Genomic DNA, 70838 nt, shown 5'->3' with positions numbered 1-70838 from the left:
GATACTGTTGGCAGTAATTTAGATCAGGCTACCAGGGCAGAAACAAAACAAAACAAAATTCTGGTTCTGAGATGCAATACATAGATCATAAAATAATAAATATACTTTATTTTGGTTAGAACCCATTTCAAAATGAATGAATGAATGGGGCAGACTCCAGCTTGCCAGCATATGACTTAGCTTCTAGCCACTTAGATAAGGGCTTATGCGCATTTTCTGGTGCTTGTGGTGGCTTCTCTTATCCCTTTCCCCAGAGTAAGTCAACACGTTCATTGAATATTTAGCAAGTGTATTTAGGACTAGCACCCTAAGGCATTCTAAGACACTGTGCAAAATACAAGTTGAACAAGTTACAGCATTGTTTTCAAAGAGCCAGATAACACAGGTAGTTTGTGATATGCACAAAAATAAGTGATACAATTTGGTTGCTCCAGGAAGGCAGTGGAGGGAGAGAACCCCTCAACTAGAATGGTCACACACTAAATTTAGTAACTTTGAGTGCTATGTAACTATTTTACTAGAGGCAATGAGAATAATATAGAGAAAATTTAAGTTGGGCAATTAGGGTCCAAAGATCATATGCAGAATCCAGATTGGCATTCTTACTAATTTCATCATTTGATCTGAAAAGTTTTTATGCACTCAAGTCTTCTGGCTATCATCAAAGTCTTTTCCCTTTTCAGTCCAATCATTTACTATTAGTTCTTCTGATTCCCTCTAGCTCCTCTATCACTAGCTCCTATAACACCTCTCTACATCTTCTAGACCCAGAGTCACCAAAACCTGAGACCCCAGTTAACTCACAAACCAGCCATCAGCTACAACTCATCATACAAAATATATCATCATGCATTAAAGTACATACAATGGAGGTCAATGGAGATCATGTCATCATAGTGAGCAAAGTCCATTGTCCAGTTTGGTCTTCTAAACTGTAGTAACACAGAGACAGGAAAGGGAGAGATAGGGATCGGACGTCTGGCAAGAAAGAAAAGCAAATAATACTAGGATCTGAAAATACCACTTCCATGGGGTGGATCACTCACAAACAATGGAGAATTACAAGTGTGTTTTAGTCTATGGTGTAAAATCAGAACAAACCCCTAAGGTGTTAGAACAATCCTAGGAGAGCCAACCTTCTGCCAGCTTTCTATGTCCTTATGTATTTTAGAGGAAATGCCTTTCCCCTCAAGCTTGCCACACCCAATATTGCAAATTATATTTGAGCCAAACTTGACTGAGTCCATTTTTGATGGGATTTCTTCAACTCAAGCTAATAAACCTTTACCACTAAGCTTTCCAACTGGGTAAACCTAGGATATTAGAGAGTAAAGCTGTGGAGCAGGGAGGTGTTTGTACTCCTATAAATAAGATTAGCCTGTGCCAAACTTGTGGAAAAGATTGATTTTTAATCACTAGCCAGTTAGCTGGAGAGAGATTTCACTTATAGTTTTTGGAGACATTTATACTGTGAACCAATTCCCAAGTTTTCCAGGCTACAGCACAGCTTTCCTGGAGGCAAAGACACAAAGTTTCTAAGTTTAGTTCCCGGGCCTTGAGAGGGTCTATGGGTAGCCTCTATCTATGCCTAGCTTGATTCTTGTTCTAAAGCAAGACCAGTCTAGCAGTGTAGATAAATAACACAGCCATCTTTCCCCCTATCTACTGTCTGTTAGGGAGAATACTTTCACAGCTTTGTTGGAGAAATATGAGTCAAAGCAAAGGCACATGTTTGAAATCACCAAACTACAGTAAATAGGGCCTCAGCTCTCCTACTTGATGCCAAGCATCCCAGACTCTGAAGTGGAAAAACAATCTGACTTCCTCTGTAACTCTTCCCCAACAGAAGAAGTCTTTTTTTTTTTTTTTTTTTTTTTTTAAAGAAAGAGTCTTGCTCTGTCATTCAGGCTGGAGTGCAGTGATGTGATCTCAGCTCACTGTAGCCTCAACGTGCCAGACTCAAGCGATCCTCCCACCTTAGCTTCCCAAGTCTTAGTAAATGGGACTACAGGCCATGTGCCATCATGCCCAGCTAATTTTGTTTATTTTTTGTAGAGACGAGGTCTCACTATGTTGCCCAGCCTTGGCATCCCAAAGTGCTGGGATTACAGGTATGAGGCACTGTGCCTGGCTAAAGAGGTGTTTTTGAGCCCTGACAGACAGGCAAACTTTGCTAACGTCATGACAAAAAAAAAAGTGAACAGTATACAGGCACATGAAGGATTTTAATGCCAGCCCATTTTTTCTTTTTGGAGTCAGGGTCTTGCTCCCAAGTTCAGCCAGTTCCAGACCCAGGCTGGAGTGTGTGGCACAATCATAGCTTACTGCAGCCTGGTACTCCTGGACTCAAGCAATTCTCCTGCATCAGCCTCCCAAAGTGCTGGGATTACAGGTGTGAGCCACCATGCCCAGCCAATGCCAGCCCCTACTTTTATTTTTGGAGAGAAGAGCCTCGCTCTATCCCCCAGGCTGGAGGGCAGTGGCATGATCTGCTCACTGCAACCTCCGCCTCCCAGATTCAAGCGATTCTCATGCCTCAGCCTCCCAAGTAGCTGAGATTACAGGCACCTGCCACCACATCCAGATAATTTTTGTATTTTTAGTAGAGACAGGGTTTTGCCATGTTGACCAGGTTGGTCTCGAACTCCTGACCTCAGGTGATCCACTCGCCTCAGCCTCCCAAAGTGCTGGGATTAGAGGCATGAGCCACTGTGCCAGGCCTATGCCCCCAACATTTCTGAGCAGGAAAAAGGGAATCAACTTTGAGCATGGTGAGAGGAACAAAGTCCAGGAGGTGACATTAGGGACGAATGGACATAACAACGTTGATGAGTACTGGTCCAAGAAGAAAACCTCACCATAATTCACAAAGCGTCTAGATATAGAGACGACTGCTTATCTTACCTGTGTGATAATAAGTAGATGGGACAGGACAACGTAGCAGGAGTGTTAAAGGGTTTCAGTTTGGCTTTGTATTAGAAGTCAAAGGAAATTTCCTATGGGAATAGAGAACAAATATACTGGCCTAGAAAGAACGGCAATTTCTAACCTTCATTAATCTGAGAATACCGATTGATTACTTACAATACGCACGGTGTTGTGGCCACAGAGACAAGGCAAAGAGGAGTCAGAGGGCTGAAATGGTTGTTGGCCTCTAAATGGGGGAAATAACTTTCCTAATATCATTGCTACAAGGCTTAGTGCCATTATGTGCAGGAGGAATTCAAAAGAAAAGCGCAACTTTAGTTGAAGTGATCAGAAAAAGTTTTGTGGGAGATTTTATGACAGGAGATTGATAGGTAGAGATGGAAACAGGGCATTCCAGGAGGGTATATGGTGTGAACATGCCATGAAAGAACACAGTCCCCAGGGCAGTAAACAATTCATTTTTCCATAGAGTCCTGGAAAGGTAAAATGAGGCCAGACTGAAGAAACTGAAAATAGCCTAAAAGCCTACTTAAGGTGGTGTACTTTATAAATCAGCAATGGGGATCAGTGGATTAATGTTGCTCCCTGTTACTTTTCTGAGATTCTCTCCTACCTGCAGGCAAAGTCTTGACCACTGAGAATAGAAAGCTTTCAGATTCTACTCTACAATTAGGTATAGTTTTGTGGAGGTCTACCGTAACATGGGCCTTCACAGGTAACATCAGTTTTTATGACTGATTTCCCAAGTGCAAATCACAATATGGGTACATAAAAGTTACTCCTGGAGTAAATACATTTAGTGGCTGTAAGCCGGTACCCTGACATTGCAATCTGTTTAGCACCACCCTAAATTCCTGGCAGTATACAGATACTATACAACCTCAGGAACCGAAGTTGCACCATCATAGCCTACCCAACTACTAGGAAAAGAGAAAAGCAGTGAACCGACCCCACTATTACTTCATTTCAGAAAAGAACCAGCCATTACAATCTTCATTTGATTTGTAGATGGCAGCCTATGTATTCTCCGCTGCATTTTCTAGCCCGTCTTCTAAATCACTTGAGGGAAGTACTATGGTCAATCTAGTAAAGTACCATGGCCTCCTAGTGCTCCTTTGACATCTGAAACGGTGTAAACTGAAATTGGCCTTGTCAGTTTCCCATTCTCCCACAGAGCACCAGAAACTGAGGGGAAAAAAACACATCTATTTTCTTAAAAATCGAAGGCTTGAAGACCAAAATTCTCAAACAGAAGATAGTATACATCAATCCTAGATACCTAAGGTAATGAAATTTCATTTTCCCCCAAAGTAGCTTCGATTATGCCCCGCATTTCAGCCTTCAGGATTACCTTAACCCTGCAGAGCGATCACCAACCTCCCTTCCCACCCCATCAAAGTGAGGGCACTGTCAGGACTTGACCTGCCAAAGATTGTTGGTGGAGGAACCTTAGGGCTTCCTGGCAACCCAATGAGGCTGTTCCCCGCTGAGAGGCGGTTCGCGACCTAGGCCCGCAGCCCTCCCTCCCCACGCGCGGCGGCCTCGGGGCCAGGCTTAACTCTGGCTCTCTGGTCCGGATCTGGGGAACCCATGCATCTCCACCCCGTGGGGCTAAAGGCGCAGCACTCACAGGACTGCCGGGAGTCGGGGGACAGCCCGGGACGAGCGCCCACCGCACCTAAGCCGCCTCAGAGGCGGCGCGCAGTGGGAGGGGCCGGAAATGTTTACAACCTCGACTGGCTGGACGCCGGGAGGCCGGGCGGCTCCATGGCTGGGGCCCGGGCCCCTTGGCACGTCGGAGCGGGTTCCCCCAACGGCTGTCTCCTCCGCAGGCCTGGGCCGGGGCCCCCGGGGTCCCCGCGCTCCCGCCCAGTCCCTGCCCACCGCGCAGCCCCTGGGAGACTTACAGCCGGGCGGGCGGGCTCTGCTGGGGGCCGCGGTCCCCCGCGCTACATCCCGCGGTGCTGGAGGCGGCCTGCGGCCGAACGGCCCCGATCTTCAGCGCCCTCCCCGCGCCGGAAGGGGCGCGCAACCTCCCGCGTCACCTCCGCAGCCGCGTCACCTCCTCGCGGGCTCTGCCTGGGCCCTCCAATCCCAGGCCTTCTCGCGGAGTCCCAATCACAGGCCCGCGCCCGCCGGCCACACCTCCCGCCCCGGGCCCCGCCCTGCTGCCCCGCCTTCCCTGTCGCCTGCCCACCTCCCCGCCGCGGCCAGGTAACCTCCACCACCCCCCGGGCTTGCGGTCGTTCGTCCGACTCTACACTCCACCTCGTTATCGCAGCCTGAAGTGCGTGATGGAGAAGGAATTTCAGAGAATGAGACCGAACGTCAGGAGGGAATGCTGAATTTTCTACCGTACACCTTATCTCATCTCCTCTGTCCCCAAGGCTAGTCGTTTAATCTCTGAAACACTTCTTAATCTCTTCTTCAACCGCATGGTCCTTCCCTCCCTTCCACAAACTATTTATCTAGCCAGGCCCTGGGCTAGACCTCAGTCTGCCTCCTGTTATTTTCTTGTCAGAGAGCAGAATTGTTTCTAACTACTCTTGTGGTGAACCCGTGCCCCAGCTCCTGCTCCCACAGGCACCTAGAGTGTAGATCGCGAGACGACATAGGGTAGTGCAGCCCTTGTCTGAACCACACCACACAGAAGGGGATTTCAAGGTCTGGCCATTTTTTCATTTCTCCCAAGAATGAAACAGTATTATTTTATTTCCACTTTTCAGATGAGGTAACTGTCATTTGGAGGGGTTCAGTAATGTGCTCAAGGTCACAGACTGGCCAGGGACAGAAGCTTGGCTCTATGTGACTCTAGAGCCCACGCTCTGGAGCCCCAGATACAGCAATACACAGTTGCTGAAAAGCAGAAAAGCAATGTCAGTCTTCCTCTTGTGAGCAAACTTTTAACTCACAGGATTATCATAAAGATTAAATTATGTGATGTAGATAGAGTACTTGGCACAGTACCTCAATATGGCTGTTAACTCAAAAACATTTTTAATTTTTCTTTTTAGGGACAGGTTCTCACTGTCACCTAGGCTGGAGTGCAGTGGTGCAATCATATCATAGCTCACTGTGCAACTAGTGCCATTCTAGAGGCAGAGAAAGTGACTCATTGTAATCTGATATAGGTGCCTCAGGGACGTGGGGTTAATTCTCTTGGTCCTAGTTAAAAGCATGGGCTCTGGAGTCACATAGAGCCAAGCTTCTGTCCCAGGCCAGTCTATGATCTTGAGCGCATTACTGAACCCCTCCAAATGATAATTACCTCATCTGAAAAGTGGGAATAAAATAATACTATTTCATTGGGTCTTTGTCAGGATTGAGTGAGATAATTCATGCAGGCTCTTATTATGAGGCCTGGCCAATGGTAAGTGCTTTATAAATGTTAGCTATTACCGTGTTGCCATTTGTATAAAACCCTCAGAAACTTTCCATTGTCCACAGGATTGAGTCCAGGTTTCTTCAGCATAGTGTTTCAAGGCCCTTTGCGAGCTGGCTCTAACCTCTAAGGCCTCATCGTTCTCCATTTTCCCTCTGGCATGTTGGGCCTTGGTGAACTAGTTCTCTAAAGTGAACTTCTCTTTCGTTCCTCCAGGCTGTTGCACATGCTGATCCTTCTGTTGGACTGCCCTTCTCATTGTCTGCTGCAAGATGCCAGCAGTTTACAATGCCCACTTCTAGGTTTGACTTTGGCCTCAGACAATCCTAAATTCACATTTAGGCTCTGCCAGCCACTGACCAGCTGTATGACCTTTGGTAAATTATTAATCTTCAGCTCACATGATTATCATAAGGATTAAATTATGTGATGTAGATCGAGTACTTAGCACAGTACCTGGTACATGGCTGTTAACTCAAAACTATTTTGTTTGTATTTTTAGGGACAGGCTCTCACTCTGTCACCTAGGCTGGAGTACAGTGGTGTGATCATAAGATCATAGCTCACTGCAGCCTCAAACTCCTGGGCTTCACGGGATCCTCTCACGTCAGCCTCCCAAGTAGCTGGGCTACAGATTCGTGCCACCATGCCCAGTTAATTTTTTATTTTTATTTTTGTAGAGATAGGGTCTCGCTATGTTACCCAGGCTGTCAAAAATGTTACCTCTCTTTCCCCCCTTCCTCCCTTTCTGAATCTTTCTCAACCTCTTCCCAGCTGCACTTTGTATGTACCTCTGCTATGGTATTAGTCACACTGTGTTATAATTATTTGTCACTTGTCGGCCGGGCGCAGTGGCTCACGCCTGTAATCCCAGCACTTTGGGAGGCTGAGGCGGGCAGATCACGAGGTCAGGAGATCGAAACCATCCTGGCTAACACGGTGAAACCCCGTCTCTACTAAAAATACAAAAAGTTAGCTGGGCATGGTGGCAGGCGCCTGTAGTCCCAGCTACTTGGGAGGCTGAGGCAGGAGAATGGTGTGAACCCAGGAGGCGGAGCTTGCAGTGAGCCGAGATTGCGCCACTGCACTCCAGCCTGGGCGACGGAGCGAGAGTCCATCTCAAAAAAAAAATTGTCACTTGTCTGTCTTAGACTGTGAGTTCTTTGGGGGTCTAAGACCAGTGTTGGTCACACTTGTATCCTCAGGGCCTCGCACAGTGCTTGGCACATGCCAGATCCTTAATAAACATTTGTATGCTGAGTGGATGAGGCAAAAACCCATGCAAGACAAGGAATGGTGATCTTCCACGCGGGAAATTCTCTTTACAAGCCTGCTTCACTGTCTGAGCCCAACATTCCTAAGCAAGATTTTCCTTCCTGGAGGTGAGGTGGCTGAGACTGTTACAGAGCCCAGTGCCATACACATGTTAGCTGATCAAGAAATGTTGGATGGAACACCACCAACAGAATTTACTGAAGGTTCTGCCCTACGGAGGAGTGAATTCTGAGGGTCCCACAAACCTTTCTCTCAGAAGCCCCAGAAACAGCAATAGACAGTTGCTGAAAAGCAGAAAAGCAATGTCGACCTTCATTCTGAGCCCACCACATTGTTTTGTTGCAATGAGAGTAACAAAGAAGAATCTGGAGAGGCTGCCCTAGTCCTACCCTGGGAAAGGGAGTAGATTGGGTCATGCTCCATAGCAGAGGAGAAGGGCACTCAGGACAGATGAGCCTGGGGGAGGCCAACTCTATCTGGGCATCAACAACTCTGGCCAGGGCTGGTGATGTCAGGTTACTTTTTAAAGAAGAAGGCTTCCCTTCCAAACAGAAAGACAACACTTTGATTTGTGTGCCAGGTTCCCTGAAGGATAAATATGGTGAAGGATAGGCCAAGAGAAGGAAGAAGGGGAAGAGTGGCATATCAAAGGAACACTGTGAGGGGCAGCTGGGCTCAAAAATGTCCCCTCTAATGTGTGTTCTCCTTCCCCCACCTCGAGAGCCTCCAGGGAGAAGCAGAGCTCTGGCTCTGCTGAGATAGCTGCTGAGATGATCACTGAGTCTGCTGGCAGCTCACATTTCAGCACATGGTACAACTTCTCAAAGGTTCTTTGGAACACCTGGGAGAGTTCCATGGTGGCAAACCCTTCCTCCCTAGGTCCTCGGGGATTTGGAAACAAGGACCCCAGACACAACAACCCTTTCAATATCACACAGGGGCCTCAGCCCCATTTATTTGCACAGCCAGGGGTTCCTGCCACAAACAGCAGTTTTTGATTATCAGTAGCTGTTTCCCTCTAGCCTGGGCAGGGGCTGAGAGAGACACACACAGAAATATGATATTTCAGACTCCTTTGAGATCTGAAGAAACCATTTCCTCCTTTCTTGCCATCTCCGTAAGACCACCTCTGGAAGTATGCTCAACTTATACTAACACGTACAGATTTGCTCATAGGTTGAACAGTGACGTTTAAGTAAAACCCATTGCACAGACTGTTCCTTTCATCACAGACACAAAGAAGGTGAGAGTGAGATGCTATCAAGGAACTAGCCAATCTTGGACCAAGCGTACATGCTCCCTTCTTTCTTACTCCATGGAAGAGACTGCTCCATGGGCCTCTCCTGGACCTGTTGCCACGGGGAGATTTAGGAGGCCTTCCAAGGAGTGACTCAGCCTTGGCCCTCTTCCATGGCTACAGGAATATTGTTCCTGCAGGTACTATCCAGATTTCACCTCTAGATGTAACTGAAAAAACCTGAAACTCTCAGGAAAGGAATCTAAGGCTTATAGTGCTTGAGTACTGATGGGGAACAACTGCAGCGAACAGCACCAGGGAAGCTGGAGGATGCTCAGTAGGTGAATCGCATCTTTTGCGAGTAGCCCAGTTTGTCCAAGTTGGGATGGCAGGCCAGCTGCACCATTGGGGGTGGCCCACAAAGCAGTACCAGCACATCATCCCCTGGAGCGGGCAGGTGTTCCCGGATCATGTCGGCAGTCACAAAGCCCTTGCTGTAGGCCCAATCTGAAGTATGGGGAGAAGAAAGTACTTAATACTCCAGATACATGCTGGCAAGGGGGTGTGGTGCCATGAGACTGGGGAGGGCCCTGAAAGGCTCTGGAGAAAGTGTCAAGTGGTAGCAGCTGGGAATGGGTATACTCAGCCTGCCTCAAGCTGAGCCTTAGCAGCACAGCCATCCCTGTCACCCAGCTGGTAAACAGGAACCCAAAGGAAAGGGACCAGGAGATCACTGTATCTGTGCACTCAGACTTCCGAGTCGGCAGTGTGAGGCAAGGTTGATTTCAATGAAGCCAGAACTCACAAAGGGGCAAGGCTTTGATTTTGACAATGAGGGGATAGTGGGATGTCCAGAAATGAGAAGGATACCTTTTGGGGGATGATCCAGAGTGAACCAGAGCTTAAAGCGATTGGGATAGCGGGCCTGCAGTTCCTCCAAGTCCTCCCGTAAGATGATATCCTTTTCTGTCTGAAATGCAAAGGGAAAGGAAAGTCTTTAGGAGTCTTCTCAGGCCCACATAAAAAGTTTTCTGCTATACAACTTTCCAACTAAGAAAAAGAATGTTAAGGGAAAACAAAAGTTCTAGGAAATAAGCAAGACTTGCAGTGCTTTTAGGGAGTTAGGATGAGGAGAAGAGGGGAACAGCCTTTATCTACACATTATGAAGGAACAAAGATGAATATTTAACCAAGAAGATCTAAGTTTCTGTGCTCCAGACTAGATGCCTTAAAAGTTTTCTTCTTTCCTTGGGGGCCAGGGAAGGAATTTGATTCAGTGCTCTGTCCTTTCTCCTCCTTATTGAAAGAGGACCCTGTGCCTTACAGAGGGGACCTTGGGCAGAGGCTAAAACAGGGCACTGGGCCAGTTCTGCCCATCCATACCATGTCTCTCAGCCCTACCCACACAGCAACTTTGAAGTCTTAGGGTGGAGGAAAACAAACCAACCTGGTTGGCAAAAAGCAGAAAGCACTGGGTTGGATCTTCAGGGACTTTCAGGATGGCTCGGATCAGCTGTAGCATTGGGGTGATTCCTGCATGAAGATACCCACAGTGAAATGTACTGGCCACACTCTCTGCCCTTTCCTGGCTCCTTAGCTGACCAGCCCTTTCATCTTCATTCTGCTCATTCACCACTCCACTCCATTTTCCTTTAGCATTCTCATCCTCTAAACTCTTCCTGCATATTCTCCAACATCTGTATTTCTGGGGACCCTTCAAATTCATCTAAGTTCATATTGTAGAAATCTTTCTTAGGAACTAATCTAAGACTTTTCTGAAAGTCCTTTGGAGGCTAGGACTCCAATGTCACAGATGACTGCAAGTACCTCCGGATTCAATGATGAGGGTTCTAGAACACTGTATTTGCAGAGGTTAAGTGCATGTACTTAGGCATTAGGCAGAGCCAAATACTAATTTTGCTCCAGGCCATTACCAGTGAAATAACCCTGTGGAAATCATTTAGCCTCTCTGGACCTCCATTGTCTCTCTGTAAAAGGAAAAGGCTAGTACCTACTTCATAGATACCTATATATGTGTCTAATTTATGTGTCTAATATATAGTAGTGTATTAGACTACACAGTGTCTAATACATAGTAGTGTCCAATGTTAATTTTCTTTCTTCCTAGCTAGTCATTCCTAGCTGCTTCTCTCTTCTCTCACCTAAAAACTATTAGATCCATTCAATATGAGGAAAGCCCATTTAATTTGTTTCTCTAATTCCATCAGTTAAAATATTTTTTTGGTTTCTACCTGCTTATGATTTTGTTTTTCAGATACTAGGGAGTTCTAAGCATTGCTGGAAATCCCCTGATTTGACTATGGCTATGATTACCAGTCTTCAGAGGGTCACCTAGGAATTTGCATGGCAACAGTCAACAATGGTGGGAGAGAAAGGCCCTCAGTGTAATGCACCTGTCCCGCCAGCAATCATTCCCAGTTTCTTCGCCACTCGGGGTTCTGGTGGAGATTTCTTGTTGGGCTGAATGTTAAAATGCCCTGAGAAGTCAGGTGAAGAGAGCAGTGGAAGAATAAAGTCAATACAGCGAACTTAGAAAACAAATGCAGAGTTGAAAATATGCCCGAGGCCAGCTGAGCAGCTGCTATGATATCTGATCCTGGAGCTTGGGTGGAAGCTTGAGTTGAGCCAGCCCTGACAATAATATACTTCAGGGACAATGGGGCCAGGGCTATCTGTTCAGGGCCACACAGCGTATCAGCTGCTTCTGGCAAAGTGTCACTCCCTGGTGAAGGAGACAGGCACGGAGCCAGGTGTGAATCTATTTTCCCAAGTGGCACACAGCAGCTCCAGGGACTTGCTAATGCACCCAGCTGTTCCCATGGGAAGGGCTGAAAGCTATCTCTGGCTCGCTCCACAGCTCACCCAGGGGGGCAAATTTTTGAAAGAGGGGAAGAGGGGCACATGTTTGCTTTAGTAATCTCCATAGCTGCTATGGCTAGGGAATTCAAGTGGAGGAGGAACTGCTTCCTGTGGCAAATGGGGCTGAGAAACATGCCTTTCTATCGTATCAGTGCTATGTTTAGAAGGAAGGGTGGCCCTGGCCCTTACACACGTGCATACACATGTGTACACACAGCCATACTGTTCCAAGAGGACTATGGGAACTGATAAAGTGAGAGACAGGCTCAAGGAGAAGACAGGTCATTACCTTTTCCAGTGTAAGTGAGCAACCCGCTTGGCCCCCGAAACTCCACCACATCCCCAACCTTCAGGCTATCCAGGTACTGAGACATCTTCCCTCCCTCAGGAAATTTGGGGTGCACACCCTTCAGGTAGACCTTACAAGACGGAGAGAAAAATACCTTATTTGGAATGTCACTGGTTTCTGAGCCCCATGTTGACTAAACCTCCCTGAGGCTGGGGCAGGGATCAGATATGTGCTATCTTTTCCCCATCTACATACTTTCTTTTTTTTTTTTTGAGTCAGAGTTTTGCTCTTGCTGCCCAGGCTGGAGTGCAGTGGCGCAATCTCGGCTCACTGCAACCTCCGCCTCCTGGGTTCAAGTGAGTCTCCTGCCTCAGTCTCCTGAGTAGCTCATACTTTCTTCATATCCACAGAGTACATATCATTTCCTGCTATCACGCAAATCTTAGAAATTTCTACAAATCCCAGAAAGAATGGGTAAGCAGCCCCTGGGTCCCTTCCTAGCCCCTTACCTTGATGACAAGATCCACGTAGCCTTGATCCTCATCACTGGTGACAGGAGTGTATGGCCTGATGACCAGGCTGCCATCAATTCGGGTGGAGAGGTAGATATGTTTGCCTGGGGACCGTGCAGAGAGCTACATAAGGGTTGTCTGTGATGTGCTGCATCCCTCAAAATACTCAAAGAGATTTGAAAGAACAAGATGTCTTGCTTCCTGCTGTGGTCCCAAGGAGCTACCAGGCAGGGACGATTTGCCCCGTTGAGCCCTCAGTTGGATCTCTTATAAGCGCCCAGTTGAGGAAACGCTTATTTCCAGCGTTTCCTGCCAGTTACAGCCAGGACCTTGACAGATGAGTCAAAAGGGTCTGGGCATTGGGAAAAAGTTAGTAGTGCTTGCTCAGAGGGAGTAATTAGCAAATCCTGCAGGGAAGAGGCAAGACTGTTGAGTGTTAAAGCTGGATGGGGGTCATGGAAGCCACACCCTAGAGGGGCCCAGTGGCACTTCACAGCTTGGAGGATGCAGAGCCAAGTGGGGGAAGGGGAATGGTGCGTGGAGCAAACCGGTTGAAGCAGCGTGTTTCATGAGACCCCAGGAGGGGAGTCACCTTCTGAGGATACCAGGGAAAGGAGCCCATTCCACACTTTCCTTACCCACAGGCAGCCCCAGAGTGTGGTGGGCGGTGGGCAGGGCAAAGCGGAACCTCTTGGTGTTGTGGCTCACAGTCTGGAGGGTGGAGGACACAAGTGTTTCACCAAGCGCGCCTGGCGCTGCCACGTCCCTTGGACATCCCAACCACCGTGGGTGCTGTACCCTCCATGCCAGGAGCACTCTGGTCCCCTTTCTTCACCCTGGCCCTTTCTTCCCCAACTTACCGTCTTGTCTAGCAGTCGTAGCAGGTACTTTTCATTGGGGTCCAGGAGAGTGACCTGAGGCCGGCGGGACCTCCGAACCAAGTAGGAGCCCACAGCCAGGCCGAGCAGAGTGACCAGCCCCACCCCCAGGGAGGCCAGCAGGACGGGGCTCTGTGGGTAGAGGAGGCAGCGTGACCGCCAGGCTGGGTAAGAGCCCGGGGCTCGGGTGGTGACCGTCCCAGGGGTGGCGATCCCGAACTCCAGCGCGGAGGCATGCCAAGGGCAGAGGGGTAACCTGGCGGGGTCCCGAGCCCCAATGTGCGGGATCGGGACCCCAGCATCCACGGTGGACCCAGAGCCCTGCGGAGCGGGGTCGGCAGCGACAGCCCCTGGTCCGGAGCTGAGTGGCCAGAACCAGATGGGGAGGGGTCCCCCAGTGGAGGATACTGAACGAGGGTCTTACCGGCTGGATCCCCATGACGGAGCGCCTTTTCCTCCACCACCTGACAAGCCGACAGATCCCACAATGCGCCGCGGGGCGGGTCGGAGGGCGGGGCAGGCCGGGGGCGGGGCCTGGCAGGAGGCGGGACCTCGCGGCTGGAGGGGGCAGGAGGCGGGGGTGCCCGTCGGGGGCGGGGCCTAGCAGGAGGCGTCGGCGGCGGGGCCTTTTGGGGGCGGGGCCCGGCAGAGGCGGTGCTGGGCCCCTCTGCGCGCCAACCTTTCCTTCCGCTACTCGGTGGCTCAGGGTCTCCGGTGCTTATTCAATTTTTGAGTCAGAGCCTCGCTCTGTCGCCCAGGCTGGAGTGCAGTGGCGCGATCTCTGTTACTGCAACCTCCGCCTCCCAGTTTCAAGTGGTTCTCCTGACTCCGCCTCCCGAGTATCTGGGACTACTGGCGTGCGCCACCACGCCCGGCTAATTTTTTTTTTGTATTTTTAGTACAGACTGGGTTTCACCGTGTTGGTCAGGGTGGTCTCGAGCTCCAGGGCTCAAATAATCTACCCTCTTCGGCCTCCCAACGTGTTGGTATTACAGGCGTGAGCCATCGCGCCCGGCCCCAAGATATTTTAAGACCGCAGCTCCAGCCTCTCCTCCCAGCAAGGTGGTCCCTGCCACTTCGACCCGCTTATATCCGAACTGGATGGGAGTTCTGCCTAAGGTAGAACCACGCTAAATTGGGGGATTGGAAATCTCTTGAGTCTGCGGGTGCTGAGTGGAGAGTGTAACGATGAACCAGAGACAGGCTCAAAGTAGAGCAGAAGGGCCTGAAGTTAATCATTGTGCAGTCACCTTAGTTTTTCAACCGGCTAAATTGCAAGAGAATGGAACAGCCCAGAGGAGTCTCTTACAGGCGTGAACAGTGGCGTGACAACTTCATTTCCTTTTGACAAAAGACGGATTTTGTTTACATCGCCAAGCCGTCAGCCTATCAGGATCATTCAGGAGCTTCCTTTGGTTTCAAAGACCAAGCTTCGCATCCTGATTTGGGTTCTTGTGCCATTAGGGTCAAAGAAATGGGCTTTGGAGGCAGAGTGTACAGAATAAGAATCTTGCCTCTAGCACTTATTGGCTCTGTGACCTTAGATAGCTTACTCAACCTGAGTTTCTTCATCTACAGATGAATATACAGATGGATATCTACAGATGGATATATATTATTATCTACAGATAGATTGTATCTAGTTCATAGCCTTGGTGTGAGGCTTCAATGAGATATGCTACCGTGCTTAGTGTAGCGCCTGTCAAAAAGCAAAATATTCAACAGATGGCAGCTACTATTATAACTTAAAAGACAGCACAGAGGGTCAGCTAGGGTTTTAGGAATGAGCTCTGCCTGGGGCACAAGCATGAGACAGGAGGAGGCAGGAAAAAACATCAGGAGCCGCTGGAGCTACAGATTTCCCAAGATGACCATTCTTTCTCATACACGAGTTTCTCAACTAGAATAACATTTGCTCTTTGATGTACAGTGATGGATGAGATCTCTGCAGATGTCAGTGTCAACATCTTAAACTAATACCATCAAGGCAGCAGGGACATTGGAGCCCCCAGTTTTCAGTTGTATTTGGTGAACTCTGTGAATGATCCAAGAGATACTTAGTTTTCCTTTTCCTCTCCACTGGCTGAAAATGTTCCTAAGACCCCAGTACATGTTCCTCTGAATTTTTGAAGCAGCCTGCACACTGACTTGAGGGAAGTGAGTGCACCAGGGCATGGTGACGTGCCAATCCATGCAGAGAGGGTTGAAAAGGGGAAGGAAGGGACCCTTCCTCTTTTCTGTTCCGAGAGAATGAGGTGATTATGTTCCGGTGCTTCTGACACCCCCACTGCTGGCTTGGTTAAGAAGCCACACTACTGATCCTTGCCACTGCTGCACTCTGGCTAAAGAGGTTCTAGGCCTTCCTCCCTCTAGTGGATAGATGTGGCAAGAGAGGGGGAGGTATGGAACCAAAGGAGAGCATAACTACAACTCGGGCTTCTCTCAGTGATCGCATTTTCTGAACCCTAAAGTGGCACATTCTAACAAGTATGAGTGTATCACTGGGAACCACAGGACAGAATGGTTGGGTGTGGGCTTATCCTGGAAACTAAGTGTTGGACTCAGTAATTGTGGGAAGGCTCTTTTGCTCCTGAAAATGAATGCTGCAGCAGTGGTGGGAAGGGGCTGATGGCCTGGCAGGTCTTACTGTCTCAGATTCTGTGGTGAATTGAACTCCACTCCACCATGACTCATGGTAATCTTACATTACTCATTGTTTGGAGGAAAAGATAGGCATCTCTGAATTTTTATTTAACCCAATCTTTTAAGTTTAGGATTTCCTCCTGGGTAGACAATAAAGAATAGAATAGGCTGGGTTCACGCCTGTAATCCCATCACTTTGGGAGGGTGGGGCAGGTGGATCACTTGAGCCCAGGAGTTTGAGACCAGCCTGGGCAACATGGCAAAATCCTGTCTTTACAAAAATGCAAAAATTAGCCAAGTGCGATGGCGCTGGCCTGTAGTCCCAGATACTAACGAGGCTGAGGTGGGGGGATTACTTGAGCCTGGGAGATCAACGCTGCAGTGAGCCATGATTGCGCCACTGCACTCCAGCCTGGGCAATAGAGCAAGACCCTGTTTCAAAAAAAAAAAAAAAAAAGAATATAATGTAGTGTGAGGGGGAAGTAGAATTTCAAACCTGTGTTTTATAATTCTGAATTAGGATGTAAAACACAGTGGCCCTTTTTAGATAAGATATCCAGAAAGAAGCCTGGAAGAAGACTTGCTCATACAGAGGAGATGGCATGGAGGAATCAGACCAGGAGATGTAATAATGACAAAAAAATTAACATTTATTGAACATGTGCAATATAGCAAGAACTAGGTAAATTGCTTTTCACATATTCTGACAACATCCATTTAATCCTGACAACAACTGTGAGATAGATATTATCATTAGTAGTCTCATTTTATGGAGTTGGGGGAAACTGAAGTTTAGGACAAGTAAGTCATTTGCCCAAGATCACCTACTAAGTGGCAAACTCAGACTGCATGCCAGGCAGCTTGATGTTGAAAACTGACAACCTCACACCCTTTTTGAACTTTTTTTTTTTTTTTGAGACGGAGTCTCGCTCTGTCACCCAGGCTGGAGTGCAGTGGCACAATCTCGGCTCACTGCAACCTCTGCCTCCCAGGTTCAAGCGATTCTCCTGCCTCAGCCTCCTGAGTAGCTGAGATTACAGGCACGTGCCACCATGCCCAGCTAATTTTTGTACTTTTAGAAGAGACAGGGTTTCACCATGTTGGCCAGGCTGGTCTCAAACTCCTAACTTTGTGATCCGCCTGCCTTGGCCTCCCAAAGTGCTGGGATTACAGGCATAAGCCACTGTGCCTGGCTGAACTTTTTAGTATGGAAACTATCAAACATATGCAAAAGTAGACAGAACAGTATAATAAAGCCCCACGTGCCCATCACCCTCTTCAACAATTATTAAATCATGGTCAGCTTTCTTTCATTTCTTCCCCAGTCCGTTCCTTCCTCCAGTATTATTTTTAAGCAAATCCCATACTTCATGTAACTTTGTCCTTAAATATTTTAGTGTGTATCTTTAAAAGACAGAGACTTAAAAATAACTATAATACTATTATCACATGTAAAAATAATCAACAACAATTACTTAGTTTCATCAGATAGCTAGTCAGTGTTCAAAGTTCCAGCTGTCTCTTTTTTTTTTTTTTTTTTTTTTTGAGATGGAGTCTCACTCTGTCACCCAGGCTGGAGTGCAGTGGCACAATCTTGGCTCACTACCAGCTCCACCTCCCAGGTTCACACCATTCTCCTGCCTCAGCCTCCCAAGTAGCTGGGACTATAGGCACCTGCCACCACACCTGGCTAATTTTTTGTATTTTTAGTAGAGACGGGGTTTCACTGTGTTAGCCAGGATGGTCTCAATCTCCTGACCTCGTGATCCGTCCTCCTCAGCCTCCCAAAGTGCTTGCTGGGACTACAGGGATGAGCCACCACGCCCAGCCTTTTTTTTTTTTTTTTTTGAGATGGAGTCTCACTCTGTCACCCAGGCTGGAGTGCAGTGGCGCGATCTTGGCTCACTGCAACCTCTGCCTCCCGGGTTCAAGAGATTCTCCTGCCTCAGCCTCCTGAGTAGCTGGGATTATAGGTGACTTCCAGAGCGCCTGCCACGGTGCCTGGCTAATTTTTGTATTTTTAGTAGAGACGGGGTTTCACCATCTTGGCCAGACTGGTCTTGAACTCCTGACCTTGTGATCCACTCGCCTCGGCCTCCCAAAGTGCTGGAATTACAGGCATGAGCCACTGCGCCTGGCCCCAGCTGTCTCATTTTAAATTTGTAATTGTCATACATTAAAATAGACTCTTGGGCATACAGTTCTGTGAATTCTAGAATATGTATAGATTTGTGTCACCACTATAATCAGGACATAGACTAGTTTGATCACCCTGCAAAACTCCCATATGCTATCCCTTTATGGCCACGTCCTCCCCTTACTTTTAACTCCTGGTTTTCGCTGATGTGTTCCCTGTCAATACAATTTTGCCTCTTTCTGAATGTCACATAAATAAAGTCTATACAATACGTAAGCTTTTGAGTGGATTTCTTTCACTCAGCATAGTTTGAGATTCATCCAAGTTATCATGTGTATTTATGGTTCATTCTTTTTATTGCTAGTAGTATTCAGTTGTATGGCTGTATCATAGTTTCTTTATCTATTCATCAGCTGAAGGACATTTGAGTTATTTCCAATTTTTGGTGATGATTGAAATTGCTTTAAACATTCATGTGCAGATTTCCGTGTGAACCTAGTTTTTATTTCTCTGAAATATCCACAAGTGTGATTTCTGGATCACATGGAAGGTGTATATTGAACTTTATAAAAAGCTGCCAAACTGTTTTTCAAGGTGATTATACCATTTGGCCTTCCCACTAGCAATGGATGAGAATTCTAATTGCTGTGGCATTTTCATTAGCACTTGGTATTGTCAGCACTTTTGATTTTGGCCATTCTAATAGGCATGAAGAGGTATCTCATTGTGATTTTACTTTTTTTTTGTTTTTTTGAGATAGAGTCTCCTCTGTCACCCAGGCTGGAGTGCAGTGGTATGATCACAGCTCACTGCAGCCTCAACCTCCCAGGCTCCAGCGATTCTCCTACCTAAACCTCCCTGAGTAGCTGAGACCACAGGCATGTGCCACCACTCCTGGCTAACTTTTAAAAAAATTTTTGTAAATACGAGCTTTCACTTTATTGCCCAGGCTGGTCTTGAACTCCTGGGCTCAAGTGATCCTCCCGCCTTGGCCTCCTAAAGTGTTGGGATTACAGACATGAGCCACCATGCTATTCTCATTATGATTTTAATTTGCATTTATCTAATGGTTGATGATAATAAACATGTCCTTATTTGCCATCTATATATTATATTTGGTGAAGTGTCTGTTCAAGTATTTTGCTCAGTTTTAATTGGATTGTTTTCTTCCACTTGAGTTGTGAGAGTTCTTTTTTTTTTTCTTGAGATGGAGTTTCACTCTTGTCGCCCAGGCTGGAGTGCAATGGCACAGTGTCAGCTCGCTGCAACCTCTGCCTCCAGGGTTCAAGTGATTCTCCGGCCTCAGCCTCCCAAGTAGCTGGAATTACAGGTGTCCACCACCATGCCCAGCTAATTTTTGTATTTTTAGTAGAGATGGGGTTTCACCATGCTGGCCAGGCTGGTCTCAAACTCTTGACCTGAAGTGATCCGCCCCCTTCGGCCTCCCAAAGTGCCAGGATTATAGACATGAGCCACCATGCCCGGCTGAGAGTTCTTTATATATTCTGAATACAAAACTCCTTGTTGGATATTGCAAATATTTTATTTCAGCCTGTAGCTTGTCTTTCCATTGTCTTAAAGTGTCTTTTGCATTGAGAAGGTTTTCAGTTTTGTTGAAGTCCAATTTATCAATTTTTTTTTTTTTTAGATGAAGTTTCTCTCTGTTGCCCAAGCTGGAGTGCAGTGGCATGATCTTGGCTCACTGCAACCTCCGCCTCCTGGGTTCAAGTGATTCTCCTTCCTCAGCCTCCCGAGTAGCTGGGACTACAGGCATGCGCCACTATGCCCGGCTAATTTTTGTATTTTTAGTAGAGACAGGGTTTCACTGTGTTGGCCAGGCTGGTCCAATCTATCAATTCTTTAAATGCAGCATGCTTTTGGGTGTCACATCTGAGAACACTTTGCTTAACCCCAAGTTATAAAGATTTTATCCTATATTTTCTTCTAAAAGTTTTATAGCTTTGTGGTTTACATTTCTATCCATGATCTATTTTAAATTTTATTTTGCATGAAGTATAAGGTTTAGGTTATGGTTTTTTATTTTTGTATACAGATGTTCTTTGGTTCCAGCTTCTTTTATAGAAAAGACTATCCTTTCTCCATTGAGCTGCTTTTGCACCCTCCTCAAAAATCAGCTGGTATATTTTTGTGGGTCTATTTATGATTTCTGTATTCTGTTATATTGAACTATGTGTCTGTCCCTTCATGAATACCATACTGTCTTGATTCCTGTAGCTTTATAGTAAGTCTTGAAATTAGATAGTGTGATTCCTCCAACTTTATTCTTCTTTTCCAACATTGTTTTAACTATTCTGGTTCTTTGCCTTTCTATATAAATTGAGATTAGCTTGTCTAATCTCAATTCCAAAAGAATTCTGCGGGGATTTCAATTGGAAATGTGTTAAATCTATACATCAATATGGAAGAGAATGAGATCTTTATTATGTTAAGTTTTCAAATCCATGAATATAATGTTTCCATTTCTTTAGGTCTTTTAAAATTTCTTTCATTAGTATTTAATAATTTTCAACATACACATTCTGTATATGTTTTGTTAGGCTTATACTTAAGTTTTGGCACAACATTTAGTTATAAACAATAAGAACCTGAGAAAAACAAGAAATGGGGAAAGGATTCCCTATTTAATAAATGGTGCTGGGAAAACTGGCTAGCCATATGCAGAAAGCTGAAACTGGATCCCTTCCTTACACCTTATACAAAAATCAATTCAAGATGGATTAAAGACTTAAATGTTAGACCTAAAACCATAAAAACCCTAGAAGAAAACCTAGGCATTACCATTCAGGACATAGGCATGGGCAAGGACTTCATGTCTAAAACACCAAAAGCAATGGCAACAAAAGCCAAAATTGACAAATGGGATCTAATTAAACTCAAGAGCTTCTGCACAGCAAAGGAAACTACCATCAGAGTGAACAGGCAACCTACAAAATGGGAGAAAATTTTCGCAACCTACTCATCTGACAAAGGGCTAATATCCAGAATCTACAATGAACTCCAACAAATTTACAAGAAAAAAACAAACAACCCCATCAAAAAGTGGGCGAAGGACATGAACAGACACTTCTCAAAAGAAGACATTTATGCAGCCAAAAAACACATGAAAAAATGCTCACCATCACTGGCCATCAGAGAAATGCAAATCAAAACCACAATGAGATACCATCTCACACCAGTTAGAATGGCAATCATTAAAAAGTCAGGAAACAACAGGTGCTGGAGAGGATGTGGAGAAATAGGAACACTTTTACACTGTTGGTGGGACTGTAAACTAGTTCAACCCTTGTGGAAGTCAGTGTGGCGATTCCTCAGGGATCTAGAACTAGAAATTCCATTTGACCCAGCCATCCCATTACTGGGTATATACCCAAAGGACTATAAATCATGCTGCTATAAAGACACATGCACACGTAAGTTTATTGCAGCATTATTCACAATAGCAAAGACTTGGAACCAACCCAAATGTCCAACAATGATAGACTGGATTAAGAAAATGTGGCACATATACACCATGGAATACTATGCAGCCATAAAAAATGATGAGTTCATGTCCTTTGTAGGGACATGGATGAAATTGGAAATCATCATTCTCAGTAAACTATCGCAAGAACAAAAAACCAAACACCGCATATTCTCACTCATAGGTGGGAATTGAACAATGAGAACACATGGACACAGGAAGGGGAACATCACACTTCGGGAACTGTTGTGGGGTGGGGGGAGGGGGGAGGGATAGTATTGGGAGATATACCTAATGCTAGATGACGAGTTGGTGGGTGCAGTGCACCAGCATGGCACATGTATACATATGTAACTTACCTGCACGTTGCGCACATGTACCATAGAGCCTAAAGTATAATAATAATAATAATAATAATAAAGAAAAAAAAGACATAAAAAAAAGAAACTTTAAGAAAATTGCTGACATTTAGTTATAACAACAAGAAACTTGAAGAAAATTGCTAGATATAAGATGAAGCTAAAATAGAATGAAGTCCATTTCACCATAATTATTAAATATACATTGATAGTTTAATATGCCAATATCAACAGAAAATACAAAGTACCCAGGAAATAAAAATAACAAAGGAGGTACAGAGCTCTTATGAGAAAATTATCAAATTTCCTTAAATGACAAACAAAGAAGCCTTCCCATTTCAGTGGATGGCAACTCCATCCTTCCAGTAGTTTGGAAAAAAACTTTGCAGTTATCCTTACTCCTTTTCTCAATGCTTACAACCAATTTTCAGAAAATTATTTTGGTTTCATCTTCAAAATGTATTCAACATTTGGCTGTTTTCACCACTTCCATTGCCACCACTCTGGTCTAAACCATCATCTTTTCTTGCCTGGATTCCTGCAGAAGCATCCTCATTGGCCCTGTTTCCATCCTTGTTCCTCTGTAATCTAGTCTCTACATAGTAGGCAGAGTATTACTTTTATAACTTCAGCCAGATCATGCCAAACCCTTCACTCAAAACCCTGCAATTCTTCTGCTTCACACTTGTTTATCTTCATTGTCTGTCTCCCGCTTTAGTATGTAAGCTCCATGAGGGTTGCAAACTTGGTCTGTTTACCGATGAACCTCAAGTGGCTAGGATAATGCAAATAATAAAAGAGGCAATTATTTGCTCTAGGAAAAAAATTACACACAAAATATAATCACAGATCGCTACTGCTTAATCAAGAGGTCAAACAATTCCCAAGCACAGTGAAGCTTCTAGGCTGGCTTGCCACATCTCCATAAATCCAGTCGGTAAGGAAAGAGTGGGCCCTTTAGCACCCATGACACAGCAGGCAGCATGGGCTTAACAGTTCCCCTTTCCCTGAAAGTTCCAAGAGGGAACTTGGTGAGCGGTAGCAATGTTGAGTGGGCCTGGGTGGATGTTGAGCACACAGTGGATCTGTCTCACAGCTGAGAAATGCTACGCTTAGGAAACCCCCAATCTTATAAGGGGATTACTAGCAAGCCTACCCAACCTTTGCCCCACAGGGAGACATTATCTTTATTTTTCTGGTTAGCAAAGAAATGTCTGGGGAGGGAGAAGTGGGGAGATCTTACTATCCCTTAATATGGCTGGAGAAACATGCCTCTAAGTTTCTCCCAGAGGGAGTCACTGTCTTGATAAACAAATCTGCCCTCTGCAAAAGGAAGACACTACCTTTAGCTTCTAAGGCTGTTTGCTGCCCAAACATGAAAAGATAGTCTGAGATGTACAAATGCTTTGGAGAATTGTCCCACAACTACTTGTTCAGCAGTGAATATTTTACAAAAGCATCATAATGTAATCATTGATTGAACTATATTGAAAGAATGGGGCTGGGTGAGGTGGCTTACACCTGTAATCCCAACACTTTGGGAGGCCAAGGCAGGTGGATCACTTGAGGCCAGGAGTTCGAGACCAGCCTGGCCAACATGGTAAAACCTCGTCTCTACTAAAAGTACAAAAATTAGCCAGGCATAGTGGTGGGTGCCTGTAATCCCAGCTACTCGGGAGGCTGAGGCACAAGAATCACTTGAACCCAGGAGGTGGAGGTTGCAGTGAGCTGAGATTGTGCCACTGCCCTCCAGCCTGGGTGACAGAGTGAAACTCTGTCTCAAAAAAAAAAAAAAAAAAAAAAAAAAAAAAAAAAAAAGAAAAGAAAAGAAAGAATAGGAGAAAGATAAATGCATATTTGAAAGATGGATGCAACACTAAAAGAAATAGTAGAAAGCGTTATAGTTATGTTTAGGGAACAGAACTAGGGCCAAGGGAGGTGGAGCTGTTTTTCTCTTTCTCTCCCCTTCCTCCCTTCCTCCCTTCCTCCCTTCCTCCCTTCCTCCCTTCCTCCCTTCCTCCCTTCCTCCCTTCCTTCCCTCCTTCCCTCCTTCCCTCTTTTCCTCTTTCCTTCCTTCCTTCCTTCCTTCCTTCCCTCCTTCCCTCCTTCCTCCCTTCCTTTCTCTCTTTCTTCCTTTCTCCCTTCCTTCCTTCCTTTTTTTTTCTTTCTTTCTTTCTTTTCTGTCTTTCTACAGAGTTTCACTCTTGTTGCCCAGGCTGGAGTACAGTGGCGTGATGTCGGCTCACTGCAACCTCCGTCTCCTGGGTTCAAGCGATTCTCCTGCCTCAGCCTCCCGAGTAGCTGGGATTACAGGCGCGCCACCATGCCCGGCTAATTTTGTATTTTTAGTAGAGATGGGGTTTCTCCATGCTGGTCAGGCTGGTCTCTAACTCCCGACCTCAGGTGATCCACCTGCCTCGGCCTCCCAAAGTGCTGGGATTACAGGCATAAGCCACCGTGCCCGGCTGGGGCAGTTTTTCATGATAATCCTTTTGTTGCTATTTTTTTTTTTTTAATCTCCAGTGATCTGTGATCATGCCTCATTGAACCTGACCGATCAGCAGCCTTTGATCCAGCTGATTATTACCTGCTTTTGAAGCACTATCTTCACAGCACACTCAATTGGTTTTCCTCCTACCTCTGTATCTACCCTTTCCCACTCTCTTTTCTTGGTCTCCCTTCATCTGCTCTACCTCTTAATGTTGAAATGATCCAGGGCTCCGTCCTTGCTAATCTCATGGCTTTATATGGTGACAAATCTCAAATTGTGCAACCAGGAAGTCATTAGAAATCGTGACAAGAACAAGTTTGGTTGAGTGGTAGAGGTAAAATCTTGGTTGGAGGGAGTCTGAGAGAGAAGTTCATAGATTTATAAAGTATAGGTATAATCCTTTCAAGGATTCAGATTATTTTTACACTATAAATCCCAAGTGAAACCTTATATTATTGACCAAACACAAATCTAAATGTAAAGACTTTACATTCATGAATTCTGTCCCTTATAGATATTTCTCCAGACACGTTTTATGTACCATGACTTATTTGTCGAGCTAGTGGTTTTGCCTTTTGTGGTGGAAATAATTTCTTTTGACCCATCTGCTGTTTGAAAAATCTATTCTCTCCTTGCATCATTTGAACACTCTGCTTGTAGTACAATTGTTTGAATGTGGTCTCACCCTGTCACAAAAGCTGTTGCTGATTTATCAAAGAGCAGGGTTTCTCAACCTTGACCCTACCGACATTTTGAGCTGGTCAATTCTTTGTTGTCAAGGGCTGTTCTGCCCATTATAGTTTGCTTAGCAGTATGAACCAAAAGTATCCAAGACAGGTCTCAATCAACTTAGAAAGTTTATTTTGCCAAGGTTAGGGATGAACCTGTGACACAGCCTCAGGAGGTCCTGACTACATGTCCCAAGGTGGTCAGAACACAGCTTGGTTTTATACATTTTAGGGAGACATGAGACATCAATCAATACATGTAAGATGTACTTTGGTTTGTTCTGGAAAGGCAGGACAACTTGAAGCAGGGGCTTCCAAGTCATAGGTAGATAAGAGACAAATGGTTGCATTATTTTGAGTCTTTGATCAGCTTTTCACTGAATATGCAATTTACGTGTGAGGTGGGGTTAGAGGAATGATCACTTATGCCTTAGTTTGGCTCAATGTATCTGCATTTTTACATAAACAAGAAGACAGAGGGAGCCAACAGATGTGCATTTGTCTCAGGTGAGCAGGATGAATTTGAGTTCTTTGTCCCACACCTGTGAAGAAAAGCTATCAATTTACTTTGCCAAGGTGGAATTCAACACAACAGTTTTAGGGTAAAGATCCTGAGGCCCACAAGGAATTTCCTTGCAGGCAAATTGTGAGGAAGGTATGTAGCTTTAAAAAACAAAAATCTTTGTAGCTATCTTATTTAGGAATAAAATGGGAGGCAGGGCTGGGCACGGTGGCTCCTGCCTATAATCCCAGCACTTAGGGAGGCTCAGGCGGGTGGATTGCCTGGGGTCAGGGGTTGAAGACCAGCCTGGCCAACATGGTGAAACTCCATCTCTACTGAAAATACAAAAATTAGCTGGGCCTGGTGGCAGGGACCTGTAATCCCAGCTACCTGGGAGGCTGAAACAGGAGAATTGCTTGAACCTGGGGGGGCAGAGGTTGCAGTGAGCCGAGATTGTGCCACTGCACTCCAGCCTGGGCAACAAGAGGAAAAACTCTGTCAAAAAAAAAAAAGGGAGGGAGGCAGGTTTGTCTGATTGACACAGTTCCCAGCTTGACTTTTCCCTTTGGCTTAGTGATTTTGGGGTCCTGAGATTTATTCTCTGTTCACAGCAGCATCCCCAGCGATTGCACTAGATGTCAATAGTATCCTCTAGCTGTGACAACCAAAAATATCTCCAGACATTGCTGAATGTCCCCCGGGGGGGATATTGCTCCTGATTGAGAACCACAGTTGAAAAGAGGACCCTGGAACAATAGAATGCAGGGATGCTTGGAAGAAGGTATATGTAGGGCGAGGGTAGAGTGGAAGTGGGGAAGCCAACTCAAACACTTCTTTGTGGTCTCATTTTATTTTTGCTTTTGCTCTGTTCTTTGCCGCTCTTTGTTGTTTAAAACAGCCCAAGTTTCAGCATCTGTTTTTTAGCATCTGCTACACTTCTTGCGCATCTTTCTTGCCATGGTAGAGGCTGGGGTGAAGAGCCAATATCTGGAGGGAATTAGTGACTTCCATGGGCACAGAAAGAGCCCTGGAAATAACTGAGATTGATTGTTTCTTTCTTTCTTTTTTTCTAATTGTTTCTTTATTCTTTGTTTTCCTGCCCACTACCCTTTATCGTGAGTGGTGCTGTGCCTTGATCAGTCTTTGCTAAGGACATGGTCTGAATTCAAGTCCAAGTTCTCCATGCCTCTTTGAGCCTTGTAATTTGTCAAAGAATAAAGGGAAAAATGGTATTCCAGGAAGTGAGTAGAGTGTAGGATGGCCAGTAGCAATGACCTGGCAGATGTAGGCAGTGGCTAGATGGTATTCTTGTGAAGAATTAGGAGTTAACCCTTTAAATGGTATTCTTGTGAAGAATTAGGAGTTAACCCTTTAAATAATGATGATACTGATGGTATTAGCTAATATAAACAAGCCCTTAGTACATGCCTGCTACTGTTTTAAGTGTGTTTCATTAATTAAATCATTTAATTTTCACAACCTCATGAGTAGGAGCTATTTTTATTCCTGTATTAGAGATGAGAAAAATGCCCAGAGGGATCAAAAGAACTTGCTCAAGAGGCAGAGCTATGTTTTTTATTCATGCACTCTGCCTTCAAATCCTCATTCTTAAGGCCAATGATATTTACATACATACCACATGGTCACTCTAAAAAATGCCAGTGACATTGAATAAGGTTCCTATGGAAGTTGGGGATGCTTTGTTAGTTTTTTGTTGGTTTTGTTTTGCCTTTAGTAATATCTGTAGTTGCTGGATTGTTTTCAGTGGGGAGATTTCCTCAGGTACTCGGACAAGGTTTCTGACAAGCATGAGAGGTCATCAGGGTTCCTCATGTCTTGATAAGATATCACTGACACCGAGTACTGACCCAGACATTGAACTGCTTCCATCTCTTACCACACCTCATCTCCCTGATATCTCTTCTCCCATGCTTACACAGATTTAACTCAGTAGTCCATCCCTATAGTCATTGCCTTGCATATATTTTTAACTTCTTTGCTTCTCAATTCATTGTATAAGATTGGAAAATCCACAACACAGTTTAAATCCAATGGTCAATCTTCTCTATTTATTCTGAGCCTGCACCTATTTAGCTCACCATGGCTGGGAGAAACACACAAACATGCTGATTGGTGTCGTGTTGAATTCATAATCAAGAGCCTTGAGTAGGCCCTTAATGTTGTCTGTAATGCTTCCCTAATCTCTTCTCTCTCATAATCTCATAGACAATTTCCCACCTTCTCTGTCCTCTAAGCCTCCCATATCTTTTCTCCATCCTCACTCTCAATTCATGACTTTGCCTCTTTTTTTTTTCACTGAGAAATTAAAGTAATCAGAAGAGAACTTCTACAGACTCCCTCCACCGTATCTACCCAGCCACCAGCTTTAGCACCCATATACTCTGCCTTCTCCACCTGTTACCATTAGTTAATTTAAAATCACTCCCTCTGCTCAAGCACTGGATCTCATCTCCCTTCCTCTAATGAAGAACATTGCTATACAATTCTCCTATAAATAAATTACCAGTGATTTATTTATCGGCTTCCTTCCTTCATGGCAATCAAGTTTGCTACATAGATTGACTTTTCCTTTCCCAAGAGATTTCTCTGTGGCGGGTGACACTGCTGGATAGCATTTTACCCATAGTAGAACTTCTTTCAAAATTGAAGTCAGTCCTCTCACATCCTGCTGCTGTTTCATCAATTAAGTTTATATAACGTTCTAAATCATTTGTTGTCATTTCCATGTTCATAGCATCTTCACTAGCAGTGGATTCCATTTCAAGAAAACCCCTTCTTTGATCATCCATAAGAAGTAACTCCTTACCGGTTTAAGTTTTATCATGAGATTGCAGCAATTCAGTCACATCTTCAGGCTTCATTTCTAATTCTAGTTCTCTTGAACCAGAGGTACCACCTTTGCAGGTACTTCCTCCACTGAAGTCTTGAACCCTTCAAAGTCATTCATGAAGGCTGGAATTGACTTCTTCCAGACTCTTGTCAATGTTGATATTTCGAACTCCTCTCATGAATAAGAAATGTTCTTAATGGCATCTGAAACGGTAAATGCTTTCAGAGATTTTTCAACTTATTTTTCCCAGATCCGTCAGAGGAATCATGCAACTATCACCTCACTAGGCCGGGTGCAGTGGCTCATGCCTGTAATCCCAGCACTTTGGGAGACTGAGGCCAGCAGATCACTTGAGGTCAGGAATTCCAGACCTGCCTGGGCAACATGGTGAAACCCCGTCTCTACTAAAAATAAAAAAATTAGCCATGCGTGGTGGCAGGTGCCTGTAGCTTTAGCTACTGAGGAGGCAGAAGCAGGAGAATCACTTGAAACCGGAAGGTGGAGGTGGCTGTGAGCCGAGATTGTGCCACTGCACTCCAGCCTGGGTGACGGAAGGAGACTCCGTCTCAAAAACAAACAAAACCAAAAAACCTATAGCCTTACTAAAAGTATTTCTTAAATCATAAGACTTGAAAGTCAAAATTACTCCTCGATCCATTCATAGATGGCAGAATGGATGTTGTATTGGCAGGCATAAAAACAATATTAATCTTCTTATACATCTCCATCAGAGTTCTTGGGTGATCAGGTGCATTGCCAATGAGCAATAATATTTTAAAAGTAATCTTTTTTTTTTGAGCAATAGTTCTCAACAGTGGACTTAAAATATTCAGCAAACCATGGTATCAACTGATGTGCTGTCATCCAGGCTTTGTTATTCCATTTCTAGAGCGCAGGTAGAGTAGATTTAGCTATTTCTTTAGGGCCCTAGGATTTTTTGAATGGTAAATGAGCATTGGCTTCAACTTAAAGCCACCAGCTGCATTAGCCCCAAACAGGAGAGTGAGCCTGTCCTTTAACACTTTGAAGCCAGGCATTGACTTCTCCTCTCTAGCTATGAAAGTCCTAGATGGCATCTTCTTCCATTAGAAGGCTGTTTTATTCACATTGACAATCTGTTGTTTAGTGTAGCCACTTTCATTAATGATCTTAGCTAGATCTTCTGGATAACTTGCTACACTTCAGCTCTTGCTGCTTTACCTTGCACTTTTATATTATGGGGAGGGCTTCTTTCCTTAAACTTATGAACCAATCTCTGCTGGCTTCAAACTTTTATTCTGCAGCTTCCTCACCTCTCTTAGCCTTCATAGAATTGAAGAGAGTTAGGGCCTTGCTCTGGATTAGGCTTTGGCTTAAGGGAATGTTTTGGCTGGTTTGAGCTATCCAGACCACTCAAACTTTCTCCCTGTCAACAATAAGTCTGTTTCACTTTCTTATCATTCATATGTTCACTGGAGTAGCACTTTAAATTTCCTTCAGAAACTTTTTATCTACATTCACAACTTAGCTAACTGTTTGACATAAGAGGCCTAGCTTTCAGCCTGTCTTGCATGCTGTCCTCGCTAAGCTTCATTTCTGGTTTTTGATTTAAAGAGAGAGACATGTGATTCTTCTTTTTACTTTAACACCTAGAGGCCAATGTAGGGTTATTAATTGGCATAATTTCTTTTCTTTCTTTCTCTTTTTTTTTTTTTTTTGAGACCAAGTTTCACTCTTGTTGCCCAGGCTGGAGTGCAATGGCACCATCTCGGCTCACCACAACGTCCGCCTCCCGGGTTCAAGTGATTCTCCTGCCTCAGCCTCTCGAGTAGCTGGGATTACAGGCATGTGCCACCACGCCCGGCTAATTTTGTATTTTTAGTAGAGATGGGGTTTCTCCATGTTGGTCAGGCTGATCTCGAACTCCCTACCTCAGGTGATCTCCCTGCCTCAGCCTCCCAAAGTGCTGAGATTACAGGTGTGAGCCACCGTGCTCGGCCTCTTTTTTTTTTTTTTTTTTTGAGATGGAGTTTTGCTCTGTTGCCCAGGCTGGAGTGCAGTCAGTGACATGATCTCGGCTCACTGCAACCTCTGCCTCTCAGGTTCAAATGATTCTCCTGCCTCAGCCTTCTGAGTAGCTGGGATTACAAGCATGTGCCACCATGCCTGGCTAATTTTTATATTTTTAGTAGAGATGGGGTTTCACTATGTTGGCCAGGATGGTCTCAAACCCCTGACCTCAGGTGATCTGCCTGCCTCGGCCTCCCAAAGTGCTAGGATTACAGGCGTGAGTCACCGCACCTGGCCAGTTGACATACTTTCAATATTGTGTCTCAGGGAGTAGAGAGGCCCAAGGAGAAGGAGAGGGATGGGGAGTGGCTGGCTGATTGGTGGAGCAGTCAGAACACACACAACATTTATTTATCAACTTTGCTGTCTTATAAGGGTTAGTTCATGGCACCCCCAAATAACATTAGTAACATCAAAGATCACTGACCACAGATCACCATGACAGATATAATAATAATGATGAAAAAGTTTGAAATATTTTGAGAATTACCAGAATGTGACACAGAGACATGAAGTGACACATGCTATTGGGGAAATGGTACTGATAGTCTTGATCAATGCAGGGTTGCCACAGACCTTCAATTTGTAAAACACACAATATCTGCAAAGTGCATTTTAAAGTGAAATGCAGTAAAGCAAGATATACCTGTATAATTTTCCATGCTGTTACCTCCAACTTTTTAAAAGTTATTAGATTCAGGTGAGCCTCTTATTGACAGGAAAAGCTGTATTTGTTTTCTGAGTAAGACAGTCTGTTTTTGGCTAATGCCAAAATGTAGTTAATTTCTGTTTTTAATAGATTATATTTATATTTATGGGTTTGTTTATCTCGAATGTGATTTATGTCACAGCACATACCTTTTATTTTTATTTTTATTCCCTCTTTTATTGCCTAAAAAGATTGGGATTGGTTGAGTTTTTCTTTTCTTCCCCATTACATTTCTTTTTCTCTCTAGTCTGGGCATTAAACACTATTTCTAGCATTTGGAATTATCCTAAAAACTTAACACAAATATTTTTACTTAATGTTTATAGTTACTATGATTACTTTTCCATTGAACTAGAAACTTAGAATACTTTAACCCTGATTAGCATCCCTCTTTCTCAATATATAAACATGTATGCACACATATTAAAAATATTTAAAAACGAACACTTCAGTATATAGTTATATATTTAGAAATCTATACACAAACAAGAAATTACTGTTTCAGTGTAAGTTAAAACAATTTTAGCTCCCTGTACATTTACTAATTTCCTTCTTTCTTTCTTTCTTTCTTTCTTTCTTTCTTTCTTTCTTTCTTTCTTTCTTTCTCTCTCTCTCTTTCTCTCTCTCTCTCTCCCTCTTTCTTTCTCTCTTTGTTTGTTTCTTTCTTTCTTTCTCTCTTTCTTCCTTTTTTTTTTTGAGAGGGAGTCTTACTCTGTTGCCCGGGCTGGAGTTCAGTGACGCTATCTTGGCACTGCCAAGTCAGTTCCATCCTCCCTCTCCCCGGTTCAAGCGATTCTCCTGCCTCAGCTTCCCGAGTAGCTGGGACTACAGGTGCCTGCCATGGCGCCTGGCTAGTTTTTGTATTTTTAGTAGAGATGGGGTTTCACCATGTTGGCCAGGTTGGTCTTGAACTCCTGACCTCAGGTGATCCACCCACCTTGGCCTCCTGAAGTGCTGGGATTACAGGCATAAGCCACTGTGCCCAGCCAACATTTACTAATTTCTTTCTTTTTTTTTTTTTGAGATGGAGTCTCACTTTGTCACCCAGGCTGGAGTGCAGTGGGGCAATCTCTGCTCACTACAACCTCCGCCTCCCGGGCTCAAGCAATTCTCCTGCCTCAGCCTCCCGAGTAGCTGGGATTGCAGGTGCGCACCACCACACACGGCTAAGTTTTGTATTTTTTTATAGAGATGGGGTTTCACCATGTTGGTCAGGCTGGTCTCAAACTCCTGACCTTGTGATCCACCCCCCTCGGCCTCCCAAACTGCTGAGATTATGGGTGTGAGCCACCACGCCCGGCCTTAACATTTACTAATTTCTTTTCTTTCTTTCTTTATTTTTTTTTTGAGTCTTGCTCTGTGGCCCAGACTGGAGTGCAGTGGCGTGATCTTGGCTTACTGCAGCTTCTGCCTCCCGGGTTCCAGCGATTCTCCTGCCTAAACTTCCTGGGTAGTTGGGATTACAGATGCATGCCACCATGCCTGGCTAATTTTTGTATTTTTAGTAGAGACGGGGTTTCACTATGTTGGCCAGGCTGGTCTCAAACTCCTGACCTCAGGTGATTCACCAGCCTTGGCCTCCCAAAGTGCTGGGATTACGGGTGTGATTACTGATTTTTGCTGTTAAGTCCCTTACTGCTGTCATCAATATTTGGTTCATCTTATTATTCATACGTCTTTAAAAGCATCCAACACTAAGTATGCATCCAGATATTTGCTGATTAGATACATGAAAGAATGTGTGAGCCTGTGAGCCCAACTTCTTATTTTCCAAAGGAAATAGGAAGAGTCTGCTGTAAGTGACATATTGTTTCTTCCCTCAAGAAGGTTACAGCTGCTGGTTTAGCTATTCTTAACTCTTTTTTTTTTTTTTTTTTTTTTTGAGACAGAGTCTCGCTCTGTCACCCAGGCTGGAGTGCAGTGGCGCGATCTCAGCTCACTGCAAGCTCTGCCTCCTGAGTTCACACCATTCTCCTGCCTCAGCCTCCCAAGTAGCTGGGACTACAGATGCCCACCACCACGCCCGGCTAATGTTTTTGTATTTTTAGCAGAGACAGGGTTTCACCGTGTTAGGCAGGATGGTCTCGATCTCCTGATCTCGTGATCCGCCTGCCTCTGCCTCCCAAAGTGCTGGGATTACAGGCGTGAGCCACCGTGCCCGGCCCTATTCTTAACTTTTTAGGAGAAGATATGGAACATATCAATGCTTGAATGAAAGTAAAGTATCTTCTCCTTAGAAAAAATGCACATATGAGCCTACAACAAATTTTGCACATAGTTCTAGGAAATTAACGGATACTTGAAGCATCCATTCCTGAAACCCAGCTCAGCAAACTTTGCTCTGGAAAGGTCTCAACCTTGGTACGTTGGAGGTTTGGGTCTACAGATGTGAACTAAAGTCAGTTCCATCCTCATTAATATACTATTAAGACTATTGCCAACTATAGAGCAATAATTCCCTCAAAGAGAGATCCGAGGGCATTATACCTGTATATAGACAAGAACAAGGCAGTTCATGGTGACACCTTCCCTCTCCCTGGCACCTGGAAGCCAGAAGGATGTTGTCTTGGCTTCACCCCTCATCAGACTGTGTCATCTATCTTCAAACTCGTCATTATGGGGACATTACATCTCATTTTGCCCAGGACAGTCCTGGTTTATATCTCCTGTTCTAGTGCAGTTTTTAAGAGTGCTTCCTTTCACTTTCAAAAGTGTCCTAGTTTGGGCTGAGCGCAGTGGTTCACGTCTGTAATCCCAGACCTTTGGGAGGCTGAGGCAGGTGGATCATCTGAGGTCGGGAGTTTGAGACCAGCCTGACCAACATGGAGAAACTCCGTCTCTACTGAAAATACAAAAAAATTAGCCAGGTGTGGTGGTGTATGCCTGTAATCCCAGCTACTCAGGAGACTGAGGCAGAAAAATCGCTTGAACCTGGGAGGCGGAGGTTGCGGTGAGCTGAGATTGTGCCATTGCACTCCAGCCTGGGCAACAAGAGCAAAACTCCGTCTCAAAAAAAAAAAAAGTGTCCTAGTTTGAGCAAAAATTGTATGACCACCCTACTAAGAATGAGTAGCCTTTGATTGGTGCCTGGATTTATTTCTTCCCAACCACATAGATTCCTTTCTCAGACCCAATTCTTCCAGAATCCCCATTGTGCCCTCTATCTCTCCTCTTCCTCAGGCTCAATCCAGACTTTGATCTGCTTGATCAGGAGTCAAGACTCTTGAGATGCCAACACCAGCAGCCGGATACAACTCAACTCTTCCACAGACTCTTCTTCAGAAAATACTACCTGGTCCAAATTTCCTCCCACCAGTGGCCCTAGCAGGGCATAGCGAGCACAGCTTTTGGGATCCTCCTGGGGGTCATAGCCCAGTTCCACTTGTCCCTGCTGCAGTTGGTACCTCCCGTCTTTGTCGGAGCCTATCAGCACCGCTGTCTGGGTGACTTTTGTGGCCTGTCCAGAATCACTGTCAAGCAGTTTCCTTTTAAAGGATTTAAGGTAGAGTAGCCCTCCTTGTTCAGTGTATCAGTGTATTGTGGAATCACAGCCAACATTGATACAATGTCAGTAAGGACAGTAGCAACAGGGTTGTCTGGTTCACCAAAGACCCTGTCCTTCTCCACAAGAAAGCATATGTCATCAAACACAGAATAATCGCCTGTGTGGTGGAAGACAGAGGGACTGAAATGAATAGGAACATTCTGGGCCAAGAGAAGACGAAATTCAGAGAGAAGCAAGTGAGTAGGGGTGTCCTTATGGAAGAGGAGGAGAAAAGCGGTCAGGCGGGAGAGGTCACTGGTGCGGAAAACTCTCCCAGAGATGTTCAGGTGGGAGAACTCCAGGATCACCCAAGGTAGTTCTTTCCAGGCTGATAAGGCTGAAGAGATGGCAGCAGCGAATTTGGGGGTGCAATCAATATGATCTTCCACCAATAGAAAGTAATCAGAGAGGTTACTAGCAAAGTTCATGAGGAGGGCATGATCTACTTTCTGTCTGGAACAGAGGGCTTCACAGGGTGACGAGTGATTAACGTCACTCAGATCTCCTGGGAGGGGGGAGCTACCATGGATCACCAGCAGCTTCCTGGCCCCAGTCTGTGGTGTGAGGAGACCTGAAATATTGGCAGCTGTTTGGCCAAGCCATTCAGGGTCAGGACCTGACAGGTGGACCAGCACCATGATATACTCCAGCTCACGTTCTGAGGAAGCTTGGAACACGGACTACAGGATGTCCAAGAGGTAGCTCCCACGAGGATGCTGCATTGAGGCAATCCCCACGGTCAGCAGTCCTGGGGGAGACATGAGGCACATGAGCACTTCAGGATGGTGAAGAGTTCCTAGGACTCTCCTCCCAGGTCTTCTCCTTATGCCGATCCCAGTGACAATTCACATTCCTTTTCCTGGGGCATGTAGTCCAGATGGGAGGTTAATATCTGATCAGAAATTGTGATGTGATTTTATTTGGTCAAAGTATTTTGGTCAATATTTGAAAGGCTCTTGGGGAAGCTTTATGAAGGGCAAGGCTCTCTCTCATGGGCAAGACTGCCAGGTACCAAAGGTAAATTGCTGGCTTGGCAAAGTATCTTAGCCTGGCCTTGACCTTCAGAGTTATCTCAGCTACCACAGGTCAACCAGACCTGGATTAGAGGATCTCTGGAAATCTATGTAAACCCAAGGGTCCAACAGTCTACTGCACTGAGATCTGAAGTCCACATGGCCCTCTTTGCCTACCCTCTACCCAATGCCTTTTCCCGCACTCCCTCTGGCTCCTCCCCCTTCCTATTTTCCCCTCCCTGGGGGCCGACCATGACTGAGCTTCACTATGGGACAGCTCCTTCCCAGGGTCATTATGGCCCTTCTGTCCTGTTGGTCATTCAAGGGGTGACCAGGTGGGAGGAAAACACACTCAGGATCATAACACAGACCAAATTCCACAGCATGGCCCTGCCTCAGAGCACACACACTCTTTCCTTGCCACAGGCCAGTCAGCTCCCTTTTCAACCCTCCTTCCTTTTTCTGGCTAAAATACCCTGGCTGATCTCCCAGTCAGGCCACTCCCTCCCAGGTACTCATCTTTTCCTGGGGAGGGGCTCCAGCCAGGGATTTGTAGCCAGCATGTTGGAGAAGAGGGGAGTCTCTGCATCTCCTTGAAGGTTCGCAGATGGTTCTTGCTTTCAGAGCTGATTTGTTTGACAGCTATTTGCCAAGCTATGTCCTCCTTTTCCTTCTGAGGATAAGATATGTCAGTCCTGAGGTTCACCCCCAGATTCTCTGGAGACAATTGAGGAGCAGATCCCCCTTTTAGGACAGGCTGGGCAAGCCCCAGCTTCCTGTGCCCAGGGAAGCCGAGTGTGGGGCTCAGGGAACCGCTTTCCCCACCTCATCATGAGACCACACACGCCTTTCCAGTAGAGGCCGTGGGTCCTAGGTTGGGAAGTGGGGCTCCCTGATTTGTCTGGAGTGCCTGCGGGAAGGGCTAAGGCTTGTGTGGAGTAAGCACTTGCCTGCCCCCACAGTTGTCAGGCTGGCCAGTGTCGTCTACCTCGACTTAGGCTTGGGCTAGGTTCTGTGAGATATGCTGGCGCCTGGTGCCTGGTCTTGTCCTCAAGGAACATAGGCCCCAGTGCCTCAATTCTAGAGTCCTTTCTTTTGCTCAAATCTGACCGTGCACACATTTCTGAACCATTCACCACACCTGCCCTGTGCTTAGCTCCAGCTGGTCTGAGGTGTTTTAGGAAAAATGTGGATTTCAAAGCCTGGTCAGGAACTGTGTGGGGTTTGGTCTTCTCACTTGCAGATGTTGTCCACTTGGGGAAGGGATTTCCAATCCTTCATGTGAGAAATGGGAAAAATAACATCTCCATGCTAGGTCCTGGTTGGGAGGTGACCAGCACCCAGGTGGTCCTCATCACCTGCTGGTCTTGCCAGTAAGCCTGGTCCTCTAGAGGTGGCTGATCACTGCCCTGTCCACACCTGGAGTACCCTTTCTTCCTCCCTTCCCCTAGTCAAATCTCACCCATATTTAAAGGCTGGTTCATATTTTTTTCTGACATTCTCCTGATTCTTCACATGTTCTCTCCTTAGAACTCCTATGATGAGACTAGAGTGTTTCACAAATTTGAGAAACTTTCCCTCCTAGTGAAGCGTTGACAAATTGCTGCAGCCTTGATTTCTGGTACTCACCAATAATACACTGTATTCAACATGCTTCTCTTTATTCTCTTGGAGAATGAAGACCAGGATGGCTAAGGACACAGCAACAGTGATATATCTCCATAGGCAGCAGTGCATGGTGCTGGGACTGGGAGCATCTCTGCAAAGAAATGTGAACTGGTTATATGTATCCTGAGTTCCTCTTGCTCAGAAAGCATCTGAGTATTTCCTTCTGCCTGGCAGCCTCCTACCTCCTTCCCCTCATCCCTCTTCCTGCACACTACTGCTTAAATATTTCTTTAAACTTTTTCCCTCCCAGTTCAACTCTTCCCACCACTTGTGCCATCTAAGGAAAGACAAAGATCATAGAGTTTGATTCTGTTCAGCCTCCACCTTCTTTCTCCCTTCCCTGCATTTCCAGGTAAAATTGGAGGAGCTACCTTCATTTATCCACTCTGGTTTAGAGACCCAACCAGAGGGGATGCGTTACCAAGAAGAGGAAATCAAGGAGTTAATTATATTTTCCCCCAGACTTCAAATTCAAGCCAAAGACTCCTCTTGGATTTATTGACCAATAAATTGGGTCTTCTCTATTAGTTCCCCATTACTTTTGCATCTGATCCTTTCCAGGATTATGTCAGGCAGATATGAGGTTTTGAATCAAATCAGAGGGATCGAAGGAAATGCTTATTTGTATGTCTTCCCCATGCTGGGACTAGTAAGAAGGATGAAACCTCAAAGTGGCCAAAAACTTCCAGTCATGTGCAAGTCTTCCCATGTTGGGAGTACTATATTCACTGATGTCTTTTTCTCTAACAGAAAATGTGGCTTGAGGGCTTATCACAGAGGAGGGATTTCTCCAAATTCAAGGAGAAAAACTTCTAATGAAGGATGGGGTCCCAGAGGGGCTCCTCTGAGGTAGCTGAAACTAGCCACCCCTCCTAGGAGACCCCACCTGACAACCATTGTTCTCCCTGAATGGGGACTGCTCGCCCCTCTGGCCTCATATCAAGCACCTGTTGATGAAGTGGGGTTGGAGGGTGGAATATACTTTCAAAGCCAGCTTTACAGTCTTTTACCTCGAACCCCGACATTTGGAAAGTAATTGTCAGTTACTTTCAGATTCAAACTGACAGACTCAAAGACAGTCGACATAGGTGACTTTTGAATGACCTCTTTCTGTATGAGAGGGCCCCTGGACGAGACACTGCTGCCATGCCACACCTCCATCCCCAGGATACTGCCTCACTGTGCTGCCTGGGGGGGCTCTCCTCGTCACCAGAAATTGGTCTTCAAATCTCCAGTTCTCTCTTGGGCCCACAACTGCCCAGTGGGCTGCTGAACTTTCCTTTTCTTCTCTTTATTTTTATTTTTTATTTATTGTTTTTGAGACAGAGTCTTGCTCTGTCACCCAGGCTGGAGTGCAGTGGTGCGATCTTGGCTCACTGCAACCTCTGCCTCCTGGGTTCAAGCGATTCTCCTGCCTCAGTCTCCCGAGTAGCTGGGATTACAGGCATGCGCCATCACGCCCAGCTAATTTTTGTATTTTTAGTAGAGACACGGTCTCACCATGTTGGCCAAGCTGGTCTTGAACCCCTGACCTCAAATCATCCACCCACCTCGGCCTCCTAAAGTGCTGCAATTGCAGGCATGAGCCACCCTTTTCTTCTCTTTATTCATTCTTTTCCATTGCTAGGAATTTATTTCCAGATCTTCCTCCCTACACTTATAACTTTACTTATATTCGTGTTGTTCTTACAAGGCCATATATTTTAAAACTGTAGGTTTGGCCAGGTGCAGTGGCTCACGCCTGTAATCCCAGCACTTTGGGAGGCTGAGGCGGGATCCCTTTGGATCCCTTGAGCTCAGGAGTTCAAGACCAGCCTGGGCAACATGGCAAGACATCATCTCTACAAAATTACAAAAATTACAAAAATTAGCTGGGTATGCTGGCGTACATCTGTAGTTCCAGCTACTCAGGAGGCCGAGGTGTGAGGATCGCCTGGACCCAGGAAGTTGCAGTGAGCTGTGATCATGCCACTGTACTCCAGCCTGGGTGGACTCCAGATACCCTGTCTCAAAAAAAAAAAAAAAAAAAAAAAAAAAAGAATAACAAGAGGAAGAAAAAAAAGAAAGAAACTGCCAAACTGTTTACCAAAGTGACTGTACCATTTTGCATATTGAGTGGAAAAACATAAGCTGTTTTTTCTATTCTTTCACACTACAACAATCAACACAGAAGACCTCGCCATGTTGGGAATATTATATCCACTAACGTCTTTTTGTCTAACAGAAAATGTGGCTTGAAGGCTTATCAAAAACCACATGTGGTTTTTGTTTTGTTTTGTTTTCCCACACACCAAGCAACAATCAGTTCTGCAGCAGACACCAGCTGTGTGTTCTCCAGCTGAGTTCAGTTCTGATACTATCTACCTGGAGAAAGCATCAGATCCCAGAGATTGAGGGCTCAGTCCTACAAGACCACCCCCCCTCTTCAGACACCAGTTGAAAGTCCAGGCCTCTGGAACTTCTGACTGACCAGCTTTAAGTTGGGGTTCCCACAGCCACTTCTTTGGGCTTTATTAATTTGCTGGAGGGCTCACAGAACTCAGGGAAACACCAGTGTTTACTGGAGGTTCCTGGAGGGTGGTGAGCCCAGGGAGGGCATAGAAGCTCCACACCCCATTCTCTACACCTCACCTTATTCATCTCTTCATCTGTATTCTTTGTAATATCCTTTATAATAAACCAGTAAATGCCCAACAAAAACAGAGTCAGGTGGGAAAAGCACTCAGGGAACATAATATCGTTCCAACAATGTAATCCTGCACAAGCCTGGCTGCTGAAACTGCCTTTGTAACCTGAAACCATTTTCATCTAGTAGCTACTGAAACAACCTGCTTAGACTCGGACTCGTTTTACCTACAGCCATCACTTATCAACTAGAGCTTGCCAGCTTCTCCAAGCTTTATTAATGCCAAGGAACTTTTTGGAAAAACAATACATAACATTCTCCCTTTTATTTTTATTTTTTGAGGCAAAGGCTCATTCTGTTGCCCAAGCTGGAGTGCAGCGACACGATTATGGCTTACTGCAGCCTTGCTCTCCTGGGCTTAAGTGATCCTCCTGCCTCACCTCCCAACTACCTGGGGTTACAGGCATGCACCACCATGCCTGGCTTATTTTTGTATTTTTTGTAAAGACAGGGTTTCACCATGTTGCCCAGGCTTGTCTCAAACTTCTTAAGCTCAAGCAATTCTCCTGTCTTGGCCTCCCCAAATGCTGGGATTACAGGTGTGAGCCACTGCACCTGGCAGAGTCTGAGAAGTTTGATCCAGATTGTGAAGACTCTTGTGAGTAATGCAGGGTTGGTGTTCACCTGGGAACAAGCTAGTAAACATTTGTGTCTTTAGGCATGCCCCATGTCCTAGCCACCTTTGCCCTTTCCCTCAGGCTCCCCAGACCTTTCAGGACCTTAGCAACAAAAAAGTTAAGACCTGGCTCTGCAGGGGGCTTCTAGGACTCTGCCTTAGCATGCTTGTTGCATCCAGATTATTAAATGTTTCAATCACCACTTCTGATACGGTGTAAAGGAAAATGGGCCAGGTGCTGTAGCTCATGCCTATAATCCTAGCATTTTGGGCGGCCAAGATGGGAGGATTGCTTGAGGTCAGAAGTTTGAAACCAGCCTGGGCAACACAGTGAGACCCCGTGTCTACCAAAAATTTTTTTAAATTAGCTGGCTGTGGTGGCATGCGACTGTAGTTCCAGCTACTTGGGAGGCAGAGGTGGGGGATTGCTTAAGCTAGGAGGTTGAGGCTGCAACGAGCCGTGATTACACCACTGCCAATACCCTATACTTAGTTTGGGTGACAGAGCAAGACTCTGACTCAAAAAAAAGAAGACAAGAAAAAAAGAAAGATAGAGTTGAGAGAGGTAATATTTACTGAGCAACTTTTTTGCCAGACACAGTGGTGATGGTGATGGTGATGGTGATGGGAAGTTACCTGCTAATGTGTTCGTGCTGAGTCCTCACAAATGCCATCGAATGTATTTATTATTGTCTCTATATTAAAGATGAGGAAATGAGGCCAAGAGAAGTGAAGGGAAGGAGCATTTATCAAGGGTCTGCTCTTGCTAGATGCTGCCTTGCTTCTGCCTTTGGCCATGGCTCTTTTTCTTTTTGATATTTGCATTTCCAGACTCTAACTCCTGGGAAGACTTAGCTCAGGGACCTTAGGATACCCAACTTAATGTTGACCTCCATCACCAAGTGTGTTCTCTGTTCTTCACCCCACAAACAGCTTTTAGAATGTACGGAAGATCAGCAAAAGACAGCGTGATGGACAGATTCATATAAAATGGTGGGGGACAATATAGTAGAAGAAAAACAAAACAGAAGCAGTTACTGAAACAGGGCTGGGTGCCCTCGAGTTTCCTACTCAACCTCTCTTCTACATTGGGTTTCTTACTCAACCTGTCTTCTACATGGGATGTTAGAAAATATCAGAAAGGGCTGGGAGAAGCTGAGAGGAGCTCATTAATCCTTACATTGATTTTGGCCTTATCCCAGATATTTTGAATGAGTATCAGGCTCTCTACAGTCAGTCCCAGCTCTCTTCTCAAAGAAATTGGGTCAGACAGCTGGGTAGATATCTACAGACCTTAGTCTACGTTCCAGGAAGATGTGGAGTCACTCTGACCACGCTGCCACTGGGACCAGAGGCTCCAGGCTTATTGGTAATATGATCAGGTTTAGTCTGTCCTATTGGGACAGCCTCCTAACCTGGGAGGCCAAGAGTTACTGGAGTTTCTCTGTTCCTTCCCTGCTCCCCAACTGGCATGTAATGCCTAGTGGGGATCCTTAACTAGTACCCAAGCCAGCTGATGGGGCTTGACTACCTACTCATACCCTTTTAAAATAACTAGGGCCTATTTTTGTTTGTTTGCTTAAGATGGCTTTTTTTTTTTTTTGAATGATCCAGCTTTGTATCAGAAATGTACTCTGTCTCTGAGCTGAACATCTCAAGCCCAGGGCCTCTTCAACTGGGTTGTGGTACAGATCATGTTCTACACAAGGGGAATGGCAGAAAACTAAAATCCACCAATAAAAGCCCCAGTTTGGGCTTTTCAAATGGGGAGCCATACACTTTAGAAAGGAAGGCCTTTTTCTGATTTTGGGGAATCACCTCTTCCAACCCTGAAGAGTCCAAAGTTGCAGGGATGGGAAATATAAAATCCCCCACTGGGCCATTGAAGTGATGGTACATGGGGTCCATGCCTGTGTCCACCCTTAGGTTCCCGGACCCATGTATTCTTCCTTCTGGAAGCCACATAGAGGTCTCTGATTTAATACATATGCCTCATCCTGAAGAATGGCATGCCATTGTTTCAGAGTGTCATCTCTGAGATGGCAATTCAGCTGTACCTTTAGAAAGCTATTCCAGTGCTCCACGAGGCCAGCTGCTCCTAGGTGGAGGGTAATATAATATGCCCAGTGGATCTCATGGTCAGGGGCCCACTTCTGTACCTCCCTTGCTGTGAAGTGGGTCCCCTGGTTGGACGCTATGTTGTATGGGATTCCATGCCTGATGTCATGCATTTTATAAGCTCCTAGATAGTGGTGCTGGCTGGGACACTGGGCAAGAAAAGACAAACCATATTCAAATACGATGGTCTATGAGGATGAACCACTGCCTTTCCAGGATAGAAAGGCCCAGTGTAGTAAACTTGCCACTGAGTGTCTGTTTGGTCATCTCAAAGAATGGGGCCATGTTGGGGACTTACATTAGTCCCCAGTGCTGACAGATTGTATATTCAAAGGCAGCAATAGCTAGGTCAGTTTTGGTAAGTGGGAGTCTATGCTGTTGAGTCCACATGTAGCCTCCATATCTGCCACAGTAGCCACTCCATTAATGTGTCCTAGTGCCACTTTCAGGTTGGCTAATGTCAGTTGGCCGAGTCATTTGTCTACATAGTTGTTCAGAGCCTCTTTCATGGGGACACTTTCTGGTGGGTACTTTTGAAGATACAAAATTCTTCATACTTTGTACACAAGCCCATTTGTCCTTCCACGTTCCTCTATCTCATCCTTCTTATCTCTTCTTCTAGTCCTTTTCCTTCCAGAAAAAGATCAGATAGCCAGACCTTTGGCCACTGTCCAGGAACTATGAATGACCAGGCACACTGCTCAGAGCTCTACCCACTGTGAAGATTTTCTTTCTCTACTGTGTTTCAGGTTGCCCCTGAATGTGGCTATCATGCAGCCACCATCCATTTTCAGCTTCTATCCACAATTTTTATTTTTTGAGACAGGGTCTCATTTTGTCACCCATGCTGAAGTGCAGTGGCATGAATACGGCTCACTACAACCTTGACCTCCTGGGCTTAAGCGATCCTCACTCCTCAGTCACTCAAGTAACTGGAACTACTGACATGCCCCACCATGCCTGGCTTTCACCACGTTGCCCAGGATTGTCTTGAATTTCTGAGCTCAAGTGATCTGCTGGCCTCAGCCTCCCAAAGTACTGGGATTACAGGCATGAGCCACCGCATCCCACCCTACCTACATATTGAGCAGACCTATATTTACACCAAGGTTTAGCCTTTTCCCTTTCTTCTGGCTGGTCATATGGGTCCCTCCATATGGCCATGGGTGTGAGTTGGGAGAGGGTATGGTGCTACTGTGCTAGTTGACATGGAAGTCTAAACTACCTGCTTTTGCAGCTTACTTATATCCTGACCCACTCAGGCTTGATCCCAGATATGCCTTTTGATGGATTGCTGCTGGGCCTGTACAACACTATGACTTCTGAGCTTATGACATAATTCAGCTCATAATGGGAAGTTTTGGACACATTAACCAGGCGCCCATGCTGAAGCATTGTGTATCCACCAGGGCTCAACTGCATGCCAAGAGATGTTTCTCAGAAAGCCTATAATTCTCTGATGCAGATGGTATGGTCTTACTCCAGAATCCCTTGTGATTCCCCACTGGGGCTTGTCACAAACTCTACTCTGTATCTTTCCCCATCACTCTCTGACACCACCAAGTGTGCTGGATCACATGGCCCAAGTTGCAAGACTTCTTTCCTTGTAGTCTGGGCCTGCTGTAAAGCCCTTTCTTGCTTCAGGACCTACTCTAAGCTGGCAGCTTTCAGTGTTGCCTAGTAAAGGAGCTGGAGCAGTATTCCCAGGCATGGAAAATACTGTCTCCAGAACCCAGAGAAGCCTACAATGCACTGTGCTTTCTTTCTCATGGTAGAGGAGGTAAGACACAGCAATTTGTCCTTTACTTTGGAGAGATTATCCTGACATTCCCCTGACCTTTGGAACCCTAAAAACTTCAGTCAACTGGGCGTGATGGCACATGCCTGTAATCCCAGCACTTTGGGAGGCCGAGGAGGTCGGATCACCTGAGGTTGGGAGTTTGAGACCAGCGTGACCAACCTGGTGAAGCCCTGTCTCTACTAAAAATACAAAATTAGCTGGGCGTGGTGGTGAGTGCCTGTAATCCCAGCTACTCGGGAAGGCTAAGGCAGGAGAATTGCTTGAACCTGGGAGGCGGAGGTTGCGGTGAGCCGAGATTGTGCCATTGCACACCAGCCTGGGCAACAAGAGCGAAACTCTGTCTCCAAAAAAACAAAACAAAACAAAACAAAAACACTTCAGTCAAGTGGGGCAAGAATCTATATCTTTGCAGGGTTTATTTCCTACCCTATTACCAAGGCCTCCGGCGTCTAAGTCACTGCTTGCTTGTCCTGCCTAATAAGCATGATGTCATTGATGTGATGGATTGACATGATGTTCTGTGGGATGTCTAGGCAGTCTAAATTTCTTTGGACTCTTATCGTGATAGAGGCCCAGAGAGTTAACATAGTTCTTGGGCAAAAATATGAATGAATATTGTCATTTCCTGTGAATATGAAATGTTTCTGACCTTTTATAAACAGAATAGACAAGAACACATTTGCCACATCAGTGACTGTGTAGCATAAACCAAGGGCCTATTAATGTTTTAGTAATGATACCATGTTTGGCACAGCAGTTGTGATCAGGGCTACTTAATTGGATGAGTTTGTCTATGGTCATTTTTCAGGATCCATGTGGTTTCTGCAGGGGCCAGACTAATGAATGAAACAGACATGCACTAAGGATCACTAGCTCTGTATATTTTAGGTCTTTAGTGGTGGCTCTAATCTCTGCCATCTTCCCCTAACCTAGTATATAATACTTTTTGATTTACTATCTTGGCCAAGGATGGGGGAAGTTTCAGAGGCTTAGTCTTCCCCACTATGATTGCTCTTATTCCATAGGCCAAGGATCCAATATGGTGCCCCAATATGCATTAACTTATACTTGAGACAAATATATCACTTCCTGCTTAGGGTCTGGGAAAATGACCACTGTGGGTCTGTGGACCCAGTGGTCTCATGGTAAGCATGACTTTGGCAAAGACTCCATTTATAACCTGGCCCCCTTAAGCCTTAAGCTTTGAATCTCTGGACATGAACATCAACTCAGACCTTGTGTTCAACAGTTGTGAAAATGTCTGAGTAGGCCAGGCGCGGTGGCTCAAGCCTGTAATCCCAGCACTTTGGGAGGCCAAGGCAGGTGGCTCATGAGGTCAGGAGATCGAGATCATCCTGGCTAACATGGTGAAACCCCGTCTCTACTAAAAATACAAAAATTAGCCAGGCGTGGTGGTGGGTGCCTGTAGTCTCAGCTACTCGGGAGGGAGGCTGAGGCAGGAGAATGGCGTGAACCCAGGAAGCAGAGCTTGCAGTGAGCTGAGATTGCGCCACTGTGCTCCAGCCTGGGTGACACAGCCAGACTCTGTCTCAAAAAAAAAAAAAAAAAAAAGAAAAGAAAATGTCTGAGTATTCCAGAGTTGCATAAACCTTCATAGATGGCTGTAGGTCCCTTTGGGTAAAGACTGGGGGAATTGTTACAGGACATGTGTGTTTCAGTGTTCCAGGTTCTTTCCTTCTAAGGATCTGACCATCTCCTCTATCAATCAGTATGGATCTGAATATATATATATATATTTTTTATATACATATGTATTTATATATATATTTTATATACATATGTATTTATATATATATTTTATATATATATATATATTTTTTTGAGACAGAGTCCGGCTCTGTCACCCAGGCTGGAGTGCAGTGGCATGATCTCGGCTCATTGCAACCTCCTCCTCCCAGGTTCAAGCAATTCTCCTGTCTCAGCCTCCCAAGTTGCTGGGACTACAGGCACATACTACCAGGCCTGGCTAATTTTTTTGTATTTTTTTTTTTTTAGTAGAAAACAGGGTTTCACCATATTGGTCAAGCTGGTCTCGAACTCCTGACCTCAGCTGATCCACCTGCCTTGGCTTCCCAAAGTGCTGGGATTACAGGCGTGAGTCACCACTCCTGGCCTTGTCTGTATATATATATATATATATATATATATTTCTTTTTTGAGATGGAGTCTCGCTCTGTTGCCCAGGCTGGAGTGCAGTGGTGCAATCCTGGCTCACTGCAACCTCCGCCTCCCAAATTCAAGCGATTCTCCTGCCTCAGCCTCCCAAGTAGCTGGGATTACAGGTGCATGCCGCCACACTCGGCTAAGTTTTTTTATATTTTTAATAGAGACGGGGTTTCACTATGTTGGCCAGGCTGGTCTCGATCTCCTGACCTTGTGATCCACCTGCCTCCGCCTCCCAAAGTGCTGGGATTACAGGTGTGCCACTGCGCCTGGCCATCTGCGTATTTTTTTCTACAATGATGCTATGCTCTATTAGCCTATTTTAACCTCTATTACTACAAGTCTCTGAAAGTCATGAATAAGCCAGTCCCAAGTCCTCATCTTGCCATCTGTTTTCTTAGATCACAGAAATTTACCAAAATTTGCATTAGTTCACACTTGCCAAGAAGCTGACACAAAAACTGGGGTTAGACACCAGAGAGATTTATTAGTGAAGGGAGAAGGAAATGGCGGGGAGAAAATTCAGCCTGTAGGGAAGGTATGACAATTGTGGAAGGTGACAGAGAAAGGATTGGCTAGGGAAAGGCCAGGACTGCAGTGTTGTCCAAGGAAGTTTGGAATAGGCTTATTGGGAGTCCTCAGGCTAAAATCACCTGTCGGAGGTGTCTCTCATCTTGCCAAAAGGGGCTGGCTTAGTACCATTCTGCTGTGGTTAGTCACAGCCCAGGGAAAGTGAAGCCTTGGCACCACACTGCGGTAGGTCCAAAGGGGAGTGGTGGGGCCCATCACGCTGGCCACAGTGAAGATTTGATCCCTGCACTCTCATGGCTGCCATATATGCTTGACACATTCCCCTGCATCTGATGCCCCCAAACCTCAACCTCCTATATTTGTTCCCATGCCATTATTCTGGTTCCAGATTTTCTAGTTCTTTCTAACCACTTTGATTATAACTTATTAGGACACTCTGTCTGGCTTTTTATTTGAGTTCTTCCCAAGTATTCCTCTTTTTATTTTATTTTATTTTTTTTTGAGACAGGGTCTTGTTCTGTCACCCAGATTGGGATGCAGTGATACGATCATAGCTCATTGCAGCCTTGACCTCCAAGGCTCAAGCAATCCTCCTGCCTCAGCCTCCCTAGTAGTTGGGACTACAGGGGTGCACCACTACACCTGGATTTTTTTTTTTTTTTTTTTTTTTTTGGTAGAGATGAGGTCTTGCTTTGTTGCCCAGACTGATCTTGAACTCCTGACTTCAAGCAGTCCTCCTGCCTTGACTTCCCAAAGTGCTAGGATTATAGGCAGGAGCCACCAAGCCGAGCTCCAAGTATTCCTCTTACAGTGTTCCTTTCCTCTTCTTTTCTCCTTGCCTTCATGGATTATAGTTTTCAAGGTAGTGAAAACCCCTCTGCAGGCATTGCACATGAGTTGAACTCAGGGATCAGATTTTTCTGGAAATAAAGATTTCATAGTCAAATTGAAATAAAGATGTTAGTAAAATAGCCAGTGTTTCCTATCAGAAACACCCAAGTTACTTATAATCCCATAGATATGACTAGAGAAGCTAGCAGAAATCACAGCAAATTATTTTTAGTAATTTTAATAGTATTTACAAAGGAATGCTCTGGCATTTTGGCTGATTATGTAGAAGGGAACTGTGCCTAAACATAAAAGGTACTCAAATAAACGTTTATGGAATGAATGAATACCTTATAATGGAAAAATGAGATCACAGAGAAATGAGTCATGTTCTTAGCCGATCAACTTTTTCCTGTCACATAGGAAGTTATCTTTAACGAATCCATTTCCTGGCTGGTGGAAGGACTTTTGTTTCCTCTCATGCACTGTTAGTGTCTTCTGACATGAGCATCACTTAGTCTCATTCATATGTTCCTGTTCTTTATAGAGGTCTGGCATTACTGATCCAAGGAAAGAATTTTGGATGGTAGACCCTTTTAGATAGAACACTGGAGAAGGAGCTGGGCATAGTGGCTCATGCCTGTAATCCCAGCACTTTGAGAGGCTGAAGTGGGAGGATTACTCGAGCCAAAGAGTTTGAGACCAGTTTGGGCAATATAGTGAGACCCCATGTCTACAAAAAATAAAAAAAAATTAGCTGGGCCTGGTGGCATGCATCTGTGATCCCAGCTACTTGGGAGGAAGAGGTGGGGGAATTGCTTGGGTCCTGAGTTGAGTTGGCCCCTGCAGTGAACTATGATCATGCTACTGCACTCCAGCCTGGGTGACAGAGTGAGACTTTGCATAAAAAAAAGAGGGAGAGAGAGAGACAGAGAAAGAAGGAGAGAAAGAAAGAAAGAAAGAAAGGAAAAGAAAACCAGAGAATGTCTTAAGAAACCCCTTCTATCCACCCATGACTCTAGGACCACCCATGAAGGTGACCGAAAGGATGTTACCTTCTCTTGGCCTTTCAACATGCTGTGTCTTCTGTACTTAGAATCCTGAAAGGACCCAGTAAAGAGATATACCTGACCAATTTCCAGACTTTAATGTTTTGTTACTTCTGTAGACTCTACCTCCAACCCGAACACTCCCAGAAGTCCTACTGAAGTCTCCATGTATTACTTAAATGTTACTTAATCCAGAGGTTGATGTGCCTTACTATTAATCCCGAGGGCAGAGTGGCTGTTACAAGCAATCTCACACATTTCACCTTCTTCCCAGACTCTTCAGATAACACTTGCTTATCCAGGATGCCATTCACTAGTAGCCCCAGCAGAATGTAGTCATCACAGTCATTAATCCGATTGGTAGAGTCATAGCCCAGTTCTACCTGTCCCTCTTTCAACTGATTCTCTTTCAGTTCAGAGCCAGTCAGCACCTGAACTCGGAACACTGCAGCAGGTATGTCCAAAACCACAGTCAGGTGGCTGCCAGCCTTAGCCTCCTTGACATAAAAGAAATTCTTATCCAGACTATAGGCATTCATGAGAACAGAGGCATTGGTAACATTCAGACTAGTGTGAATGGTGGCAGCAGGGTTGCCAGGAGGGCCAATGTCATTTTCCTCAAACTCTTTATCTGTGAGGCTATTCAATTGGCCTTCAGAGGAGGAGTAAATGCCCATGTGCTGGAAGAGGGAGGGGAAGAATTGGATTGGTTTTTTCTGCATGAGAAGGTCACGGAAATGGGAGAGAAGGTAGTCACAGGGCATTTCTTGGTAGAAGAGGAGAAGGAAACGAACAAAGCAGGGGAGATCTCTAGCATGAAAGAGTTTTCCAAGGAAGCCCAGCCTAGAGAACTCCAGAGTCACCCAAGCTTTCCTTTCCCAGGCAGACAGTATAGTAGCAATCTGGGAGACAAATCCAGGAGCACATTTCACATCATCTTCGATCATCAGGAAATAGTCAGAGTGGTTGGTAGCAAAGTTCATCAGGAAGGCATAATCCATATTTTGCTTGGAGCGAAAGGTTACATAGGTGGGAGTGTCATTAAAGTTTTTCTTAAGGTTCTTTAAGGGAAGATAGCTTTTAAGAGGAGTGTTGATCACTACTAGCTGTCTGGCCTGGATATATGGTTGAAAGAGAGTTGAGATACTGGAGATCATTTGATCAAGCCAGTTGGGATCAGGATCTGCCAGGTGTACCAAAACAGTGAAGTATTTCTGTTCAGACGAGGAGGAAGCAAAGAAGAGAGATTGCAGGGTGTCCAAGAGGTAGCTTCCTTGGGGACGCTGCACTGAAGAAATCCCTATGGTCAGCAGTTCTAGGATTGGGGAGAAAAAGGACCTTTGTCAATTTAGAGAAATTAGGAAAGTATTTGCTATGGGTAAGGCTATGATATTCTCTTAGGTCTTTCCGTATGCCAACTTTTATATATTCCTGTGGTTATTTTACGTTTTCTCTCTCCCAGGACTGACTACAGACCATATTAGGAGTTAATATATGGTCACAAGTTGAGAGTTCTTTTTAAAATCACCGCTGTTGGAAACAATTGTGGGAGAAATGGATAAAGATGACAAACTAAATATTTGCAGCTATGCCCCACCCCAAATTCCTCCTACCCCAAATTCCACTAAACTCATGCCTATAATTTCAACCTCAGACGTGAATCTCAGCACTTTGGGAGGCCAAGATGGAGGATCACTTGAGCCCAGGTGTTCAAGACCAGCCTGGGCAACATGGCAAAACCCACCTCTACAAAAATTTCAAAAAAACTAGATGGGTATGGTGGCGTATGCCTGTGGTGCCAGGTACTTTCGAGGTGGGGGTGGGAGGGTCACTTGAGCCCGGGAGTTTGAGGCCACAGTGAGGCATGATTGAGCTACTGGACTGTAGCCTGGCCAACAGTGTGAGATTGTGTCTCAAAAACAAACAAACACACACACACACACACACACACAAACAAACCAAAACTTCCAACACTCTTACCCCAAAAAACAAAAACAAAATTCCACTTAAAAAAAACAGAAAGATTGCCCTGAACCACACTATTTGGAGAATCACAAAATTTGGAGAATTCCTGGAAGACAGAGAGACTACAGAACAGGACTGGAGAAGTATAAGCAGAGGAATGCATAGTCCAAAAGATATGCAAAAGAACACAACTGCACAGGTGCATCTTTCCACAAAAGGCCTCAAAAATTTCTAAGTTCAGAGCCACCAAATATAAAGTAGAGGAATGAGCCCTGGGATGGTCATCTGGATACTTAATTATAGAACTATTTCCAGGACCACTGGGCTAGTGCCCACCAAGGGGCTGGTGGTGGCAATGTCCATTCTCACATTAAAGTCCTAAGTATTTTTGTCTAAATAAAGTGGATGTTCTGCTAGGGGAAAGTGCATGGTATGAGTCCTGGGGCTGAAGAGAACATCAGAAGTGATCCCACATGTCACTCCCCCCTTACAAGCGAATGAGGCACGTTTCCATAATCACAACCCACTTTTACAAAGAGGCAAACAGGGATGGCTCTTAGAGGGAAGAAGTTCACCGTTCACCCTAGATCCTCAAATATTAGTGTGAAACAAGAAGCTTCAATGTAATGGAAGAGAAACAAATCAATCAGAAAGAAACTACAGAAATAGAAGCTAACAGAGGAAACATTGAGTTGAAGAATGTCAAATAACTCAAATCAATACTCAGATCAGAGAGGAAATCACATTCTTTGGCAAAATAACTGGCTGATATGAATCATAAAGAGTTTGTAGAAAATATGAGTATGAGGACTTGATCAAGTTCAGGTTAGATTTTGGGGCAATAATACTTCATGCATTGGTGATGTGTTCTTTCATCGGAAGGCACAGATGAAAGACATAAAAACAGGCTGCTTCTGTTTTTATGATGTTAGCAGCCTTTGATGTTCAATGCCTAGATCTGTTAATATATTACAGGTTGCAATATGGTGATATTCTAAGTTGAGCATTCCTGCTTCGTATATTATCTGGAATGTTTCTGTAAAGAAAAAATTCCCCTCATTTACTCTTTGGTTACCCAGTTGTAGTTCATATAGAAAAGCAGGATAAATGCTGGTTCCCTTTTATCAGCTTTCAAAATAAAATAATGAATTGGTTCCCTAGCACTCTCAAATGGTGACAATGTTACACCCAAGCGAGTTAGAAAAATGCCACACTTTGAGATGAATTAAGAGTCCTTTATTAGCCGGCGACTGAGAGACAGCTAACGCTCAAAATTCTCTCCGCCCCAAAGAAGGGGCTAGATTTTCTTTTATACTTTGGTCTAGAAAGGGGAGGGGGGGTCTAGTTAAAACAATTTTACAGAAATAAAGTAGGCAAAAAGTTAAAAGGATAAATGGTTACAGGAAAGTAAACAGTTCCAGGTGCAAGGGCTTTAAGACTATTACAAGGTGATAGACTCCGGGCTTTGGGCGTTATCAATCAGACGAATTCCTGGGAATTGCGGATATAGCTTGCCACAGTATCTTATCAGTTAATTGCATTCTTGGGTGTGCTGGGAGTCAGCTTGTACAAGTTAAGTCCTTGAGGAAGGGGCTGCCAGTGAAAGAGCCAAGATGGAGTCTGTCTGGGTCTCTTAGCTAAGGGAGAGTCAATTCAGGTGGAAACAAGGCTAGGTGATTAAAGGAAAAGGGAGAGTCTAAAAACAGGGTTAGTAAAAACAAGGTTGGGCATTACAACAAAATGTGTCAGGTTTTGTGTGTGTGTGTGTGTGTGTGTGTGTGTGTTGGGGATCCTTATAAACTCATGTATTTCATGTGTTTCAAACCATGGAAATTTTATTCTTTTTTTTTTTTTTTTTTTTGAGATGAAGTTTTGCTCCTGTTGCCCACGCTGGAGTGCAATGGCACAATCTTGGCTCACTGCAGCCTCCACCTTCCAGGTTCAAGCGGTTCTCCTGCCTCAGCCTCCTGAGTAGCTGGGACTGCAGGTGCCCGCCACCATGCCCAGCTAATTTTTGTATTTTTAGTAGAGACGGGGTTTCACCATGTTGGTCAGGCTGGTCTTGAATTCCTGATCTCAAGTGATCCACCTGCCTTGGCCTCTCAAAGTGCTGGGATTACAGGTGTGAGCCACCATGGCCTGTTGGAAATTGTATTCTTATTGATGCTTAAATTGTCCTGTCTTTGGCAAGTAACCTCTTGAAGTTGGATCCTGAGCTGTTTTGATACAACTTTAGTTATTTTTAAAAGCTTCTCTGCTATCTGCTATGACATTTCTTGCCTTGGATTTGGAATCATCCATTTTTTACAAGGAACCCCCCTTTTTTTTTTTAGTGGAAAATGAGATTTAGAGTCTACGATCCGGCACCAAGGGTGCTCATTGCTAGTGGGTTGGTCATTTCTAGTCCCTTGTGGACAGAGCTAGAAATATTAAAAAAAAAAAAAAAAGATAAAACACATCATGAGTTCATACTGATATTTTAAAACATATCCAATTAAAAATGCATCTAAACTTAAAGAAAAAGGTAGTTTTTCATTGAGAGTTCTTTGTGTTATTAAAACCAACAAACATAAGCACTCCTGAACTTAATCTTCTTTGGACATAATAAATAGTTTAGATCTGTCCCTTAAATTTTTAAAGTACTTGAATCAAGGCTGGGCATGGTGGCTCACACCCATAATCCCAACACTTTGGGAGGCCGAGAGGCAGGTGGATCACCTGAGGTTGGGAGTTCGAGACCACCCCCAACGTGTTGATACCTCGTCTCTATTAAAAATGCAAAAATTAGCTGGGCATGGTGGCACACCCCGGTAATCCCGGCTACTCAGGAGGCTGAGGTGGGAGAATTGCTTGAACCTGGGAGGCAGAGGCTGCAGTGAGTCAAGATCTCACCGCTGCACTCCAGCCTTGGTGACAGAGCAAGACCCTGTCTGAAAAAAAAAAAAGAAGCAGAAAAAAGGTACTTGAATCAGAAAGATCTTATTCTGTTTCAAGGTTGTGGGGAAAAGAAAGTAAGATCAGACTGTTACTGTGTCTATGTAGAAAGAAGTAGACATACTTTCGTTCTGTACTAAGAAAAATTCTTCTGCCTTGAGATGCTGTTGATCTGTGACCCTACCCATGCTGTGCTCCCTGAAACATGTGCTGTGTCAACTCAGGGTTAAATGGATTAAGAGCTGTGCAGGATGTGCTTTGTTAAACAAATGCTTGAAGGCAGCATGCTTGTTAAGAGTCATCACCACTCCCTAATCTCAAGTACCCAGAGACACAATATACTTCGGAAGCCCGCAGGGACCTCTGCCTAGGAAAGCCAGGTATTGCCCAAGGTTTCTCCCCATGTGATAGTCTGAAATATGGCCTCATGGGAAGGGAAAGACCTGATTGTTTCCCAGCCTGACACCCGTAAAGGGTCTGTGCTGAGGAGGATTAGTAAAAGAGGAAGGCCTCTTTGCAATTGAGATAAGAGGAAGGCATCTGTCTCCTGCTCGTCCCTGGGCAATGGAATGTCTTGGTGTAAAACCCGATTGTATATTCCATCTACTGAGAGAGGAGAATACCGCCTTAGGGCTGGAGGTGGCACGTGCTGGCAGCAATACTGCTCTTCAAGGCATTGAGATGTTTATGTATATGCACATCAAAAGCACAGCACTTTTTCCTTTACCTTGTTTATGATGCAGAGATATTTGTTCACATGTTTTCCTGCTGACCTTCTCTCCACTATTACCCTATTGTCCTGCCACATCCCCCTCTCCGAGAAATGCCTGATAATGATCAATAAATGCTAAGGGAACTCAGAGATTGGGGCCAGCGCGGGTCCTCCGTATGCTGAGCGCTGGTTCCCTGGGCCCACTTTTCTTTCTCTATACTTTGTCTCTGTGTTTCTTTCTTTTCTCAAGTCTCTTGTTCCACCCGATGAGGCCACCCCTTCAAAGGTTTATTTCTTCTATTAAATACTATTGCAACCTATGGAGATCAAACAGGTGTCATAGTCAGACTTCAGGAGGGTACATGGTGCCAAAGTGAACTGGTTCAGCAAGAGAATCACAAAGCCCTGATTGAGCTGACAGGAAAAAGACCACATGTTCTCTAGCCAAACACTTCAATAGCAGCTGCTCATAGGATTGTCAGTGACAGGGGAAATGGGACACATATTCTTGCTGCAGAGGCCAGTGAGGACCACAGGTAGATCAAGGCTGGATCTATACTTTTGGGAGGAATTAGCATATAGTTAGGGATTAAAGCTGTGAGATTAGATGAGGTCACCAAAACAGTGAGTCTGGACTGAGCTCTAGGGTACATCAACATTTAGAAGTTGGAAAGAGAAGATAAACCAGCGAAAGAGACCGAGGGTCTACCAGCAACGCTGGAGGAAAATCAGAAGAGTTTGGAATCCTGGAAGCATTGGAAGGGAATGTTGAATGAAGAGAGTGATTTATTGTGTCAAATGCTGTGATAGGTCAAGTAAGATAGAGATTGGAAGCTGACCAGTGGGTACAACAATGTGGAAACCATGGTCTACCTAGACAAGAGTAATTTTGGTGAAAAGGCGAAGGCAAAAAACCTGTGGTCTTAAGAGAGGTTTTCTTTCTTTTATCAAGATTTGAAAAATATTATAGTGTGTTCACATGATAAGAGGAGGGAGGGAAAATCTATGGCCCAAGATAGAGAAAATTGCTTGAGTGATGTTAACGAGTGGTCAAGAGGAGGTGGAATCTAGTGTGAAGGTGGAGAGGCTGTAACTAGATAGGAGCGTGGACAGTGCACCTGTACCGAGAGAAGGGAACTTTGCTGATGATTGACCATGAATTCTAGAGGGCACAGCGGAAGGAATCAGAAGTTGAGGAGGTGGGAGGTAGGGTCAGAAAAGAAGACACATGGAGCCTTATGAGAAGAGAGTGTGTGGGATGAGAACTGCCCTGGGTTTCTTGTAGTAATCTGGCACATGCTTTTCTTAAACTAGGAATAACCATCTTCTCATGCAGAAGTTTCTTGAATCTCTCATTCCTGCTTCCCTGTCCTTGATTGGCTTATTTCTTTACTGAGATGGCCACTCTGACATGCACTGACCCCCAGTTTATTTTTAGGGCTGGGTTATTTTAGGTAATGTGCATATGCAACCTCCTTCTCAGCTTTGATGGACTTCCGCGCTCAGTGCAGTGAAAAACATGAGCAAGATTCTGTTCATCTGAATGGTTAAGTGCTTGTTCTACAGACCCAATTTCTTGGGTTTCTATTTTGTTTCTTTAAATCTGAGACCAGAGGACACTGGAACAGGAGGTGGTGGGATGTACTCGAAAGCTGATTATGTTCTTGGATCCAAGGCACATTCTTCAACCCAGCTTCATGTGAAGAAAAAAGCGGGAGATGTTTCATTTAACCCCTATCCAACCTCCATGTATTTCTGAATTGGACCCAAGGTTAATAGGAAAGAGGGGTACCTGGAAAAATACTTAATTTAACATCAATGTTAAATGAAATCCAGCTCTATATAGTACTGAAAAAAAAATTGTTCTAATGTTACAAATAGAACTCACCTATTTCAAAGCTACATATGAAATAAAACTTTAGAAATACAAGCAAAAATAAATATATCCATAATCACACTGGGAAACATTTAGCCTCTCTGGAAATCAATAGATCGAGTAAATGAAAATCAAGAAACAGTTTTTACTAAAACAATTAACAAAATTAATCATGTGTACATGTGTGTATGTGTGTGGTGCTCATCAGCTCTTCAGATGATACACATTCCTTTCAGACATCCATAGAAAATATTGGCCATGTATTAGACCACGAAGACAATTTTAATTTTAATTTTCCTGAATGTTGTAATCATATTCTTTGATTATAATGTAGTAAAGCTAAAACTAATCATGAAAGTCTAAAAGCATCCCTTTGGAAATGAACAATCACTGTTCTAAATATCTCTTGTGTTAAAGAGGAAATCCAAATGGAAATTACCAGGTACTTAGAAATAAGTGGAAATAAGAACACGGTAGACCAAAACCTGTGGGACATGGTTAAAGTGGGAGTGGGATGTAGAGAAGTAACATCTTTCAGTGTATTTTCTAGAAAGCAACATGAAAAGGGAATAAATAAAATGAGAAAATAAAGAAACCAGGCAAAAATAAAACCAACGGAAGCAGAATGTGGAATTAAGAAGATAAAAGCAGCATGTAATTAAATACAATAGATTAAAAACTGTAAAAGATCAATAAGAGGTGTTTGTTAGACAAGATTAATCAACTAAACCTATAGTTTTTTGTTTTTGTTTTTGTTTTGAGACGGAGTTTTGCTCTTGTCACCCAGGCTGGAGTACAATGGTGAGATCTCGACTCACTGCAGCCTCCACCTCTGGGTTCAAGCGATTCTCCTGCCTCAGCCTCCTGAGTAGCTGGGATTACAAGCATCTGTCACCACGCCCAGCTAATTTATATATTTTTAGTAGAGATGGGGTTTTGCCATGCTGGCCAAGCTGGTCTTGAACTCCTGACCTCAGGTGATCCACCCGTCTTGGCCTCCCAAAGTGCTGGGATTACAGGCGTGAGCCACTGTGCCCTGCCTAAACGAGTTTGAAAGGGTGAAAACATAAATAATATTAAGAATGAAAATATGTCACAACTAGATAAATGAAGATTTTAAAAATTATTATAAATACAAAAATTATTAAGAAAATAGACACAATTTATGAATTGGCCTGCCACAAAAGACAAAAAACTATAAATGGTCAATAGATACAGGCATGCATGATCAATACCAGTTGCTCAACCTACTGGTAGTCAGGGGAAGAGCAAATTAAAACCGAAGAATTACAGCAGTTGAAAAATCTGGGCCAGGCATGGTGACTCATGCCTGTATTCCCAGTACTTTGGGAGCCTGAGGCAGGAGGATGGCTTGATCCCAGGAGTTCGGGACCAGCCTGGACAACATAGAGAGAACCCTGCCATCTCTTTTAAAAAAAGAAAATCCGGCCGGGCGCGGTGGCTCACGCCTGTAATCCCAGCACTTTGGGTGGCCGAGGCGGGCGGATCACGAGGTCAGGAGATCAAGACCATCCTGGCTAACACGGTGAAACCCCATCTCTACTACAAATACAAAAAATTAGCAGGGCGAGGTGGCGGGCGCCTGTAGTCCCAGCTACTGGGGAGGCTGAGGCAGGAGAATGGTGTGAACCCCGCGGGGGCGGAGCCTGCAGTGAGCCGAGATCGCGCCACTGCACTCCAGCACTCCAGCCTGGGCGATAGTGAGACTCCATCTCAAAAAAAAAAAAAAAAAAAAGAAAATCCGACAATACTAACAGATGGCAAAGATGTGGAACAACAGGACTTCATATCTTGATGGTGAGAATAAACTGATAAGTCATTTACAACAATCTTTAGTATGTTGATTTATTTAAAACATAATTCACATTAGAGCATGAACCAGTAATAACTGTGATGGGTGTGCTTTTTTGTTTTTATTTTGGTAGGCCATTTTAGGGATCAATTTGGCAAAATCTAATAAAGTGGAAGATATGCATGTCCTATAATCTAGCAATTTTACTCCTAGGAATATACCCTAAATAATTGCTCATGCATGTTCATAAATATTTGTGTACAAGAATATTCATAGCAACATTGTTGGTAATAGAAAAAACTGGCAGTAACCTAAGAGTCTAACAGGAGAATGAATCAAAACATTGTGATGGTTCATTCAACACGAAGTCGAATGTTTTACACATAGTATAATACAAATGTAACGTTAAGTGAAAAAGAATGAATAGGAAGTAAAAGGAATCTCACAAACACAGTATTAAGTGAAAAAAGCAAGTTCTGGAAAAAACACACACAGTTTTACACCATTTTTATAAAATTTAAGAACAGGCAATTAGGCCGGGAACAGTGGCTCACGCCTGTGATCCCAGCACTTTGGGAGGCCGAGGCAGGTGGATCACTTGAAGTCAGGAGTTTGAGACCAGCTTGGCCAACATGGTGAAACCTCGTCTCTACTAAAAAAATACAAAAATTAGCTGGGAATGGTGGTGGGCACCTGTAATCCCAACTACTTGGGAGGCTGAGGCAGGAGAATCGCTTGAACCCAGGAGGTGGAGGTTGCAGTGAGCCTAGATTGCTCCATTGCACTCCAGACTGGGTGACAGAGTGAAACTCCATCTCAGAACAAAACAAAAACGAACAAACAAAAACACAAAAAGCAGGCAATAATAATATTAGTTTGGAATAATTACATATCTATTAATTGTAAGTTTATTGAGAAATATAAGGGAAGTATAAACATCAAATTCAGGACAGTATTACCTCATGGGAGGAGAAAACAAGGGAGATTGACTGATGGGCCTGATTCAATCAGGTGAAAGAGCACAACTGAGACTTCTCTGAAGAAGAAGAAATTCCACCTGTGGATAGCAGTTTCTGTTCTTGCCCTGGCATTCCAGCCTCCCCATCTTGATGACCTACCTATGGATTTTGGACTTGCCGTTCAGCTCCCACAGTCACCAATTTAGTGCAATAAATCTCTTAACATATCTCCTACTGGTTCTGTTTCTTTGGTTGAATCCTGACTGATATACCTGCTTTAGGCTAAACTCTTTGTACCTTAACTCTACGAAAAGTTGAGTGAGATTTCCATTGTTTGATACTGCAGTCCACCTACTGTATCCTCTCTGAAGAGATTAAGATAAAAGTGCTTTTGATATATTGTAAACCTCAAATGCAGCACAAAACTTTGTTTATCCTTTGACACATATAAATTAAAAAATTAAGGAAACATCATAATGATGAACTATTATAGAAGAATTTCTATCGAAGTGAGGAATAAGACAAAGATGCTCGCTTCTACTTATAATGGTCAATGAAATAATGTAAGAAATGAGAGAGAAATGTTGAAAAGAGACAAAACTGCCACTATTTGCAAATAATATGATGGTCTGCATAGCTAACTCAGGAGAATCTGATGAACGATTAGAACCAACAAGAGAGACCAGGCGTGGTGGCTCATGCCTGTAATCCCAGCACTTTGGGAGGCCGAGATGGGCGGATCACCTGAGGTCAGGAGTTGGAGACCAGCCTGGCCAACATGGCAAAACCCCATCTCTACTAAAAATACAAAAAAATTAGCTGGGCATGCTGATGGGTACCTGTAATGCCAGCTACTCAGGAAGCTGAGGCAGAATTGCTTGATCCCAGGCAGCGGAGGTTGCAGTGAGCCGAGATTGTGTCACTGCACTCCAGCTTGGGCGACAAGAGCAAAACTCCATCTCAAAAAAAAAAAAAGAACCAACAAGAGAGTTCATTAAGATGATAGATAAGAGATCAACGCAGAAATAGCACTAGCATTTTTTCAAACTTACAATAACCAATTATCAAACATAGTGGAAAAGGAAGCCACATAGTGTGAAGAACTGTAATATATGGGGGAATGTACCTATGACAAATGACAAAGCTTTAATGAAGCCCATACAAGAAGACTGGAATACATATAGATACATAACACATTCTTGAATGGTATGATTCATTATTATTATTTTATTTTATTTTTTTTTTGAGACTGGATCTCACTCTGGGTCCTAGGCTGGAGTGCAGTGGCATGATTTTGGCTCACGGCAACCTCCACCTCCCGGGTTCAAGTGATTCTCCTGCCTCGGCCTTCCGAGTAGCTAGAATTACAGGTGCCTGCCACCACACCCAGCTAATTTTTGTATTTTTAGTAGAGACGGGGTTTCACCATGTTGGATAGGCTGGTCTTGAACTCCTGACCTCAAGTGATTTCCCCTGTCTCAGCCTCCCAAAGTGTTGGGATTACAGGCGTGAGCCACCATGCCCGGCTATGATTCAGTATTATAAAGATATCAATGAACTCCAAGTTTATCTATATATTTAATGAAATCTCAGTCAAGAGTATTTTTTCATGATGTTTAATAAGCTAATTAAAAATTCATCTGGAGGAGAAAAAATAAAGAATAGACAATAATTTGAAATAGTACATAAATAAGCGGGGGAGGAAGTATTAGTCTAACAACATATACAATAAACCATTAGAAGCTCAAATCATATGGAATTAGTACAGGAACATTAAAAAAGTAAATGGAACAAAATGATTTTCAGAAATAAACCCATGGACATATGGGCATTTCTATGACAAAGGTGGCATTTCTTCTTAGTGGGAGGAAAAGATGGAATTTTCAGTAAATTGTTTTGAGATCACAGGATAACCACTTGTAAATAAAGTTCATTATTTATCTCAGATCCTAATTAAAAATAAATTTAAACTGTGAAATATTTATACATGAAAAAGAAAAAACAGAAGAGTATTAGAAGAGCATATAGTAAAAGTTTTCCAAAAATAATGTTGTAATAGGGACTTTTCTCCCAAAACAGTCATAAAACCTAGAAGCCATAAAAACCATGAATGAATTTGATTATAGAAAATGTTCTTTTTTTCTTTGCCTGCTTCATTTTTCCTTTATATGATTATATAAGATTTTTAAAATTCATATGACAAATAATCATGAACAAAAGACAAGTGGCAAAGAGGAACATATTTAACAATAGACGAATGTAATGATATATATAAAATATATAAAATGAGTACTCTTATAATATATTTTAAAACTCCTAGAAATCAACAACAAAAAGCAACCAACACAGTAGAAAATTACCAGAAGATATGAATAGACCATTCACAGAGTAAATAAATATGACCCTTAAACATAAAAAACTCAACTGTCACAATAATCAGGGATATCAAATTACCACAGATATCACCAAATCAAAGGAAATATTTTCTGCCCTTCAAATTGACAAACAACAACAGCACTAGCAAGATTATGAGGAAATAGATATCCATAAACTGACATGATTAATAGTATGCTTTTTTCCACACAATTTTGAGGTATCAATACGAATCTAAAGTGTATGTGCTCTTTCACTCATTAGTTCCACATGCAGGTATGTTTCTCATAGAAATATTTTTACATATGAGCAAAAATATATTAATTGTGATGTTTATAGTAGAAAAACTTGAAAACAATTGAGAGCTCATCAATAAGAATGGTCAAGTAAATTTTTTTACATCCGTACTATGTTGATGACAGCAGTTAAAAAAAGAATGAGGTAAGGAAAACTCACCAAGACATACATTTTTTTTCAAGACAGGGTCTCCTCCTGAATTTTTGCAAACTATGCATCCATCAGAGGTCTAATACCCAGCATCTATAAGGAACTTACACAAATTTTCAAGAAGAGAAAAGCAAACAACCCCATTAAAAAGTAGGCAAAGGAAATGAACAGACACTTTTCAAAAGAAGACATACATGTGGCCAACAATCATATGAAAAAAATCTCTTCACTGATCATTAGAGAAATGCAAATCAAAAGCACAATGAGATACCACCTCACACCAGTCAGAATGGCTGTTACTAAAAAGTCAAAAGCCAATAGATTCTGGTGAGGTTGTAGAGAAAAAGGAATACTTATACACTGTTGGTGGGAGTGTTAATTAGTTCAACCGTTGTGGAAGACAGTGTGGCGATTCCTCAAAGACCTAGACAGAAATATCATTTGATGAAGCAATCCCATTACTGGGTATATAACCAAAGGAATAGAAATTGTTCTATTGTAAAGACACATGTATGCGAATGTTCATTGCAGCACTATTTATAATAATAAAGATATGAAGTCAACCAAATGTCCATCAGGGAAAGACCAGGTAAAGAAAATGTGTACATATATACCATGGAACACCATGCAGCTATAAAAAAGGAGATAATGTCTTTTGTAGGGACATGGATGGAGCTGGAGGCTATTATTCTTAGCAAACTAATGCAAGAATGAACAGAAAACCAAATACAGCATGTTCTCACTTATAAGTGGGAGCTAAATGATGAGAACACATGGACACATTGAGGAGAACAACACACACTGGGGCTTATGGACGGTGGAAGGTGGAGGAGGGAGAGGATCAGGAAAAATAACTAATGGGTACTAGGCTTAATACCTGGGTGATGAAACAATCTGTACAACAAACCCCCATGACACAAGTTAACCTATGTAACAAACCTGCACATGTACCCCTGAACTTAAAGTGAAAGTGTTGTACCTGAGCGAGTTAGAGAAAACACCACACTTTGAGATGAATTAAGAGTCCTTTATTAGCCAGCGACCGAGAGACGACTAACGCTCAAAATTCTCTCCGCCCCGAGGAAGGGGCTTGATTAACTTTTATACCTTGGTTTAGGAAGGGGAGGGGGGGTCTAGTTAAAACAATTTTACAGAAGTAAAGTAGTCAAAAAGTTAAAAGGATAAATGGTTACAGGAAAGTAAACAGTTCCAGGTGCAGGGGCTGTAAGACTATTACAAGGTGATAGACCCAGAGCTTTGGGCGTTATCAATCAGACGAATTCCTGGGAATTGCGGATATAGCTTGCCACAGTATCTTATCAGTTAATTGCATTCTTGGGTGTGCTGGGAGTCAGCTTGCACAAGTTAAGTCCTTGAGGAAGGGGCTGCCAGTAAAAGAGCCAAGATGGAGTCTGTCTGGGTCTCTTAGCCAAGGGAGAGTCAATTCAGGTGGAAACAAGGCTAGGTGATTAAAGGAAAAGGGAGAGTCTAAAAACAGGGTTAGTAAAAACAAGGTTGGGCATTACAAAAGAAAAAAAAAAAAAAAAAAAAAAAAAAGACAAAGAGTCTCGCCTGTGTGGCCCAGAGCTGGAGACCATCGGCACAATTATAGCTTACTATAGCCTCAAACTCCTGGACTCAAGTATTCCTCCCGCCTCAGTCTCCCAAAGTGTTGAGATTACAGGCATGAGCCACCAAACCCAGCCAATGTGCACATATGAATGAATGAAAAAAGCAAATCTCAGAACAATACATATAAGATGGCCTTTTACAATCCCCCAGACATGCATATGTGTAAGTGTTAGAAAGATATCTGGATCTCAAGAAGGGTACTTATTAGACTTCTGGGGGAGAGGAGAGGAATGAGGGAGAAAAAGGAACTATCACTTTTTACTTGCTATACAATATGTATACACCTACAATGTATTGTATGGAAACAGTTTACAATGAGAATGTGTTTGTTTACTACAAATGAAGTTCTATAAAGACTGCAAGGGTAGCCCACACTGAGGATGAAAAGGGCAGGGTCTCTATCATATGGAGAGTCTAAAAAGCATCAAAACTGATTTTGCTCATCTGAAATATGTCCTAGTCCTGGCTGCGCTCTCCAGAATCATCTCTGTGCCCCAGATCTACTAAAGCATACTTCTCAGGCTTTAATGTGCATACCAATCGCTTGGGGGTCTGGTTAAGATGAAAATTCTGATTCTGTAGGTCTGGGGTGGACCTAGGATTCTACATGTCTAACAAGCTGCCAGACGCTACTGACGTCCATGGACACTAGCTATCAGTCCATGGACCACAGAATGCTTAGCAAGGTATTAGATGACCTTTAGGGCCCCACAGAACCTGAGGGGACTACCCACTCAAGACATTACATTGCCCCCTCCCGACTTCTTTCCCTTTTACTCAGTCCCCCTTCCCATAGTTTTCTTCTGTACTTTTCCCACTATCTTCCTTGTTTCATCAGAAGAGGGATTGGGAGATTCATGGAGTCAGAATTGCCATCTTTTGCAGTCAAATTCTATAGGCCTGGTCCTTCATTTCAGCATCCCTGTTTTCTTCCCCAGTTATCTGTTCCCTTTCCTTTCCACTTGCCTTCCCTCTCTACCCTTGCCTGACCTGGATGATCTAGACCCCCGGTGGACACTCACTTTTTTCTGTGGGAAAGGCTCCAAGCAAGATGTGGGAGTTCACATTTTTAAGCGGTTCTGAGTTTCTCTGCATATCTTTGAAGGTTTTCATGTGGTTTGTTCTACCAGGATTGATCTGCATTCGGGCTCTCTGCCAAGCTACCATCTCCTTTTCCTTCTGAGAAAAGAGTAAGTTTCAGCTCTACGATTCATCACGTTTGGGAAAAATGGCTAGTTACATTTCTGTTTGCATGATATAATGAAATCATCTTCAGGATACAGGGCAGGTTGGCTCAGGCTCAATTCAAACTTCTTCCTTATCTTCTGAAACAATCCTATCCCAGGGGTTCTTAAATATATAGATTATGGATCCTGGAGTAAAGGGAGTTGGGATTTCTCTAGCTCTCCTTAGCTTTATGTAGGGAATGAGACAATGTCCATCTCTGCCATTCTTCACCCACAATTATCCTTTTTGATTACAGCCTGATATGGATCACCTAATCACAAGGAGGGCATAACAGGTGTTAAGCGTGAGAGATACAGGAGGCCAGGTAAGATCACCCCAGTGCTTCACTCTAAATTCTTTCCCATTGGTGGCATTTCACCCTTCCGAGTTCATTCACCACCCTCCCTTCTTTTCTTTGCCTTTTCTGGGTTCTGGCAGAGTTTTCTTTGCTCCTTAAAATTTTTCTTGACTTGGAGAAATGACTTAACTGTTCTGAGCTTCAGGATCCTGATGCAGAAAATGGGGGATAATGTATAACTTGACAACCAAGGGAACTTTTCTATAATGGGAAACTTACCAAACAAGAAGAAAAATTTCTACCTCATCAATTAAGAAAAGGGCCATAAAACTCTGGGCCAGGTGCAGTGGCTCACGCCTGTAATCCCAGCACTTTGGGAGGCCGAGGCAGGCAGATCACAAGGTCAGGAGATCGAGACCGTTCTGGCTAATATGGTGAAACCCTGTCTCTACTAAAAATACCAAAAAATTTTTTTTAAAAAAAGAAAAGACAAGAAAAGAAAAAGGCCAACTCTGCCAAAGCATTAAATCAGTGTTATTTCTTCCCAGCCCTGAATTCTATTTCTTCCAGAGTGCCACCATCCCTTATTGTCTCCGTCAAGGAAATATATGTTGATTCCTCAAACTTGCTTGTCTTTTTTCTTCTTTGAATGTCTATAGCATTTGTGACAGTTTCATTTAAATATACACTCAGATAAATGCCTTCTTTCATTCAGTCCAGGTAAGTTTGCCCCACTTAAAACTTCTGATACTCACCAAAGATAGGAAACTTGCAGTATCAAAGGGATTTTCATCAATGAAATAGAAAATTGGGAGCACTACTGCTGTTGCAATAATGATGAGTTTCCATAGAAAATCTCTCATGGTGCTGGGGTTGGGAACTTGCAGAGCTGTTTCCCAATCTGTGATCCTTCGATGTATTCTCAGATGTCTGAAATTTACACACTACTGAGAAAAGTTTTCATCTAATGGTAATATAAAAAAATTAAAATTACAAGATATTATCATTGAATAAGTATAGTTTCCAAAGCCAGTAATATTAAACCCAGGTTCTTATATACACACTTAAGGATCCTTAATGATTTTTTTCCCCTTCCACACAGAACTATGTCTTTCTCATGTTTGAGAAACAGATGTTTAAAATGTATGCAAAGTGCTCTTAATATCACAGCTACAGCTGCCCCCTCTTGCCTGCAAGTCTCCCTATCCATTCCTTCATTTTCCTTCTTCTGGACACCAATGTTTAACTAAATTTCCAGAGCTCTTTCTTACCTTGATTGCCTCACCTCCAAAGTCCCTGACCTGATTTCTACTAAAGACAAGGTGAAGAGAAGAGAGCTTGATTCTGTTTTAATAGGAGTTTCCAAGTGCATTATAGAGAACATTTCTTATTCACACATTTGAACCAGACAGCATTCCTAGAGGTGGTAAGGAAGGGATGATGAGGGAACGAGTCGGGAATTGAGAGGGGATGATCTCTAATGGGTATTTGTAGTAGAAGAATCGTACAAAAGCCTATTGACTCCTTCACCCTACTGACTCTCCGGAGCCAGGAAGATATTTTCCAGACTTTATTCTAGTTTGTATATATATACTACACTAAGCATCATGGAATGTTCTAAAGGAGATATCTGAAGCCTTTAATTCTCTCTCCCCGCCAAGCTCTATCCTTTCCAGAGTGCCCACTGCGCCCTGTCTACCGCTAACTCTTATGTTCGTACAGATGTCGATTTGCGTCATGCTGAGCCAGTTCTGTGAGGTGGAAATCTTTAAACGGTTTCTAAGTACCCTCTTCCTCATCTCTTTGTACAGTCTTCAGTGGGATCAGAACACACTGAAGCCACTTCCGAAGGCTATAGCTCCAGGCTATAGCTCCAAGAAGAAAAGACCGTGGGTTATTTTGTCCTCTCCAAACCTGAACCTTGAGCCACCATTTCCTCTTGTATTTAGATGTGATGGCCCTATGTTCCCACAGGTTTTCCTGCCTGATGCCAGAGACTGTCTTTCCTATATATCACTGGGGTTTGCTTTTCAGGGGCTTTGGGAGCAAATTCAGATTCTTCCAGGGCAGTCCTCTCCATTACCTGAAGTCTGGACCTTTTTGGTTAGGCATTCATCTTTCCTGACTCTTTTTCATGTCAGTTTCTTTTGTTCTTCTGGATGACTCATGGAACAAAAATGTAGACATGGTACTTCTAAGCACTTGTTAAGGACCTAAGGTAGGTTATGAATGGCATCAAGTCAGAGGTCCCAGGGACAATTTCCCTTTCTGACAGGAAACTTCCAGTCCCCCAGAACTTTTGAGGGGACAGTAAATAAGGAGATTGAAAAGGTCCTCACCTTCACTGGAGCTGTAGTTTCATATGAGATTTTTTTTTTCTGGGTGCACAGTAACTGACCTGACCTCTACACCACTTGAATGTTTAGGGCTTTCCTCAAAGTTAAGAAGAAGAAAATAAAATGTTTGGGGGCCCTGGGATGGGGCCAGAAGGTGTATGCATCCTCTGAGGCAAGATAAAGTTAGTCACCGATCTCAAATGACACCCCCTCCCATGACAACCATTGTTCTCCCTGAATGGGGACTGATTACCAACACCCAGTCTCACAGCCAGCACCAGCTCATTGGTGAAAGAGATGGTGAGGAAGATCTAATATCAGTTTCCTAGGATTCCGACCTGGATCTAGGGTTGTGGACTGTAAGTGGTCACATTTTTCTCCAAATAAAAATAGTTTTGGCAGGTCACGGTGGCTCACACCTGTAATCCCAGCACTTTGGTGTTGCGAGAAGTCAGGGACCCCAAATGGAGGGACCGGCTGAAGCCATGGCAGAAGAATGTGGAGATTGGGAAGATTTTATGGACATTTATTAGTTCCCCAAATTAATACTTTTGTAATTTCTTATGCCTGTCTTTACTGCAATCTCTAAACATAAATTGTAAAGATTTCATGGACACTTATCACTTCCCCAATCAATACCCTTGTGATTTCCTATGCCTGTCTTTACTTTAATCTCTTAATCCTGTCAGCCGAGAAGGATGTATGTTGCCTCAGGACCAAGTAATAATTGCATTAACTGCACAAATTGTACAGCATGTGTGTTTGAGCAATATGAAATGTGGGCACCTTGAAAAAAGAACAGGATAACAGCAATGTTTAGGAAACAAGAGAGATAACCCTAAACTCTGACTGCTGGTGAGCCGGGCGGAACAGAGCCATATTTCTCTTCTTTCAAAAGCAAATGGGAGAAATATCGCTGAGTTCTTTTTCTCAGCATGGAACATCCCTGAGAATGAGAATGTGCTCCTGCGGGTAGGTCTCCAAACTGGCCCGCCTGGGCGTAGCCGTCTCTTATGGTCGAGGCTGCAGAGATGAAATAGACTCCAGTCTCCCAGAGTGCTCCCAGGCTTATTAGGAAGAGGAAATCCCTGCCTAATAAATTTTGGTCGGACCGGTTGATCTCAAAACCCTGTCTCCTGTTAAGATGTTATCAATGACAATGGTGCCCGAAACTTCATTGGAAATTTTAATTTCGCCTCAGTCCTGTGATCCTGTGATCTCGCCCTGCCTCCACTTGCCTTGTGATATTCTATTAACCTGTTAAGTACTTGATGTCTGTCACCCACACCTATTCGCACACTCCCTCCCCTTTTGAAAATCTCTAATAAAAACTTGCTGGTTTTTGTGGCTTGTGGGGCATCACAGAACCTACCGACATGTGATGTCTCCCCAGGATGCTCAGCTTTAAAATTTCTCTCTTTTGTACTCTGTCCCTTTATTTCTCAAGCCGGCCGATGCTTAGGAAAAATAGAAAAGAACCTACGTGAATATTGGGGCAGATTCCCCGATACTTTGGGAGGCCAAGGCCAGCGGATCACTTGAGGACAGGAGTTCGAGACTAACCTGCCAACATGACAAAAACCTGTCTCTACTAAAATTACAAAAATTAGCCAGGTGTGGTGGCGCACACCTGTAATCCCAGCTACTTGGGAGGCTGAGGCAGGAGAATCACTTGAAACTGGGAGGCAGAGGTTGCAGTGAGCTGAGATCATGCCACTGCACTCCAGCTTGGGCAATAGTGTGAGACTCTGTCTCAAAAAAGAAAAACAAAACAAAAAAATAGTTTTATTGGTATTTTTCTCAATTATAAATATAATACATGTTCAATTAAAACATTAAATCAATTACAAGAAAAAAGAGTAAAAATGACTCAAAGCAATAACCTCTTGTTAATATCTGGTGAACATATTGAATCTGCCAATCAAGGAAAATGACCAAGGCAAGTCTCAGTCATTTTAGGAGGTTTATTTACCAAAGTTAAGGACATGTGCCTGGGAGACAGGTCTTCCAGGCTTTTCACCAAAGATAATTTTGAGGGCTTCAATATTTAAAGGGGAAAGAGCAGGATATAGAGAAATACACAATTTTCATGTGGGGGGGTAGGGAAAAATAGTCATTCATGTGTTTGGCCCAGTGAATCTGTATTTTTACATAAGATAGCGTAGACAATAGGCAGAGGAAACAATCAGATATGTATTTGTCTCAGGTGGGCAGAGGGATGACTTTGTGTTCTGTCCTATGTCCCCTTCTCCCCAGCACCTGTGAAAATAAGCCATCAATTTACATCGCCAGGTGAACTTTTAACGGAAGCTCTTTAGGGTAAAGATCTTGGGACCCACAAGTGGGCAAAACGTGACGGAGGTATGTGGCTTTTCATTTTTGTTGTCATTTTACTTAGGAACCAAAATGGGAGGCAGGTTTGCACTCCGCAATTCCCAGGCTTGACTTTTCTCTTTGGCTTAGTGAGTTTGAGGTCCCAAGATTTATTTTCCTTTCACAAATAAAAATGAGAAGGATGGATGGAAATCTGACTTTATGGCAACAGAGGTCAAGTGACTCAGAAGCTCTCCAACAGTGTCATTTGAGCAACACAGCTTCCCAAGTGTGGCAATTTCTCTGGGAGTTCAGGGAAGAATTAAATCTGTCTCCACAAATGGACCATTTTCAGTTTCCTTGGGCAACTTCTAATTCTCACTTATCCCAGACATGCTGTCCTTTTTTTTTGCTCTGCCAGGACAAGTACTGCCACCACTCCTCTTTATCTGTTGCCTTCTTTATTGTCCTTAATAATTAATATCCTAAGTCTGTCTTTCCCAGCGCTATTCTGCCCACCCTTCCTAGACTGCTCTGGAAAGCATATACCATTGGCCGCTATCTAAGGAAAAAATGATGGCAAT

General features: G+C 44.0%; 3 protein-coding genes and 1 pseudogene across 8 annotated transcripts in view; all 4 read right to left on the bottom strand.

The window, feature by feature from the left end:
• The window catches only part of ADIPOR1 (adiponectin receptor 1), a 17537-nt gene extending 12466 nt beyond the window's left edge, over window positions 1–5071 (bottom strand). The window contains exons 1-2 of one of the 2 annotated variants that reach the window (XM_054485410.1): window positions 2905–2991; window positions 866–932 (exon numbers count right to left, since the gene is read on the bottom strand). The gene's annotated coding sequence lies outside the window, so the exon portion shown is untranslated. Of the gene's footprint in view, window positions 1–865; window positions 933–2904; window positions 2992–4835 lie in introns of those variants that run through there. The other variant, XM_054485416.1, reaches the window with a different exon arrangement.
• A 3436-nt stretch (window positions 5072–8507) lies between these two features.
• LOC129035179 (NADH-cytochrome b5 reductase 1) lies at window positions 8508–13934 on the bottom strand. Its single transcript, XM_054485398.2, has 9 exons — window positions 13806–13934; window positions 13364–13513; window positions 13142–13214; window positions 12501–12607; window positions 11992–12121; window positions 11237–11320; window positions 10270–10355; window positions 9693–9792; window positions 8508–9329 (listed from the first exon to the last, which is right to left on the bottom strand). Exons 1-9 carry the CDS (start codon window positions 13818–13820, stop codon window positions 9157–9159), a joined length of 918 nt encoding a protein of 305 aa, XP_054341373.1. The 5' UTR covers window positions 13821–13934; the 3' UTR covers window positions 8508–9156.
• Window positions 13935–22197: 8263 nt separating this feature from the next.
• On the bottom strand, window positions 22198–68156 carry LOC129017167 (alpha-1,3-mannosyl-glycoprotein 4-beta-N-acetylglucosaminyltransferase C-like). Of its 5 annotated transcripts, none has more exons than XM_054457403.1 (8): window positions 67945–68156; window positions 66361–66569; window positions 65103–65259; window positions 49376–50684; window positions 48302–48412; window positions 37518–37647; window positions 35531–36561; window positions 22198–22776 (listed from the first exon to the last, which is right to left on the bottom strand). In XM_054457403.1, exons 2-4 carry the CDS (start codon window positions 66466–66468, stop codon window positions 49552–49554), a joined length of 1398 nt encoding a protein of 465 aa, XP_054313378.1. In that variant the 5' UTR covers window positions 66469–66569; window positions 67945–68156; the 3' UTR covers window positions 22198–22776; window positions 35531–36561; window positions 37518–37647; window positions 48302–48412; window positions 49376–49551. The 5 variants fall into 5 exon arrangements, with proteins under 5 accessions (XP_054313378.1, XP_054313361.1, XP_054313369.1 ...); XM_054457386.1 differs by lacking the exon at window positions 22198–22776 and adding an exon at window positions 67689–67818 and having other exon boundaries at window positions 34410–36561; window positions 66361–66535; window positions 67945–68139; XM_054457394.1 differs by lacking the exons at window positions 22198–22776; window positions 35531–36561; window positions 37518–37647 and having other exon boundaries at window positions 47432–48412; window positions 67945–68148.
• Window positions 34546–35303, bottom strand: LOC129017187 (alpha-1,3-mannosyl-glycoprotein 4-beta-N-acetylglucosaminyltransferase-like protein MGAT4E; annotated as a pseudogene).
• Window positions 68157–70838: the final 2682 nt, after the last annotated feature.

Source organism: Pongo pygmaeus, chromosome 1 (assembly GCF_028885625.2).
Source record: "Pongo pygmaeus isolate AG05252 chromosome 1, NHGRI_mPonPyg2-v2.0_pri, whole genome shotgun sequence".
Classification (NCBI taxonomy): Eukaryota; Metazoa; Chordata; class Mammalia; order Primates; family Hominidae; genus Pongo; species Pongo pygmaeus.
Note: the sequence above shows the minus strand (reverse complement) of the source record. Positions and strands in the feature narration are given on the sequence as shown.

Excerpts from the sequence above, each read along its gene's own strand:
- LOC129017167 (XM_054457386.1), bottom strand. The coding sequence starts at position 67,717 with ATGCCTAACCAAAAAGGTCCAGACTTCAG. Across the intron at positions 66,536-67,688 it reads CAAAAAGGTCCAGACTTCAG|ACATCTGAGAATACATCGAA; the intron begins GTAATGGAGAGG and ends TGTAAATTTCAG. Across the intron at positions 50,685-65,102 it reads AGCCTTTCCCACAGAAAAAA|AACTGCTGACCATAGGGATT; the intron begins GTGAGTGTCCAC and ends CCCCAATCCTAG.
- LOC129035179 (XM_054485398.2), bottom strand. Across the intron at positions 13,215-13,363 it reads TACGACTGCTAGACAAGACG|ACTGTGAGCCACAACACCAA; the intron begins GTAAGTTGGGGA and ends TCCACCCTCCAG. Across the intron at positions 11,321-11,991 it reads GCTCACTTACACTGGAAAAG|GGCATTTTAACATTCAGCCC; the intron begins GTAATGACCTGT and ends CTGACTTCTCAG.